The sequence below is a fragment of the Coregonus lavaretus genome, assembly GCF_964263955.1.
Source record: "Coregonus lavaretus genome assembly, chromosome: 5".
Classification (NCBI taxonomy): Eukaryota; Metazoa; Chordata; class Actinopteri; order Salmoniformes; family Salmonidae; genus Coregonus; species Coregonus lavaretus.
In genome coordinates, this window is record NC_139992.1 from 1,609,268 (window position 1) to 1,681,356 (window position 72,089).

Here is a 72,089-nt window from a genome sequence, read left to right on the forward strand (position 1 = left end):
TGAGACAAAGGAATGTGTAGCATTGGGGAAAGTAGTGGTATGTGTTAATTGTAGGGGTGCCCATGGGGCTGGGGATCAGAAATGTCCGGTGTGAAAGAGGCAGTTTCCAGGGTTAGAGTAGTGCAGAAGTTGTCATATGCTGAGGCAGTGAAGAAAGTAGAGGAAGATGGGTTAAGGGGGAGAGATCCTGAGAGGAATAGTGTGAGTAGTAGAGATGTACAGAGGGACGAACCAACAAGTGATATATGTTTCAGTAAGATTGGATTTTTGGCATTTATAGCAATCGTTATCAACTGTACTGCAGGGATGGAACGTAAGTCGCAGAAAATTGATGTTGTGGTGGCAGCTGCAGAGAGGTATTTGGGTGTGCGAGACTTGACAGCAGTAGAGTTACAGGGTGTGTTGAGTGGTGGTGTCCCATCCTTTCAGGCTGTTGGCCTGAAGTAGGAATAAATAGATTGAAATAGTGGAGTATGGTAGTTATTATTATCATAATGGTTGATTTTTTTTTTTTTTTTTGTGACTGTAGTATTAGATGGTAGGGTATTTGTTTAATTTTGTACTTTTTTTAAGCAAAGTAGAAGGGAGTTATACTCCAGTTTAGTAGGTGGCGGTAATGAAACATTTATTGGCTGCCAACCGCCGTTAAACCTCATCAAAGAAGAAGAAGAAGTACCCGGAACTTTAACCACCAAACCAGCGGCCATGTCGGATGCGTTTGATGAAACACAGGAAAGACGAAAGGAAGAACATCTTTGTTTACATTTGTCCGAAGAAGCAGGAAAAGTTTAAATTGTATTAGTTTCACCGGCTCATTTTGGTTTCGAAATGAGCTAGACACTTTTTCTTGTTGAATTACTTTGCAAACAATGACAAACGATCCAATTGTCCTGTTTAGTTAGCTCTCTGGAGCATGATGATGTCTGCTTGCTACGTGGGTAGCTAGCTAGCTATCGATGTTAGCAACAATCAGTCGCTAACTAAACAGTTCACGGAGGACGACTGACTATGATATTTGACCTCCGATGTTATTAAGAAATTAAAAGATTGTTATCAAAGTTTTTAAAAATGGATATCAGTCTATCAGTTTCCCTTATGCAGGGCCAGATGGGTACCGTGATAGAGAGAGCCGTGAGTGCCGCTGTTGAGACGGTGTTGGGGGAGATGCTGAAGGTGGTCGGTATTAAATTCGACGAGCTGAAGAGGGAGGTCGCAGCAAAAGAAAAAGAGACCGAGCGCTTCAGACAGATGCTGGAGATTTCCCGATGTCAGATAAAGACAATGCGGAAGTACATGAACGCTCTGGGTGCCAGGCAGCAGACCAACCAGAGGACAGCATTCGGCCATTCGGATCCGCACAGAGCTCACGGTTCCTCAGCGGCTGCATCCGAGGCAGCACAGTCCTCGGGTTTACCACAACCACAGAGAAGGACAGTTACGAACAACACCCAAATGTCCATTACAAATGGAAACGTACTGCCAAGGAATGAAATCACTGTCACCCTACCCTCTGATAACTTGGCCAGATCCTCCCAACCTTCTGAGAATATGATCAGGGCCACATCGTCGTTTGACAGCCATGATGACCTGACTGCCATGGTCTCACAAGTTCTGGAGGACCCATCATTGATCACCACTGTCTCTGCAATGAATAGTTCATCAGAGCACCTGGAACCTTTGAAAGGTAAAATAACATATGCCTTGTTTGAGAATGCATGGGTATTGTTTTGTGTTTGCTTGAGTGTGTGTAAATTGATGGCCTGACTAAAACCTAGTCCAGCCCTATTGACTGACACCTAGTCCAGCCCTATTGACTGACACCTAGTCCAGCCCTATTGACTGACACCTAGTCCAGCCCTATTTACTGACACCTAGTCCAGCGCTATTGACTGACACCTAGTCCAGCCCTATTGACTGACACCTAGTACAGCCCTATTGACTGACACCTAGTCCAGCCCTATTGACTGAAACCTAGTCCAGCCCTATTGACTGACACCAGAACTTGTGAGACTGAAACCTAGTCCAGCCCTATTGACTGACACCTAGTACAGCCCTATTGACTGACACCTAGTACAGCCCTATTGACTGACACCTAGTATAGCCCTATTGACTGACACCTAGTACAGCCCTATTGACTGACACCTAGTACAGCCCTATTGACTGACACCTAGTACAGCCCTATTGACTGACACCTAGTACAGCCCTATTGACTGACACCTAGTACAGCCCTCTATATTCCCCCTGTGTTGGTTGACATACATGTTACCTCTCTAGAACCAGAGGTGTCTGATGAGAGCCAGAGGAGGGAGGAGGAAGAAGAGTGTGAGGCTGAGTGGACCATCAGTACACAGCCACCAGAGACCAGCACAGACTCTGGGGACCAGCTGGTCCTCTCCCCGCTCAGGACTGACGGAGCAGATTGCTTTGCCACCACGGCTGCCGGGAGTTCCCAGTCACCCTCCCAGTTCCTGTCCCAGCCTCAGCTCCAGGTGAAAGAGGAGGAGGCGGAGGTGGAGATCATCTGTATCAAGCAGGAACCTGAGGAGGTTGAGAGTCTGCTGTTCAACCTGGCTTCTGAGGTCCTCAACTCCCAGGGCAACCTTTTAGACAGGCACACTCAGGGGAACCTCCTGGACTGTCACAGGACAGTACCCTCACAGGGCCAGAGAGACAGGACAGTACCCTCACAGGGCCAGAGAGACAGGACAGCTTCCCGTCCCTCACAGAGCCAGATGACCTTAGCAGAGCACACAGCGTTCACCTCAGCCAGCCCTTGTACATGTGAGTAGAGTACAGAGCTGCTGTGTTGTTGTTACTGTGTGTCAGTTCAATAGGTTGTTACATAGCTTGGTCCCTGATCTGTTTGTGCTGTATAGCCAAGTCCTATGATCGTTCTACCAGAGGACTTGGCCAGACAGCACAAACAGATCTGGAACCAGGCTACATATTACACACCTGACCCAATGACTTGTTGTTCTGTCCTCTTCATTCTCAGATGGGCTGTCCCAGCCAGTGAAGTCCATGTCAGGAGGAGTTGCTCCCAGGCCGATGGTGCGTCCGTGGCCCAAGGACCTGAGTCTGTACGAGGAGTTTAAAATGAGACGAACTGAGCAGAGGCGGAGGAGCCAGAACCGTCGGAGGGAGATGGAGAAGAATCTTCCCCAGCCTCTATTAGCTGACCTGGTGAAGGAGAGACGGGAGAAGACCCGGCTCAGAGTGGCCCGCTGGAGAGCCAAGAGGAAGCTGCAGGCCTGCCTACTGACCCAGATGACCCAGACACAACACCGTCAGGCTAGCCAGGGTCTGGGCCAGGGGAACAGTGGGCTGGGGAATCATAGCCAGATTAGCCACCACACACAGCACCAAACCACAGGCCTCACTCAGACTCAGCAGAGGAACAGTGCTGCCGTCTCTCAATCTCAGTACGATAACAGTTTTCTGTACAACCGAACTCACTGTGAGACTGGGGCTGGTAACATTGACTGCACTCCATTCCAGTTCAACTCCTCCTCTCTGATGCTGGGTCAACATGGAGGACACAGTATGGTGGAGCATGTCATGCAGCCTGCGACGACGTCATCCTCACAGCAGGGCCTCTCCCTGACTGACTCAGAGCTCTACCAGTAACAGGAGAGGAACAGTACCAGTTCTACTCTACCAGTAACAGGAGAGGAACAGTACCAGTTCTACTCTACCAGTAACAGGAGAGGAACAGTACCAGTTCTACTCTACCAGTAACAGGAGAGGAACAGTACCAGTTCTACTCTACCAGTAACAGGAGAGGAACAGTACCAGTTCTACTCTACCAGTAACAGGAGAGGAACAGTACCAGTTCTACTCTACCAGTAACAGGAGAGGAACAGTACCAGTTCTACTCTACCAGTAACAGGAGAGGAACAGTACCAGTTCTACTCTACCAGTAACAGGAGAGGAACAGTACCAGTTCTACTCTACCAGTAACAGGAGAGGAACAGTACCAGTTCTACTCTACCAGTAACAGGAGAGGAACAGTACCAGTTCTACTCTACCAGTAACAGGAGAGGAACAGTACCAGTTCTACTCTACCAGTAACAGGAAATCCAATCAGAGAACATTTGTTTTGTAGTGTATTGTATGGCGTCCTATTCCCTATGTAGTGCGCCACTTTTGACAAGGGCCTATATGGCCCTAACCCTATATGGCTTTCTAGAGAACACGTTGCCTCGTGGGACACACCAATTCCTTCTGGCTGAGGTTTAATAACATTAGATATTTCTCGTGGAATTGTGTGAATGCAAGATGCAAGTCAAATGCATTGAAATGTGCTTTTATTTTAGGATAACAGCCTAATAATTATTTAATTGCTCAACAAAAAAAATTACCCCAAAAATGTTTTGTTGTACAACAATTCTTTATTATAATACATTATTTATGTTAAAATGGAGACAGTGACCTTCCCTACATGTCTACAGATATGGAGGATCCCCCTCTGTACTAGAATCACTTCTAGGATAATGATATGTAGTGGTCCTGGCACACATGTCAAGAAAACATTTTTCTTGGCCAAACTTTGTCAATATTGTTGAATCTAAAATGTTATTTATACTCATTCTGCAACTGGATTTAAATAAATGTTAATATACTACATGTATTAATGCTATTCTGATATTGATACATTAGGAAACATTATTATAAGTGACTGAGTTAGTCATCAGACTTTTTCTCTTGCTTCAGTCCCGACCCTGCTTGATAGTTAGATTTACCTAATTGACTGTAGACTGAGGTAGACTTCTGAGCGCCAGTCAGTCAGCTGTGGCAGTGGGGTGTGTTAACCATTGACTTTCTTCTGTGAGATGGCTGCTGGCAGGGTTAAGGTAGTGTGTTACTGTTAGCTAGTTAACCATTGACTTTCTTCTGTGAGATGGCTGCTGGCAGGGTTAAGGTAGTGTGTTACTGTTAGCTAGTTAACCATTGACTTTCTTCTGTGAGATGGCTGCTGGCAGGGTTAAGGTAGTGTGTTACTGTTAGCTAGTTAACCATTGACTATCTTCTGTGAGATGGCTGCTGGCAGGGTTAAGGTAGTGTGTTACTGTTAGCTAGTTAACCATTGACTATCTTCTGTGAGATGGCTGCTGGCAGGGTTAAGGTAGTGTGTTACTGTTAGCTAGTTAACCATTGACTATATTCTGTGAGATGGCTTCTGGCAGGGTTAAGGTAGTGTGTTACTGTTAGCTAGTTAACCATTGACTATATTCTGTGAGATGGCTGCTGGCAGGGTTAAGGTAGTGTGTTACTGTTAGCTAGTTAACCATTGACTATCTTCTGTGAGATGGCTGCTGGCAGGGTTAAGGTAGTGTGTTACTGTTAGCTAGTTAACCATTGACTATATTCTGTGAGATGGCTTCTGGCAGGGTTAAGGTAGTGTGTTACTGTTAGCTAGTTAACCATTGACTATCTTCTGTGAGATGGCTGCTGGCAGGGTTAAGGTAGTGTGTTACTGTTAGCTAGTTAACCATTGACTATCTTCTGTGAGATGGCTGCTGGCAAGGTGTAGAGCAGCAGGGCGATGAACAGAGCCGTGATGAGAAGGACCACAGCGATGATGATGTACTTCTTATAGTTCCTCCAGATCAGGTGGAAGAAACACTTAAAAGGGTTCACAAACCACGAGAATGATGTGTCTGGCCGGCTAGAGGGGGGGAGAGAGAGAGAGAGGGGGGGGAGAGGGGAGAGGGGAGAGAGGGAGGGGAGAGGGGAGAGAGGGAGGGGGGAGGGGAGAGAGGGAGGGGAGAGAGAGAGAGGGAGAGGGGGAGAGAGAGAGAGGGGGAGGGAGATGGGGAGAGAGAGGGGGAGAGAGAGCGAGAGGGGAGAGAGAGAGAGGGGGGGAGATAGAGATGGGGGAGAGAGAGAGGGGGGGGAGAGAGGGGGGGAGATAGAGATGGGGGAGAGAGAGAGGGGGGGGAGAGAGGGGGAGAGAGAGAGAGAGAGAGGGGGGAGAGAGAGAGAGCGCGAGAGAGAGAGGGGGGGAGATAGGGAGAGAGAGAGGGGGGGAGAGAGAGAGGGGGAGAGAGAGGGAGAGAGAGGGGGGGAGAGAGAGAGAGAGGGGGGGAGAGAGAGGAGAGAGAGGGAGAGAGAGAGAGAGAGAAACACTTGAACCAGGGCTCATATTCACCAAGTGTCTCAGAGTAGGGCTGCTGATCTAGGATCAGGTCTCCCTCTGTCCATGTCATCCTATTTATTATGAGCTAAATGACAAAACTGATCCTATATCAGCAGTTAAACATGTTGATGAAGCAGGAGGAGGACTTGTCTGGACGGCTAGAGAGATGAATATAATAGTTTTCTAATTGGTCAATATAAAATGCAGATCATACTTGGGTTTTTCCAGGGGTTCTGGCTCCTTGCGGGCTCGACCAACCGGATTCTTCTCTGCCTCCTCTGATGTCACCAGGTGGAACTCCGCCTCTACTTTCCCCTGGAGACAACAACATGTTAATGCCCCTGAATCTCAAATCAACCCCTACCCCCTAGGAAGTAGGCACAACCCCTACCCCCTACCCCCTATGCAGTAACGACAACCCCTAGACCCTACCCCTAAGCCATTGGTCACCAGCCGGTCAATCGCAATCGACTGGTCGATCTTCAATCTTGGACCAAACGTTTCTGTAGAAAAGCCAATGATAAAGGCTTGCGCTCCTTTTTTTTTTTGTGTTGCGCTGTTGGTGGTAGGTGCACTTGATTCAGAAGCCCTGTTGGTGGTAGGTGCACTTGATTCAGAAGCCCTGTTGGCGGTAGGTGCACTTGATTCAGAAGCCCTGCACACCGGGTAAGCAAAGAGTTCCCATTTTGAACCATTTAATTTCTCTGAAAAGACAAACTCCGCCTACCTGGTGGACCGGGAGATCTGTGGCTAAATGGAGAGCTTCACCGGCCCCTGCAAAGTTTGATTCTAGCCTACGTAAGATTTAATAACTTTTAAAACCATGTCCACAGAGAGACTGTCAAAGAATACAGCAAATAGCTTCTGTTTTTATGAATGAGTTCATGTTTAACTTTTTATCCAGCACTGTTTTTATTCAACACAATTACAAAACAAAACGCACTTCCCCGTACTTCCACTCGCTTCCATTCGCGCTGCAGCTGCAATGAATGAGTAGCCAAGTGTATCGACAGCCCTGCGTCTGTATTGTTATTAGCAGCTCGTCGTGTCTATTTTAATATCGAGGAATATTTCACTTTCTCTGGTCATAGGAACAACATTAATTTGTGCATGAGGCAGATATGGTGCGACTCGAATTTCGCCATCAGGTGGAAGATGGTAGATCTCGACTGCGAAAGTGATCTTGACTCAGAAAAGGTTGGTGACCACTGTCCTAGGCAGTAGACACAACCCCTAACCCCTACCTCCTAGGCAGTAGACACAACCCCTAACCCCTACCTCCTAGGCAGTAGACACAACCCCTAACCCCTACCTCCTAGGCAGTAGACACAACCCCTAACTTTACCTCCTAGGCAGTAGGCACAACCCCTAACCCCTACCTCCTAGGCAGTAGACACAACCCCTAACCCCTACCTCCTAGGCAGTAGGCACAACCCCTAACCCCTAACCCCTACCTCCTAGGCAGTAGACACAACCCCTAACCCCTACCTCCTAGGCAGTAGACACAACCCCTAACCCCTACCTCCTAGACAGTAGGCACAACCCCTAACCCCTACCTCCTAGGCAGTAGACACAACCCCTAACCCCTACCTCCTAGGCAGTAGACACAACCCCTAACCCCTACCTCCTAGGCAGTAGACACAACCCCTAACCCCTACCTCCTAGGCAGTAGACACAACCCCTAACCCCTACCTCCTAGGCAGTAGACACAACCCCTAACCCCTACCTCCTAGGCAGTAGGCACAACCCCTAACCCCTACCTCCTAGGCAGTAGACACAACCCCTAACCCCTACCTCCTAGGCAGTAGACACAACCCCTAACCCCTACCTCCTAGGCAGTAGACACAACCCCTACCTCCTAGGCAGTAGGCACAACCCCTAACCCCTACCTCCTAGGCAGTAGACACAACCCCTAACCCCTACCTCCTAGGCAGTAGGCACAACCCCTAACCCCTACCTCCTAGGCAGTAGACACAACCCCTAACCCCTACCTCCTAGGCAGTAGACACAACCCCTAACCCCTACCTCCTAGGCAGTAGGCACAACCCCTAACCCCTACCTCCTAGGCAGTAGGCACAACCCCTAACCCCTACCTCCTAGGCAGTAGACACAACCCCTAACCCCTACCTCCTAGGCAGTAGACACAACCCCTACCTCCTAGGCAGTAGGCACAACCCCTAACCCCTACCTCCTAGGCAGTAGACACAACCCCTAACCCCTAACCCCTACCTCCTAGGCAGTAGACACAACCCCTAACCCCTAACCCCTACCTCCTAGGCAGTAGACACAACCCCTAACCCCTACCTCCTAGGCAGTAGACACAACCCCTAACCCCTAACCCCTACCTCCTAGGCAGTAGGCACAACCCCTAACCCCTACCTCCTAGGCAGTAGACACAACCCCTAACCCCTACCTCCTAGGCAGTAGACACAACCCCTAACCCCTACCTCCTAGGCAGTAGACACAACCCCTAACCCCTAACCCCTACCTCCTAGGCAGTAGACACAACCCCTAACCCCTAACCCCTAACCCCTACCTCCTAGGCAGTAGACACAACCCCTACCTCCTAGGCAGTAGGCACAACCCCTAACCCCTACCTCCTAGGCAGTAGACACAACCCCTAACCCCTACCTCCTAGGCAGTAGACACAACCCCTAACCCCTAACCCCTACCTCCTAGGCAGTAGACACAACCCCTAACCCCTACCTCCTAGGCAGTAGACACAACCCCTAACCCCTAACCCCTACCTCCTAGGCAGTAGACACAACCCCTAACCCCTACCTCCTAGGCAGTAGACACAACCCCTAACCCCTACCTCCTAGGCAGTAGACACAACCCCTAACCCCTACCTCCTAGGCAGTAGACACAACCCCTAACCCCTACCTCCTAGGCAGTAGACACAACCCCTAACCCCTACCTCCTAGGCAGTAGGCACAACCCCTAACCCCTACCTCCTAGGCAGTAGACACAACCCCTAACCCCTACCTCCTAGGCAGTAGACACAACCCCTAACCCCTACCTCCTAGGCAGTAGGCACAACCCCTAACCCCTACCTCCTAGGCAGTAGACACAACCCCTAACCCCTACCTCCTAGGCAGTAGACACAACCCCTAACCCCTACCTCCTAGGCAGTAGGCACAACCCCTAACCCCTACCTCCTAGGCAGTAGACACAACCCCTAACCCCTACCTCCTAGGCAGTAGACACAACCCCTAACCCCTACCTCCTAGGCAGTAGACACAACCCCTAACCCCTACCTCCTAGGCAGTAGACACAACCCCTAACCCCTACCTCCTAGGCAGTAGACACAACCCCTAACCCCTACCTCCTAGGCAGTAGGCACAACCCCTAACCCCTACCTCCTAGGCAGTAGACACAACCCCTAACCCCTACCTCCTGGGCAGTAGACACAACCCCTAACCCCTACCTCCTGGGCAGTAGGCACAACCCCTAACCCCTACCTCCTGGGCAGTAGACACAACCCCTAACCCCTACCTCCTGGGCAGTAGACACAACCCCTAACCCCTACCTCCTGGGCAGTAGACACAACCCCTAACCCCTACCTCCTGGGCAGTAGACACAACCCCTAACCCCTACCTCCTGGGCAGTAGACACAACCCCTAACCCCTACCTCCTGGGCAGTAGACACAACCCCTAACCCCTACCTCCTGGGCAGTAGACACAACCCCTAACCCCTACCTCCTGGGCAGTAGGCACAACCCCTAACCCCTACCTCCTAGGCAGTAGACACAACCCCTAACCCCTACCTCCTGGGCAGTAGACACAACCCCTAACCCCTACCTCCTGGGCAGTAGACACAACCCCTAACCCCTACCTCCTGGGCAGTAGACACAACCCCTAACCCCTACCTCCTGGGCAGTAGACACAACCCCTAACCCCTACCTCCTAGGCAGTAGGTTGCATCCGAAATGGCACCCACCAGGCCCAATTTGGTTTTGGTCAAAAGTAGTGCACTATATAGGGAATAGGGTGCCATTCTCTGGTCTAAAGTAGTGCACTATATAGGGAATAGGGTGCCATTCTCTGGTCTAAAGTAGTGCACTATATAGGGAATAGGGTGCCATTCTCTGGTCTAAAGTAGAGCACTATATAGGGACTAGGGTGCCATTCTCTGGTCTAAAGTAGTGCACTATATAGTGAATAGGGTGCCATTCTCTGGTCTAAAGTAGTGCACTATATAGGGAATATAGTGCCATTAGGGAAGCAGCCTAATTGTCGTCTTAGTAAGGTGTTGAATGGTATTGGTACCGTGAGCTCCTCAGCCTTGACAAAGGGCCACCAGCCTCTGGACCTCTTCTGTTGGAAGATGGAGATCTTCTCTACACTGTCCTTCAGCATGTCCATCTTACAGGCCTTGGCTGACTTGGCCCCGCGGGGAAACCCATGTAAGTCCAGCTCCACGCTACCTGAGAACAGAGAAACATCTATCTTAACTCTTGTTTCACACATACAGAAAGTGTGTTAATGGGAAAAATAGAGGCTCTGGGTTGGGATGTGATTTCCCTGATTGATACTGATCATTGAGATGAACGTGTCCCCCTTCCTCCCATTGCCTACTGTCTGACAGCCCAGGGAAAGGAGCCAAACCAGTGTCTCTTTCTCTCTCTTACCCAAGAAGTCATCAGATGACAGCCTCTCAAAGTCCCAGACCTGCATCACCAACATGGCCGGTAGCTTCTGCTCTGTCTTGTCCAGGGAGAAGATGCTCCCCCTCTTACTGACCACCACCACCTTCTCGGCAGGCAGGTAGTTAAAGGGGAACACCAGGCGCCAGTTGAAGTTACCCTCCCCAGTCAGAGAGTTGTAGTGAACATCAGTCTCCTGGCGATCGTCCTCAATGCCCTTAAGCCACCTGAAAAAAATTATACAATTATAAAAATATATTTTCAGACTATTGAGTGAGAGAGGATGACAGTAGAGAAAGATAGAGGGGATGAGCGTAGAGAAAGATAGAGGATGACAGTAGAGAAAGATAGAGAGGAGGACAGTAGAGAAAGATAGAGAGGATGACAGTAGAGAAAGATATAGAGGATGACAGTAGAGAAAGATAGAGAGGAGGACAGTAGAGAAAGATAGAGAAGATGACAGTAGAGAGAGAGAGAGGAGGACAGTAGAGAAAGATAGAGGATGACAGTAGAGAACGATAGAGAATGACAGTAGAGAAATAGAGAGAGGAGGACAGTAGAGAAAGATAGAGGATGACAGTAGAGAAAGATAGAGGATGACAGTAGAGAAAGATAGAGGCTGACAGTAGAGAAAGAGAGGATGATAGTAGAGAAAGAGAGGATGACAGTAGAGAAAGTTAGAGAGGATGACAGAGAAAGATAGAGAGAATGACAGTAGAGAAAGATTGAGAGGATTACAGTAGAGAAAGATAGAGGATGACAGTAGAGAAAGATAGAGAGGAGGACAGTTGAGAAAGATTGAGAGGAGGACAGTAGAGAAAGATAGAGAGGAGCACAGTAGAGAAAGATAGAGAGGATGACAGTGGAGAAAGATAGAGGATGACAGTAGAGAAAGATAGAGGCTGACAGTAGAGAAAGAGAGGATGATAGTAGAGAAAGAGAGGATGACAGTAGAGAAAGTTAGAGAGGATGACAGAGAAAGATAGAGAGAATGACAGTAGAGAAAGATTGAGAGGATTACAGTAGAGAAAGATAGAGGGTGACAGTAGAGAAAGATAGAGAGGAGGACAGTTGAGAAAGATTGAGAGGAGGACAGTAGAGAAAGATAGAGAGGAGCACAGTAGAGAAAGATAGAGAGGATGACAGTGGAGAAAGATAGAGGATGACAGTAGAGAAAGATAGAGGCTGACAGTAGAGAAAGAGAGGATGATAGTAGAGAAAGAGAGGATGACAGTAGAGAAAGTTAGAGAGGATGACAGAGAAAGACAGAGAGAATGACAGTAGAGAAAGATTGAGAGGATTACAGTAGAGAAAGATAGAGAGGAGGACAGTGGAGAAAGATTGAGAGGAGGACAGTAGAGAAAGATAGAGAGGAGCACAGTAGAGAAAGATAGAGAGGATGACAGTGGAGAAAGATAGATGATGACAGTAGAGACATATAGAGGATGACAGTAGAGAAAGATAGAGAGGAGGACAGTGGAGAAAGATTGAGAGGAGGACAGTAGAGAAAGAGTGAGAGGAGGACAGTAGAGAAAGATAGAGTGGAGGACAGTAAAGAGAAAGATAGAGAGGAGCACAGTGGAGAAAGAGTGAGAATGACAGTAAATAAAGATAGAGGACAGTAGAGAAAGATAGAGAATGACAGTAAAGAAAGAGAGAATGAATTTAGAGAAAGAGAGGATGACAGTAGAGAAAGATATAGAGGATGACAATAGAGAAAGGAAGAGAGGAGGACAGTAGAGAAATATAGAGAGGTTGACAGTAGATAAAGATAGAGAGGATGACAGTAGAGAAAGATTACTAAATTACTGTTAATGCAAGGTCGAGTCAGGAAAAAATAGATCTTTAAGACGGGTATTCAAAACCGAACCGACAAGGTCAATCAAGGTCAGTTTCAGAAGCTTGATCTTCAGGGATGAGCTGAATGTAATCTAATCATCAATGTCTGTTTTATATTGGATAAGTTTGAAAAAAATTGTCGTTCCACTCACCCTTTGACGTAGATGTCACTAGACTGTGTTCCTGTGAGGAAGTTAGTGTCCTCCAGAATCACATCTTCAGTGTTCCAGATGATGATTCTCAACTCATATCTTCACAAGACCAACAATCAATCAATCAACTCATGCCTTCACAGGATCAACAATCAATCAACTCGTACTTTCACAGGACCAACAATCAATCAATCAACTCATACTTTCATTGAATCATCAATCAATCAACTCATACTTTCAAATGATCAACAATCAATCAATCAACTCATATCTACACAGGACCAACAATCAATCAATCAACTCATACCTTCACAGGACCAACAATCATTCAATCAACTCATACTGTCACAGGATCAACAATCAATCTATCAACTCATACCTTCACAGGACCAACAATCAATCAATCAACTCATACCTTCACAGGATCAACAATCAATCAACTCATACCTTCACAGGACCAACAATCAATCCACTCATACCTTCATAGGATCAACAATCAATCAATCAACTCATACCTTCACAGGATCAACAATCAATCAATCAACTCATGTCATATACAATCACATCATAACAGCTGGTTGTTTTATTCAACTAGCCTGGTTTGAGGTATATTGGTCTTGTATTGGGACTTATCTGGGGTATACCTGCCCTAGTGCTACGGAGGTACGAAGCCTTACCCTTTAGGTTTACGAGGGGCGATGTCCACAGAGGGTCCTGGGTGGGGCATATCCATGGGGAACATGTCCACCCACATCTGGAGCTGGCCCTGAACCACACACAAACACACACACACACAGACACTTGTGAAGTTGAACAAATTGCATAATATCTTTTTTTTTTTAAGTAATGTGATTATTTTTGATAGAAGGTATGTATTACCTGGTCCATCCCTGGTCTGGCCTTGTTGTACAGAGTCCGTGTCTCGATGTGCTCTGGGACAAGTCTACACCCCACCCCTGGAATCTCAGTCCATCTGTGAAGGATCTTCAGAGCCAGATGTTCATAGGACTCCACTGTCTGCTCTGTATACAGCAGCACATATTAATCAGTACCATACTGGATGGAAATAGAACACAGTCTTGGCAGGTTTCCCAGACAAGGCCTAGTCTTGGACTAAAAAGTATTCTCAATAGAGATAATATATTGAAAGTGCTTTTTTTTTCATTCAGGACTAGGCCTAAACCATGTCTGGGAAACCAGCCCTATATTACAGTGGTATCTGGGAAACCAGCCCTATATATTTACAGTGGTGTCTGGGAAACCAGCCCTATATATTTACAGTGGTATCTGGGAAACCAGCCCTATACAGTGGGGGAAAAAAAGTATTTAGTCAGCCACCAATTGTGCAAGTTCTCCCACTTAAAAAGATGAGAGAGGCCTGTAATTTTCATCATAGGTACACGTCAACTATGACAGACAAAATGAGAAAAGAAAATCCAGAAAATCACATTGTAGGATTTTTAATGAATTTATTTGCAAATTATGGTGGAAAATAAGTATTTGGTCAATAACAAAAGTTTCTCAATACTTTGTTATATACCCTTTGTTGGCAATGACACAGGTCAAACATTTTCTGTAAGTCTTCACAAGGTTTTCACACACTGTTGCTGGTATTTTGGCACATTCCTCCATGCAGATCTCCTCTAGAGCAGTGATGTTTTGGGGCTGTCGCTGGGCAACACGGACTTTCAACTCCCTCCAAAGATTTTCTATGGGGTTGAGATCTGGAGACTGGCTAGGCCACTCCAGGACCTTGAAATGCTTCTTACAAAGCCACTCCTTCGTTGCCCGGGCAGTGTGTTTGGGATCATTGTCATGCTAAAAGACCCAGCCACGTTTCATCTTCAATGCCTTTGCTAATGGAAGGAGGTTTTCACTCAAAATCTCACGATACATGGCCCCATTCATTCTTTCCTTTACACGGATCAGTCGTCCTGGTCCCTTTGCAGAAAAACAGCCCCAAAGCATGATGTTTCCACCCCCATGCTTCACAGTAGGTATGGTGTTCTTTGGATGCAACTCAGCATTCTTTGTCCTCCAAACACGACGAGTTGAGTTTTTACCAAAAAGTTATATTTTGGTTTTATCTGACCATATGACATTCTCCCAATCCTCTTCTGGATCATCCAAATGCACTCTAGCAAACTTCAGACAGGCCTGGACATGTACTGGCTTAAGCAGGGGGACACGTCTTGCACTGCAGGATTTGAGTCCCTGGCGGCGTAGTGTGTAACTGATGGTAGGCTTTGTTACTTTGGTCCCAGCTTTCTGCAGGTCATTCACTAGGTCCCCCCGTGTGGTTCTGGTATTTTTGCTCACCGTTCTTCAGATCATTTTGACCCCACGGGGTGAGATCTTGCGTGGAGCCCCAGATCGAGGGAGATTATCAGTGGTCTTGTATGTCTTCCATTTCCTAATAATTGCTCCCACAGTTGATTTCTTCAAACCAAGCTGCTTACCTATTGCAGATTCAGTCTTCCCAGCCTGGTGCAGGTCTACAATTTTGTTTCTGGTGTCCTTTGACAGCTCTTTGGTCTTGGCCATAGTGGAGTTTGGAGTGTGACTGTTTGAGGTTGTGGACAGGTGTCTTTTATACTGATAACAAGTTCAAACAGGTGCCATTAATACAGGTAACGAGTGGAGGACAGAGGAGCCTCTTAAAGAAGAAGTTACAGGTCTGTGAGAGCCAGAAATCTTGCTTGTTTGTAGGTGACCAAATACTTATTTTCCACCATAATTTGCAAATAAATTCATTAAAAATCCTACAATGTGATTTTCTGGATTTTTTATTCTTAATTTGTCTGTCATAGTTGACATGTACCTATGATGAAAATTATAGGCCTCTCTCATCTTTTTAAGTGGGAGAACTTGCACAATTGGTGGCTGACTAAATACTTTTTTTCCCCACTGTATATTTACAGTGGTGTCTGGGAAACCAGCCCTATATATTTGCAGTGGTATCTGGGAAACCAGCCCTATATATTTACAGTGGTATCTGGGAAACCAGCCCTATATATTTACAGTGGTATCTGGGAAACCAGCCCTATATATTTACAGCGGTATCTGGGAAACCAGCCCTATATATTTACAGCGGTATCTGGGAAACCAGCCCTATATATTTACAGTGGTGTCTGGGAAATCAGCCCTATATATTTACAGTGGTGTCTGGGAAACCAGCCCTATATATTTACAGTGGTGTCTGGGAAATCAGCCCTATATATTTACAGTGGTATCTGGGAAACCAGCCCTATATATTTACAGTGGTATCTGGGAAACCAGCCCTATATATTTACAGTGGTGTCTGGGAAACCAGCCCTATATATTTACAGTGGTATCTGGGAAACCAGCCCTATATATTTACAGTGGTATCTGGAAAACCAGCCCTATATATTTACAGTGGTGTCTGGGGAACCAGCCCTATATATTTACAGTGGTATCTGGGAAACCAGCCCTATATATTTACGATGGTGTCTTGGAAACCAGCCCTATATATTTACAGTGTTGTCTGGGAAACCAGCCCTATATATTTACAGTGGTGTCTGGGAAATCAGCCCTATATATTTACAAGTGGTGTCTGGGAAACCAGCCCTATATATTTACAGTGGTATCTGGGAAACCAGCCCTATATATTTACGATGGTGTCTTGGAAACCAGCCCTATATATTTACAGTGGTATCTGGGAAACCAGCCCTATATATTTACAGTAGTATCTGGGAAACCAGCCCTATATATTTACAGTGGTGTCTGGGAAACCAGCCCTATATATTTACAGTGGTGTCTGGGTAACCAGCCCTATATATTTACAGTAGTATCTGGGAAACCAGCCCTATATATTTACAGTGGTGTCTGGGAAACCAGCCCTATATATTTACAGTGGTGTCTGGGAAACCAGCCCTATATATTTACAGTGGTATCTGGGAAACCAGCCCTATATATTTACAGTGGTGTCGTTGCCTGTCACTGTGACTTGATGCATTTTCAGGTCGTTATTTAATTATTCACCAATTAACTTACCTGGTTGAGCAAAGGCGATAAACAAATCCATTTTCAGTTCAGTAAAGTCAGTTAAATACCTTCATCCATGAACAGTGTTTTCCCAGTGAAGACTTTGTCCCCGATGGTGATTCTTCCGGGTCTCAAGTAGGGTCCATCTAGCCTGTTCTCCTTACAGAGCTTAGTCAGCAGCTCAGTTGGCTTGGTGGAGTCCCTCCAGGCGTTATAACCATCACTAAAATACATGGATAACATGTTATAACAGCATCATGACATGGTTATAAACATGACATACTGAACTTCTTAGTCAGCAACTCTGCCAGCTTGGTGAAATCTCTCCAGTCGTGATAACTATCACTAAGATACCTGGGTGGAACACAACATGATATCCAATGAGGAGATAAAAGTAAAGGCAAAAAGAAGAGACCCAAACCAAGGGTAAAGAGAAGAAGAAGAAGAAGACGAAGAAGAAGAAGAAGAAGAAGAGGAAGAAGAAGAAGAAGAAGAAGAGGAAGAAGAAGAAGAAGAAGAAGAATAAAATGTGTTTCCTCACATGCTGTACTCAGTGGGCAGTCCGCAGGTGGCCTGGTGTCGGCTGTAGAAGCGGTTCTCCAGATCTATCCATGTCTCCCCGATCAGATCGTCAGTCCCGATGGTGTCATGGTCATAGATCAGAACAGTCAGCAGGGAATCTTTAGGAAACGTAGCCTGGAGCTCAAAGGACCTGGTGGGAAAAGGACAAAGGATATGAAGTTTTGTATTAATCTCTGCCAACATACAGTACATTATGCTTGCTCAGCTGACTAAACTACAAACCACTGGTTAAAAATAGTATAAAATCCTTCCTGGGTGGGAATAAAGTCAAATGGATATGATGTTAAACAATTGATCCTTTCTGCACTGACATCCACCAACATACTGTATTTTGTAAATGTATGCTTCCTCATTTGACTAAAATATAACCAGGGAAACAGCTTCTGTTAAAGGATGGTGTAAATGCTTGCTCATTTGACTAAAATATAACCAGGGAAACAGCTTCTGTTAAAGGATGGTGTCACGTCTACTCGTGCTCCTCCCCTCCGGCGTGCGAAGTCGCCGGAATACTGACCACCAGTCCTGGCATCCATCATTACGCACACCTGGCATCCATCATTACGCACACCTGGCATCCATCATTACGCGCACCTGCAGATCATTATAATTCACACCTGGACTCCATTACCTCCCCTTTATATGTCCCTCCTTTACGTTTAGTCCTCAGTCGGTAATGTTCCTGTGTTTACACTACATCCCACTGTTACGCTGTCTCATTTCAAGTTTTGTTGTTTTATTGAACGTTTCACCTGCTTCTCAACTCACAGCGTCATTGTTACAGATGGTATAAAATGTATTCTCCCACCTGCCAAAGACTGGGTTGAGTTGCTTGGGGATGTAGTTGTCTCTGTCTTTTATCTCAGTTTTCCCCATCCTCAGAACAATGTAGGGATCAGACTTCCCATCGGCATCGGCTGGGTGGAGGTTAGATGCCTGAGGGACGGACAGATACAGCCAAGGGTTGTGTTCACTTGCCACCAAATGGAAGAAAAGAACACAGATTTTTTTGTTTTTCCATTGCAAAAAAAAAGTTTTTTGCTATAGTGTGCCCTAGTGAACGTGATGACACGTGACACGAGACACATCTCTTTTATGGTCTACTCATACTCACAGATACGATGTAAACCCTGACGAGAACCTTGACGGAGGTGTTGGGTGGGATCCCACGGGTGATCTTAAACTGGCCTGAGTGTGATGGACTCTCCTCCCACTCACAGTCCTCCTCAGTTAGCTTGTACAAGCAGAACCGACCCTAGATGTACACGGTAGTTTGGATCGTCGTTACTGACCCTGACCAAAATGAATCCATCCTTTTATGGTGGTTACATAATGGTTATTTTATAGCATAATATCGAATCACTCTAGCCTGGTCCCAGATCCGTTTGTGCTGTCTTGCCGAAGTCCTAGCAATTGAACAGATCTGGGACCAGGCTATAATCGCAGTTGGATGTTTATTGTCATGAGTCTTCTCCTAGAGGCAGAACTGAGTGAAGTGATAATTGTCTATATTGTAAAAATTCATGAAAACAAAAATTTGCTTTTTAGTCTTAATTTAAGGTTAGGATTAGGCATTAAGGTTAGCAGTGTGGTTAGGTTTAAAATCTGATTTTATGACTTTGTGGCTGTGCCAGCTAGTGACCGTTCTGCAGCGCTGCCTCCAGAACAACATTCATGAAGAAAAAGCACAGAACCACTCACCTTGAACTTCCCAACAAACCTCTCCTCATTAGAACGGCCCCCCTCGTCATTGGCTTTCCCTCTGAACAGCTCGAAGGTGTTGACCCAGTCATCAAACGGACCGAACTCTGACTCCAGCTCCTTGTCATACAGCTACAGGGGAATTTACATATTGTTCATACTCAGCAATGTGGTAAAGAACAAATACACACTGATATACAGTTAGAGGGTTTACATATCAATGTGATCTCATTAGAATATGGCAATATTAAACTTAACAACCTTGCAATACACAGAAACATAATAAAAGCCCTGTACATGTTCATACACAACACACTTCAAATAACTAATGCACACTTACACTGATATGATTGGTTGAAAAAGGGTAATCTAATGACACCTCCGTCTTTCACGGGGACTAGAGACCGAAAGCAACGCAGCAGCTTTTACCTGCAGTGTTGCCAGTTTGTCACAGGGGACTAGAGACCGAAAGCAACGCAGCAGCTTTTACCTGCAGTGTTGCCAGTTTGTCACAGGGGACTAGAGACCGAAAGCAACGCAGCAGCTTTTACCTGTAGTGTTGCCAGTTTGTCACAGGGGACTAGAGACCGAAAGCAACGCAGCAGCTTTTACCTGCAGTGTTGCCAGTTTGTCACAGGGGACTAGAGACCGAAAGCAACGCAGCAGCTTTTACCTGCAGTGTTGCCAGTTTGTCACAGGGGACTAGAGACCGAAAGCAACGCAGCAGCTTTTACCTGTAGTGTTGCCAGTTTGTCACAGGGGACTAGAGACCGAAAGCAACGCAGCAGCTTTTACCTGCAGTGTTGCCAGTTTGTCACAGGGGACTAGAGACCGAAAGCAACGCAGCAGCTTTTACCTGCAGTGTTGCCAGTTTGTCACAGGGGACTAGAGACCGAAAGCAACGCAGCAGCTTTTACCTGCAGTGTTGCCAGTCTGTCACAGGGGACTAGAGACCGAAAGCAACGCAGCAGCTTTTACCTGCAGAGTTGCCAGTTTGGACACGCCTTCCTGAGAGTCTTTGACTTTCGACTGTGGCTTCTTCTTCTTGTCGTCTCCGTCCTGCTGTCCACTGACTGGGACAAGAAAACAAATGACTGACACTCACAGAAAAATAACATATTCACACCACAGTAAACCTATAGATGTCCAATAAAGATGTAGGATAAGAACTTGAATCATTAAGCACAAAGCAACCAAGGTGCAACTCCGGTGCAAACAACTACAGTTTGCTATGGTTGCTAAATAGGTAGCTATGTGTAACACCATCTATGGATCCCCAACCTTATGACACCCATAGGCCTTCTCCCCCACAACCATTGTATTTCACAGCTTTCCCCCCAAACACTATTCTATTGATGTGCAGTGGACTATACTTGCCACCAAAAAGGATTGATAGAGGGAGGGAAGAAACCATGCGATGAATTACTACTGTCTTGCTATTCATGTCCTTACCCAAGGAGTCTACTCCATCGGAGAGCAAGGTTTGGAATGGAAATACTGCAATACACAACAATGAGAGCAAGGTTTGGAATGGAAATACTGCAATACACAACAATGAGAGCAAGGTTTGGAATGGAAATACTGCAATACACAACAATGTGTGTGTAGTGAGGCGCTGTCCAAAATTACTGTAGACTCCAAAAACCTCAACAAAAACAACTAAAAAAGTTTTAAAAAACTCCAGCCACTCAAGTCGTAGACTGTTCTCTCTGCTACCGCACGGCAAGCGGTACCGGAGAGCCAAGTCTGGAACCAACAGGACCCTGAACAGCTTCTACTCCCTAAGACTGCTAAATAGTTAGTCTGGGTAGCTATTGGTGAACTATTTAACTATCTGCATTGATCCTTTTTGCACTAACTCTTTTGACTCATCACATACGCTGCTGTTACTGTTTATTATCTATCCTGTTGTCTAGTCACTTTGTCCCTACCTATATGTACATATCTACCTCAATTACCTCGTACCCCAGCACATCGACTCGGTACTGGTACCCCGGGTATATAGTCAAGTTATTACCTCGTACCCCAGCACATCGACTCGGTACTGGTACCCCGGGTATATAGTCAAGTTATTACCTCGTACCCCAGCACATCGACTCGGTACTGGTACCCCGGGTATATAGTCAAGTTATTACCTGGTACCCCAGCACATCGACTCGGTACTGGTACCCCGGGTATATAGTCAAGTTATTACCTCGTACCCCAGCACATCGACTCGGTACTGGTACCCCGGGTATATAGTCAAGTTATTACCTCGTACCCCAGCACATCGACTCGGTACTGGTACCCCGGGTATATAGTCAAGTTATTACCTCGTACCCCAGCACATCGACTCGGTACTGGTACCCCGGGTATATAGTCAAGTTATTACCTCGTACCCCAGCACATCGACTCGGTACTGGTACCCCGGGTATATAGTCAAGTTATTACCTCGTACCCCAGCACATCGACTCGGTACTGGTACCCCGGGTATATAGTCAAGTTATTACCTGGTACCCCAGCACATCGACTCGGTACTGGTACCCCGGGTATATAGTCAAGTTATTACCTCGTACCCCTAACATCGACTCGGTACTGGTATCCCGGGTATATAGCTAAGTTATCATTACTCATTGTATATTTATTCCTCCTGTTGTTATTTTTTTATATTTTTTCAAATAAATGTCTCTCTGCGTTGTTGTTAGTCTACACCTGTTGTTTACGAAGCATGTGACAAATAACATTTGATTTCATTTTGAACAGTCAGTCAGTTGTTTGAAAGGTTTGTTAAAGCTCCTACTCACCATGATCATGATCATAGATGTCCGGAAAGGGATGCACCTCCTTCTGCTTGGCCTGGAGAGGTAACAAAGAGGTCCTGATTAGTTTCCATAGAGGGTGCTCACACAAGCCGTTATGACAAAGATAGGGAGTGTGCTCTCTTGTCCATCTCTATGGACCAACGACAGTCCAACATGTGGACAATATCTAGATGTTTAGATGTCCTCGCCTGCTGGATCTTGTCCACTGAAGCATAGTACTTGGACCACCAGTCGAGGACGTTGTCCCCAGACTCATCCGCTACGGTACGCTTCCTTCTCTTAGTAGACCTGCGAGAGCTCTTCTTCCACTCCTGTTGTATACGGAGAATGCTTGTTAATGTGTGTGTGTGTGTGTGTGTGTGTGTGTGTGTGTGTGTTTGTCTGTCTCCTTCCTCTCACCTTTTCCCTCTTGTTGTCTGGTTCGGGTGGGGGTGGCGGTGGGCTTGTGGGTCTTCGGTAGATCTCCTGGTCGATGTTGATTGAGACATCCTCAGATGACAAAGTGATTAAACTGTCTTCAGTAGACTGGGGCATCATGCCTAAAACTGAAAACACACAGCACACCAAGGGTGGTAAAACAGCACCACCTGAAAGTCCTGTTCAACAGTCGGTAAAACAGCACCACCTGAAAGTCCTGTTCAACAGTCGGTAAAACAGCACCACCTGAAAGTCCTGTTCAACAGTCGGTAAAACAGCACTACCTGAAAGTCCTGTTCAACAGTCAGTAAAACAGCACTACCTGAAAGTCCTGTTCAACAGTCGGTAAAACAGCACCACCTGAAAGTCCTGTTCAACAGTTGGTAAAACAGCACCACCTGAAAGTCCTGTTCAACAGTCGGTAAAACAGCACCACCTGAAAGTCCTGTTCAACAGTCGGTAAAACAGCACCACCTGAAAGTCCTGTTCAACAGTCGGTAAAACAGCACCACCTGAAAGTCCTGTTCAACAGTCGGTAAAACAGCACCACCTGAAAGTCCTGTTCAACAGTCGGTAAAACAGCACCACCTGAAAGTCCTGTTCAACAGTCGGTAAAACAGCACCACCTGAAAGTCCTGTTCAACAGTCGGTAAAACAGCACCTCCTGAAAGTGTCACGGTTCAGACAGACGACCAGAGGACCACAATTGCGTCACACCAGAAAGTTTATTAAAACTTAAGGGAAAAGGGAAGTAGGGAGTGAATGAAGGCTCCAGGGGTAACAGGGATCCCGTCCAATGTGCTGGGTCTGTGCCCCCCCCAGTGGCAGCGATGCGTCCTATGAAGCCGGTGGTGGGTGGTCCAGAAGTCCTGGGGGGGGGAGACACAGACACAACAGGGCGGAATGAAACAAGGCAGCAGTACAGTTCAAGGGAAATCCAAAATACGTAGTAGCAAGGCAGAAGGCTGGTCAGAGTTACCGGGATTGCAGAGTAGTCAGGAGTCGTTATGGCAGAAGCAGGTCTGGATCTCCTGGGGCAGAAGAGTATCCAAAAATCAGGCAGGTCCGGGGTCACAAAACCAGGGTGAGCCAGAAGCGCGAGCAAACAGGTTCCGGGTGTGAGCTTTGCAGACGATCTGACACCGGAGAGCTGAAAGACAGGGCCTTAAATACTGGGAGAGGTAGTGGGTAATGCAGCGCAGCTGGCAGAGTAATTAGAGCAGAGCAGAGCAGGGACAGGTGGAGCTAGTTAGGCTGAGTAGAGAGAGTGGTGAGCAGAGTGGAAGAAAATTAAGGTGGTAACCCGGTGGAGTGAGAGGCTCATGACAGAACCCCCCCCCCAAGGGACGGCCCCAGAAGTCCCAAGAGCAACACCACGCCGGGCGGGAGGAGGGGAGCCGGAGGAGGGCTAGAACTCCTCCGAACGGTCCGAGTGAACGTCCTCATCCTCGGAGGAAGCCGGAGGGCCGTGGTCGGGAGATGGGACAGGTCCCGAGACAGGATCAGGCACAGGACAGGAAGCCGAGCGGGCAGGACGGTTAGGGACCCCTCTGGGGCGGCCCCTACGGATTGCAGGTTGATCAGGATGCCGTTGGTGGAAAGCGGTGATGAGAGTCCTATCCACAATCCGACTAGCTGGCACCCAGGTCCTTTCCTCAGGTCCATAGCCCTCCCAGTCAATGAGGTACTGGAGACCCCTACCCCTCCGTCTGGACCGAAGCAGGCGGCGGACGGTGTAAACCAGACCACCATCGACGAGCCGTGGAGGAGGAGGACAAGGCGCAGCAGGGACCAGCGGACTCTCATGGATGGGCTTAATCTTAGACACATGGAAAGTGGGGTGCACCCTCAGGGAATTAGGCAGTTGGAGCCGGACAGCAGTTGGGCTAATCACTCTTATGATAGGGAATGGGCCAATGAACCGAGGTGCCAGATTCTGCGACTCCACCCTGAGTGGCAGGTTCCTCGATGACAACCACACCCTTTGACCAACATGGTAGGTGGGAGCAGGAATTCTCCGACGGTTGGCCCCGGTAGTGTAGCTGGCAACGGATCTGAGGAGTGTGGCTCGGGCTTGTGACCAGGTGCGGCGACATCGACGGGCAAAAGCAAGTGCAGATGGGCAAGTAACCTCCTCTTCCTGGCTGGCAAATAGAGGAGGCTGGTATCCATAAACACATTGGAAAGGGGACATACCGATGGCAGAGCAGGTCAGAGAATTGTGTGCGTACTCCACCCATGTCAATTGCTGCGACCAGGAGTGGGGGTTGCGTGAAGTCATGCATCGCAGTGCCTTCTCGAGCTCCTGATTAGCCCGTTCTGACTGCCCATTGGATTGGGGATGGAATCCGGAAGTCAGACTGACTGTGGCTCCCAGCAGGTGACAGAACTCCTTCCAAAAAGCGGAGGAGAATTGTGGACCACGGTCAGAAACTACATCCTTTGGCAGTCCGTGGATCCGGAAGACGTGTTCCAGGACCACCTGGGCGGTCTCCTTGGCGGTTGGGAGCTTGGGGAGGGGAATGAAGTGTGCCATCTTGCTGAAACGGTCAACTATGGTGAGAATGACGGTCATGCCACTTGAAGGGGGCAGCCCCGTGACAAAGTCAAGGGCGATGTGAGACCAGGGACGTCTGGGCACAGGCAGGGGCTGCAGCAATCCGGCTGGGGGCTGGCAGGACGACTTGTGTTGGTTGCAGATGGGGCAGGCTTGGACGAATTCCCGTACATCCTTTCTCAGAGAGGGCCACCAGAACCTCTGGGCGAGCAGGTTGTAAGTGCGGGTGGAGCCAGGGTGACAAGCTAGGCGGGAGTCATGTCCCCACTGAACGACCTGGGACCTCAGGTCTTCGGGGACAAAAAGGCGGTCAGCTGGGCAAGTGCTGGGACCTGGCTGGTTACGGAGAGCCTCCAGCACCTGTTCCTCAACAGCCCAGGTCAGAGCTGCAACGATGCAGGGACTTGGCAGAATCGACACAGGGTCCTTGGAGGGGGTGTCATCCTTCTGGAATTGACGGGAGAGGGCGTCTGGCTTGGTGTTGCGTGATCCAGGCCGGTATGACAGAGTGAAATTAAACCTGGTGAAGAACAGGGCCCAGCGGGACTGCCTGGAGTTCAACCGTTTGGCCGTGCGGATGTACTCCAAGTTCTTATGATCGGTCCAAACGAGAAATGGAATGGTGGACCCCTCCAGCCAGTGACGCCACTCCTCAAAGGCAAGCTTCACAGCCAGCAGCTCACGGTTCCCTATGTCGTAATTGCACTCAGAGGGGGACAACCGACGTGAGAAAAAGGCACAGGGATGGAGCTTCCTATCCTCCGCAGCCCACTGAGAAATCACAGCACCAACTCCCACATCCGAGGCGTCCACCTCCACAATGAATTGCCGGTCCACATCAGGCATCTGGAGGATGGGAGCGGAGGTGAACCTCACCTTGAGGGTACTGAAGGCTTTGTCGGCTGCTGGGGTCCAGGTGAAGGGTTGCTTGGTGCTGGTTAGAGCAGTGAGAGGGGCAGCAACGGTACTGTAGTTCCGGATAAACTTTCTATAGAAGTTAGCAAACCCCAGAAACTGTTGCAGCTTCTTTCTGTTCTCCGGAACTGGCCATGAAGTGACTGCTGATACTTTGGCAGGATCCATTTGGATACTTCCCTCTGCCACTATGTACCCCAGGAAGGCCACTGTCTTGACGTGAAACTCACATTTCTCTGCCTTGGCGTAGAGGGAATTCTCCAGAAGACGATGAAGGACTTGCTGGACATGGCGGGTGTGTTCAGACAGGTTTCTGGAGTAGATTAAGATGTCATCCAGGTAAACGAAGACAAACTTGTTTAACATGTCCCGCAGTACATCATTCACTAGAGCCTGGAACACAGCAGGAGCATTGGTGAGGCCAAAAGGCATAACCAGATACTCGTAGTGGCCTGTTGGTGTATTGAATGCGGTTTTCCATTCATCTCCCTCCCGGATCCGCACTAGGTGGTAAGCGTTTCTGAGATCCAACTTGGTAAAAACAGTGGCTCCCTGGAGCAACTCAAAAGCAGAGGTGAGCAGAGGCAGAGGGTAACGGTTTTTCACTGTGATGTCGTTGAGTCCCCTGTAGTCGATGCAGGGGCGAAGGGATCCGTCCTTCTTCCCCACAAAGAAGAAGCCAGCACCAGCAGGAGATGAAGATGAACGGATTAATCCTGCGGACAGAGAGCCATTGATGTAGTCCTCCATGGACTTTCTTTCAGGAGCAGACAACGAATAAAGACGACCCTTTGGAGGGGCTGTTCCAGGGAGGAGGTCGATGGCACAGTCGTACGGTCGGTGAGGGGGCAGAGATGTGGCTCTTGCTTTGTTAAACACCTCTCTGAGACCATGGTAGCATTCTGGGACATTGGAGAGGTCAGGAGCGGAGTTAGTAGGTACTGGCCGAGGGGGTAGTGCGGCAGCAAGCAGGCAGGTTCGGTGGCAGTCCTCTCCCCACTCCCTGATCACCCCGGTCACCCAGTCGAGCTGAGGGTTGTGCCGGCGGAGCCATGGGTAACCCAGGATGAGGGGTTGGCCTGGAGAGGGGAGCAGGTGAAACTGGATAGTTTCTTGATGGTTTCCGGACAGACCCATCGAGACCGGGGCCGTGACATGAGTGACCGATCCGAGTAAGTGTCCGTCCAGTGCCCGGGCAGGAATAGGAGGTGTCAAACGGAGGTTCTCCAGTCCCAGTTGGCGTGCCAGCTTGATGTCCATTATGTTGGCCTCGGCGCCAGAATCCACCAGAGCAGCCAGGGTGTGAGTTGAGTCAGAGAGGCGGAGGTGAACTTGCAGCAGGGGTTTGCGGTCGGAGGACTGGATGGTCATTGAACTCAACCGGACTCCCTCTATGCCCGGTGAGCTCCGGCCCTTTAAAGGGCAGGTTACCACACGATGTCCATCACCTCCACAATAGAGGCAGAGGTTTGAGGTGAAGCGGCGCTGGCGCTCTGCAGGAGTGAGAGAGGCTCGCCCAATCTCCATAGGCTCAGACTGATCAAGCTGACCTGGGTGAGTGGCAGTAGATGACAGGAGCCCAGTCGGATCTCTCCGAATGCCGGTAGTAGGTGGACCTTGGCGCCCCCTCTCGCGACGACGGGTCTGTATCCTTCTGTCGATCCTGACAGTCAGTGCGATGGCTTCATCAAGAGTGGAAGGCAGTTCATGGGAGACCAACTCGTCCTTGATATAGTCAGCCAAACTATGGAAGAACGCGTCCACCAACGATGGTGTGTTCCAAGAACTTCGTCTAGCCAGGGTTCGGAAGTCGATGGAATGGTCTGCGACTGTACGTCTGCCTTGTCGAATACTGAACAGTTCACGAGACGCCTCTGCGGTTGGTGAATCCAGGTCAAACACCTTCAGCATCTCCTCAGCAAACAGGTCGAAGGTTGCACATGCGGGGGTTTGACGTTCGAACTCTGCTGTTCCCCAGAGTCGAGCTCGGCCCGTCAGGTGAGTGATGGCATACCCAACTTTAGCCCCCTCCGTGGCGAAGGTCCTTGGCTGCAAGGAGAACTGAAGTCGGCAGCTAGTCAGGAATGAACCGCTCGGGGTTTCCAATCTTGGGTTCCGGAGCAGCGGCTGCAATGACCGGGGCAGGTAACTCGGGGGCAGGGCTGGTGGGCAGACTGGCTGGGGTAAGGTTGGTGAGGAGTTGAATGATCATGGCGAGTTGTTGTTGCTGCTGCTGGAACTGCTGCTCATGCTCATCGGTTTCCATGTCGGGGAAAGTGTGCGCTGAGTCCATAATGGTCAGATCGTACTGTCACGGTTCAGACAGACGACCAGAGGACCACAATTGCGTCACACCAGAAAGTTTATTAAAACTTAAGGGAAAAGGGAAGTAGGGAGTGAATGAAGGCTCCAGGGGTAACAGGGATCCCGTCCAATGTGCTGGGTCTGTGCCCCCCCCAGTGGCAGCGATGCGTCCTATGAAGCCGGTGGTGGGTGGTCCAGAAGTCCTGGGGGGGGGAGACACAGACACAACAGGGCGGAATGAAACAAGGCAGCAGTACAGTTCAAGGGAAATCCAAAATACGTAGTAGCAAGGCAGAAGGCTGGTCAGAGTTACCGGGATTGCAGAGTAGTCAGGAGTCGTTATGGCAGAAGCAGGTCTGGATCTCCTGGGGCAGAAGAGTATCCAAAAATCAGGCAGGTCCGGGGTCACAAAACCAGGGTGAGCCAGAAGCGCGAGCAAACAGGTTCCGGGTGTGAGCTTTGCAGACGATCTGACACCGGAGAGCTGAAAGACAGGGCCTTAAATACTGGGAGAGGTAGTGGGTAATGCAGCGCAGCTGGCAGAGTAATTAGAGCAGAGCAGAGCAGGGACAGGTGGAGCTAGTTAGGCTGAGTAGAGAGAGTGGTGAGCAGAGTGGAAGAAAATTAAGGTGGTAACCCGGTGGAGTGAGAGGCTCATGACAGAAAGTCCTGTTCAACAGTCGGTAAAACAGCACCACCTGAAAGTCCTGTTCAACAGTCGGTAAAACAGCACCACCTGAAAGTCCTGTTCAACAGTCGGTAAAACAGCACCACCTGAAAGTCCTGTTCAACAGTCGGTAAAACAGCACCACCTGAAAGTCCTGTTCAACAGTCGGTAAAACAGCACCACCTGAATGTCCTGTTCAACAGTCGGTAAAACAGCACCACCTGAAAGTCCTGTTCAACAGTCGCTATCCCAGCGGATAAAACTGGTTGAAAGGACGTTGTTACAACAAGAAACTGTTTGTCATTATGACATCTTTTCAATCACTTTTTCGCAGTTTTGCTTTTGGGTTGATAGTGTTTTCTCTCCAGACACATTGTGGTGGTAGGATAGGATTTGACTTTTACCCTCTCTGCTGTGAGGTCCCCGTGGTGAGGTTGGCGTGGACAGCGCGGGAGGAGGGGTGTATTTGAAGGGCTTCAGGTTGTTGATGACGTAGTTTCCCACGAGGGTAGAGCGTCCGAAGGCTCGCCAGTCCACCACACTGATGTTCAGGGGAGGATGAAGGTTCTCATTCTCAGGCAGCTCCTGTGGGAAGGAACAGACAGGGAGGAGATAAAGGTTGAAGGTCAACTCTGCATGTGTCTCTGTCTGTTTCCCAAATGGCACCCGATTCCCTATATAGTGCACTTCTTTTAACCAGAGCCCTATGGGACATAGGGAATAAGGTGTAATTTGGGACGCAGCTAACACCTGTCCACTATTCTACCTAGTTAACAGAGGACAGACTTAGGCAAGTCAAATCAAATCAAATCAAATTTTATTGGCTACATGCGCCGAATACAACAGGTGCAGACATTACAGTGAAATGCTTACTTACAGCCCTTAACCAACAGTGCATTTATTTTTAATAAAAAAGTAAAATAAAACAACAACAAAAAAGTGTTGAGAAAAAAAGAGCAGAAGTAAAATAAAATAACAGTAGGGAGGCTATATATACAGGGGGGTACCGGTGCAGAGTCAATGTGCGGGTGCACCGGCTAGTTGAGGTAGTTGAAGTAATATGTACATGTGGGTAGAGTTAAAGTGACTATGCCAAAATAATTAACAGAGTAGCAGCAGCGTAAAAAGATGGGGTGGGGGGGCAGTGCAAATAGTCCGGGTAGCCATGATTAGCTGTTCAGGAGTCTTACGGCTTGGGGGTAGAAGCTGTTGAGAAGTCTTTTGGACCTAGACTTGGCACTCCGGTACCGCTTGCCGTGCGGTAGCAGAGAGAACAGTCTATGACTAGGGTGGCTGGAGTCTTTGACAATTTTGAGGGCCTTCCTCTGACACCGCCTGGTATAGAGGTCCTGGATGGAAGGAAGCTTGGCCCCAGTGATGTACTGGGCCGTACGCACTACCCTCTGTAGTGCCTTGCGGTCGGAGGCCAAGCAGTTGCCATACCAGGCGGTGATGCAACCAGACAGGATACTCTCGATGGTGCAGCTGTTGAATTTTTTGAGGATCTGAGGACCCATGCCAAATCTTTTCAGTCTCCTGAGGGGGAATAGGCTTTGTCGTGCCCTCTTCATGACTGTCTTGGTGTGTTTGGACCATGATAGTTCGTTGGTGATGTGGACACCAAGGAACTTGAAGCTCTCAACCTGTTCCACTACAGCCCCGTCGATGAGAATGGGGGCGTGCTCAGTCCTCTTTTTTTTCCTGTAGTCCACAATCATCTCCTTTGTCTTGGTCACGTTGAGGGAGAGATTGTTATCCTGGCACCACACGGCCAGCTCTCTGACCTCCTCCCTATAGGCTGTCTCATCGTTGTCGGTGATCAGGTCTACCACTGTTGTGTCGTCTGCAAACTTAATGATGGTGTTGGAGTCGTGCCTGGCCATGCAGTCATGGGTGAACAGGGAGTACAGGAGGGGACTGAGCACGCACCCCTGAGGGGCCCCCGTGTTGAGGATCAGTGTGGCAGTTGTGTTGTTACCTACCCTTACCACCTGGGGGCGGCCCGTTAGGAAGTCCAGGATCCAGTTGCAGAGGGAGGTGTTTAGTCCCAGGATCCTTAGCTTAGTGATGAGCTTTGAGGGCACTATGGTGTTGAATGCTGAGCTGTAGTCAATTAATAGCATTCTCACGTAGGTGTTCCTCTTGTCCAGGTGGGAAAGGGCAGTGTGGAGTGCAATAGAGATTGCATCATCTGTGGATCTGTTGGGGCGGTATGCAAATTGGAGTGGGTCTAGGGTTTCTGGGATAATGGTGTTGATGTGAGCCATGACTAGCCTTTCAAAGCACTTCATGGCTACAGACGTCTGTGCTACGGGTCGGTAGTCATTTAGGCAGGTTATCTTAGTGTCCTTGGGCACGGGGACTATGGTGGTCTGCTTGAAACATGTTGGCATTACAGACTCAGTCAGGGACATGTTGAAAATGTCAGTGAAGACACTTGCCAGTTGGTCAGCACATGCTCGGAGTACACGTCCTGGTAATCCGTCTGGCCCTGCGGCCTTGTGAATGTTGACCTGCTTTAAAGTCTTACTCACATCGGCTACGGAGAGTGTGATCACATAGCCATCCGGAACAGCTGGTGCTCTCATGCATGCTTCAGTGTTGCTTGCCTCGAAGCGAGCATAGAAGTGGTTTAGCTCGTCTGGAAGTCTTGTGTCACTGGGAAGCTCACGGCTGTGCTTCCCTTTGTAGTCTGTAATAGTTTTCAAGCCCTGCCACATCCGACGAGCGTCAGAGCCGGTGTAGTACGGTTCAATCTTAGTCCTGTATTGACTCTTTGCCTGTTTGATGGTTCGTTGGAGGGCATAGCGGGATTTCTTATAAGCGTCCGGGTTAGAGTCCCGCTCCTTGAAAGCAGCAGCTCTACCCTTTAGCTCAGTGCGGATGTTTCCTGTAATCCATGGCTTCTGGTTGGGGTATGTACGTACGGTCACTGTGGGGACGACATCATCGATGCACTTATTGATGAAGCCAGTGACTGATGTGGTGTACTCCTCAATGCTATCTGAAGAATCCCGGAACATGTTCCAGTCTGTGCTAGCAAAACAGTCCTGTAGCTTAGCATCTGCGTCATCTGACCACTTTTTTATTAACCGAGTCACTGGTGCAGGTCTGAAGTCTTTGAGGATGAGTCAGAGCAGATTGAGATGTCCTTGAGGGTGACTGACCAACAGCAGAAGTGGACATTGGATAATATTAAAAGGAGAAGGATATGTTAGTTACCAGGTCAAAGGCGTCCACCAGTGTGGTGAAGTTAGGGTTGGTCATGTTAGTTACCAGGTCAAAGGCGTCCACCAGTGTGGTGAAGTTAGGGTTGTTCTTGTAGCTCTGGATGACAGAGGAGCGCAGGCTTTTCCCAGCACACTCTATAAACACCTGGGGGCGGTCCACAGAAAGGAGCTGCACCTTCTTCAGCTCCCTCAGGCCCCAGAACAACACCTGGATTACATAGAGATCACCATTACAACACCCACAACAACACCTGGATTACATAGAGAACACCATTACAACACCCACAACAACACCTGGATTACATAGATAACACCATTACAACACCCACAACAACACCTGGATTACATAGAGAACACCATTACAACACCCACAACAACACCTGGATTACATAGAGATCACCATTACAACACCCACAACAACACCTGGATTACATAGAGATCACCATTACAACACCCACAACAACACCTGGATTACATAGAGATCACCATTACAACACCCACAACAACACCTGGATTACATAGAGATCACCATTACAACACCCACAACAACACCTGGATTACATAGAGATCACCATTACAACACCCACAACAACACCTGGATTACATAGAGAACACCATTACAACACCCACAACAACACCTGGATTACATAGAGAACACCATTACAACACCCACAACAACACCTGGATGACATAGAGATCACCATTACAACACCCACAACAACACCTGGATTACATAGAGAACACCATTACAACACCCACAACAACACCTGGATTACATAGAGATCACCATTACAACACCCACAACAACACCTGGATTACATAGAGAACACCATTACAACACCCACAACAACACCTGGATTACATAGAGAACACCATTACAACACCCACAACAACACCTGGATTACATAGAGATCACCATTACAACACCCACAACAACACCTGGATTACATAGAGATCACCATTACAACACCCACAACAACACCTGGATTACATAGAGAACACCATTACAACACCCACAACAACACCTGGATTACATAGAGAACACCATTACAACACCCACAACAACACCTGGATTACATAGAGAACACCATTACAACACCCATAATAGAATCCTTTAATATCCCATAGGGACAACCAAACAAAGTACATACACAACACATATCATACTCCAGACCATTCCAACTAATACACAGTTGAACAATGCCCCTGCCACCTGTTCTAGAGATACGGCGCTCTAGTTGGTTGGTTGATCTTCCTCTCACCTCTAATCGATACCTGCTCAGTACAGGTCTGATGTTGGCAGGTACAGGGTAGATATGGCCATCTGGTTCGTCCAGCGGAGGCAGATGCTCTTCTCCTGACTCTGGGATCTATGAGATGAATAACAATGAAACAGCCAAAGGGTGGGAGAAAAATCATGGAGCGAGAGGAAAATCACAGAGAATGAATTCCCCTCGACTCAGATATACTGCACTATGAATTCCCCTCGACTCAGATATACTGCACTATGAATTCCCCTCGACTCAGATATACTGGACTATGAATTCCCCTCGACTCAGATATACTGCACTATGAATTCCCCTCGACTCAGATATACTGCACTATGAATTCCCCTCGACTCAGATATACTGCATTATGAATTCCCCTCGACTCAGCTTGACAGAATACAAACAAACATATCAATTGCACTATACAGGGAATAGGGTTTCATTTGTGCCTCAGTCTCCAGTAGTGTATTTGTTTTTTATTATTATTATTATATATATTTTTAGTCATTTAGCAGACACTCTTATCCAGAGCGACTTACAGGAGCAATTAGGGTTAAGTGCCTTGCTCAAGGGCACATCGACAGATTTTTCACCTAGTCGGCTCGGGGATTAGAACCAGCGACCTTTCGGTTACTGGCACAACGCTCTAACCCACTGAGCCACCCTGCCGCCCAAGGTAGTGTTCTACCTGTATGAGCTCAAAGGCCCCCAGCAGGTCTCCTCCAGACTGGGACCCACAAAACAGAGGACTGTAGTGAAGCTGGGGAGTGGAGTAGGGCTTCCCTGACACCCTCACCACGGGCACTGCCACCGTGCTGCCCAGGTACTCTGCCTTGCCCTGGGGAGGAAAGAAGCAGAAGATACGGTGATGGTGAATAAATAGCCTGTCCCAACATAAGATTATATATCAATCCCGTGAAGGTCACTGTCCTCAAGGGATTCACTTTAAACCAACATATATTGTCACCTTTGATTTGTTTCACCTTTAAACGTTACATTTCTAGCGATTGAACGATATCCCGGATGCCTGCCTGTTTCTGATCTCTTGCCAGCTTGAGCAACAACAAGAGATCAGAAACAGGACTGGCACTGAGGCTAATGAAACGAAGGCATGTCGTAACGTCAGAGGGGTAATTAGCTCACCAGAGCATCGTCGTCATACACCTCGATGACGATGCACGGTGGCTCCTGCTCCAGGTGTGTCAGGTCTCCGTGCAGTGTGACCCGCGTCATCAATAACATCTGGTTCCAGGTCGGGGTTAACGTCTGGTTGATGATCTAAGAGGTCACAGGGAGAACTTACAGCTACGGCCAGGGGTCAGAGACAGAACTTAAGTACCACAGATTGGGTCATAGTTAGTACCTAGAAACATGGCTGGGGTTTAGTAAGTCAGGAAATGAATCGAATGTCCAATTCAGGAATAGAAAAATTCTCAAAGTAAATAGCGCTTGGAAACTTAGCTCATCTACTGAATTGAATGAAATCAGATGGAATTGACCCCAATCCTGGTTAGAACTACACCCATCAAAAGCCCTCTTCTTCTAGGGACTTTCTCTGTAGCTAGATCCCATCCTATGAGAGTTGTGTGGACCTTACGGCGGTGGTGTGACTGTGTGTCAGGAAGGTGACCCTGGCGAAGGGGTCTGAGAGTCCTGTGGAGTCTGCTGCTATCAGCCCTCTAGCCTGGTACATGTGGGCTCGCATCTGGAACTGGTGCTGTTCTGGAGGGAGGAGAATCAGGGTATTATTCCCCAATCTCTCTCTCTCTCTCGCTCTCTCTCTCTCTCTCTCTTTCTCTCTCTCTCTCTCTCTCTCTCTCTCTCTCTCTCTCTGTCTCTCTCGCGCTCTCTGTCTCTCTCTCTCGCTCTCTCTCTCTCTCTCTCTCTCTCTCCCCACCCACCCACCCACCCACCCACCCATCTATCTATCTATCTATCTATCTATCTATCTATCTATCTATCTATCTATCTATCTATCTATCTATCTATCTATCTATCTATCTATCTATCTATCTATCTATCTATCTATCTATCTATCTATCTATCTATCTATCTATCTATCTATCTATCTATCTATCTATCTATCTATCTATCTATCTATCTATCTATCTATCTATCTATCTATCTATCTATCTATCTATCTATCTATCTATCTATCTAATCAATCTATCTATCGTACCTCTATATACCAGATGTACAGGTAGGTTTCCGGGTAGAAACTGCTCCTTAGTGGCGCCCCCTGTGGGTTCAAACCCTCCAGGCAGGTCATCCAGCATATGAGAGGACTCTCTGCAGCTGCCCAGCCACAGGTAAATGTCCAGTTTGGCCTGAACTGACCAGCCTGCTACACGCTTCCCTGGGGGCTGGGAAAGAAAAAGGAGGGGACATGATCAGACTGTGTGTTTGAAATGGTGCCGTAACCACAATATAGAACATTACTCTGACCAGGGTCCTCATAGTGCAAATCACTTCTCTTATAACTGGTATATAAAACCCATGAATTCAAATGTAAATGAGCTAAATTATATGGAAAAATACAGTATGCTTTCTACCCTGCCTGTTTGTAAAAAATGATGAGATGAAGCACATCCAAAATAATTGGAGAGGTGCTGGAAAACAGAACAGCCACGACCGCTGTGACCGCTGCGTGTCTCTTTATTTCTGGTGCCATACCTTCAGGAATAAAGTCTGGATCTTGCCACAGTCTCTGCCTCTCTCCTCAGGGCTGGCAGAGTAGAGCAGGTCACGGGCAGCGATGCGGGCATACGCCACACGCTTGTTGTTACTCAGCATCCACACAAACACATCTGGGATGGTATGCTGTGGCTAGTAGAGAGAGAGAGGAGAGAAACCAGCTCAGTGTCATCTCAGGGATACACACTGTCAATATGCTGCTCTTACATAAACAAACACACACACACACAGACAACATACAAGAACAGACGTGCATACCTCTTCCACTAGGAATCTCAGTTTCCGTGTGAGTTTTAGAGCCTCCTGCAACGTCTCCTTCATACTGCGAGCCTTCCTCTTCCCCTCGGAGATGGTTTCTGCCTCTCTGACCATACTCTCCTGTAGAATGAACATCATCATCATCATCATCATCATCATCATCATCATCATCATAATTTAACAATTCTGTCTCTCAGAAGAGTGGACTACAGGTAGGGTCTAGAGGCCAGGGCACCAACCAGCTCCTCTTTACACATGGTCAGGCGTTTCTTATCCAACATGGTCAGATTATTCCGCCTCACTTCCCCTTCTGCAAAGGCTATGAAGCTCCTGCAAGCAGAAGAGATAGCAATCACACACACACACACACACACACACACACACACACACACACACACACACACACACACACACACACACACACACACACACACACACACACACACACACACACACACACACACACACACACACACACACACACACACGCAAACATACACACACACTGTTTGAGTTACTATAAGAACCAGTACATTTGCACCATATAGTCAACAGTGTTGTCAGTATGCACCAGATAGTCAACAGTGTTGTCAGTATGCACCATATAGTCAACAGTGTTGTCAGTATGCACCAGATAGTCAACAGTGTTGTCAGTATGCACCATATAGTCAACAGTGTTGTCAGTATGCACCATATAGTCAACAGTGTTGTCAGTATGTACCATATAGTCAACAGTGTTGTCAGTATGCACCATATAGTCAACAGTGTTGTCAGTATACACCATATAGTCAACAGTGTTGTCAGTATGCACCATATAGTCAACAGTGTTGTCAGTATGCACCATATAGTCAACAGTGTTGTCAGTATGCACCATATAGTCAACAGTGTTGTCAGTATGCACCATATAGTCAACAGTGTTGTCAGTATGCACCATATAGTCAACAGTGTTGTCAGTATGCACCATATAGTCAACAGTGTTGTCAGTATGCACCATATAGTCAACAGTGTTGTCAGTATGCACCATATAGTCAACAGTGTTGTCAGTATGCACCATATAGTCAACAGTGTTGTCAGTATGCACCATATAGTCAACAGTGTTGTCAGTATGCACCATATAGTCAACAGTGTTGTCAGTATGCACCATATAGTCAACAGTGTTGTCAGTATGCACCATATAGTCAACAGTGTTGTCAGTATGCACCATATAGTCAACAGTGTTGTCAGTATGCACCATATAGTCAACAGTGTTGTCAGTATGCACCAGATAGTCAACAGTGTTGTCAGTATGCACCATATAGTCAACAGAGTTGTCAGTTTGCACCAGATAGTCAACAGTGTTGTCAGTATGCACCATATAGTCAACAGTGTTGTCAGTATGCACCATATAGTCAACAGTGTTGTCAGTATGCACCAGATAGTCAACAGTGTTGTCAGTACCATCAGTTTAATGGTCTTGTTTGCGTTACATACCTGGCGTCCGTGATAAACTCCTGAAAGACTCGGCGCATGAGAGCTTCTGTTCCTGGATCTGACAGCTTGTTCAGTTCACCTGTCTTGGCCACACCTTCTTCCTGTGTGGAATATGATGACATCTCTTCAATGACATCACCACAATGACATCATCACTCAAACAGGGTGCAAACACGTGATGGTACCATGACATGGTATTACTATAATATAATAATAATATGCCATTTAGCAGACGCTTTTATCCAAAGCGACTTACAGTCATGCGTGCATACATTTTTTGTGTATGGGTGGTCCCGGGGATCGAACCCACTACCTTGGCGTTACAAGCGCCGTGCTCTACCAGCTGAGCTACAGAGGACCGTGATTGTACACTGTCTAAACCATTTAATGTTAAGTGGAAAAAAGTTACGCACAAACATGACAGCGATGTTCTCCAGCAAGTTAGAGCTGTGCAGGCGGTAGGTGCGATCCTCCCAGCAGCTCATTATGTGGACACACGGCTTCCGCTGCTCAATGGGCAGGTACATGTAATACCTGGAGACGCACACAGAGTTTTCTACATATGCGACCGTTTTGATGTTGATGCTTTAGACTCCATGGGCTTGGTTTATCAGACACAGATTAAGTCAAATTCTGGACATTGAGGGACAGTTTTCTGGATACATACCTGGACTAAGAGGCATGATCAATGGAGGATTTCTATTGGAAAAAGCTTTCTAGTCCAGGACTTAAAATCTGTGTCTGGGAAACTGACCCTATGTGTACATCAGGATCAATTCCAAAAAGTAAAACCTGTTTCCATCAATTATGAGGGGTTTCTCTGGGGGTGTGGTGGACTGGCATGGATACTGCCAGGGGCCAGGTTTGGGGTCCTGGCGGTCCATCAGGGGGGTGCTGTCAAGATCCTGACCCTCCAAAACCCTCTCTGCTACTGGCTTCTCCTCCTTCCTCTTACTGCTGACCGGAGGGGAGACCTCCAGGACGTTCCCAAAGTTACCTACACACACACACACACACCCGCACACACACACACACACACACATATATATACATACAGACAGACAAGGATAGAATAGAGTAGAAAATAATATGATAAGATAGAAAATAATGGAATATAAAAGAATCGAATAGAGTAGAGTAGAGAAGAGAAGAGAGGAAAGGAGAAAAGAAAAGAAGAGAGGAGAGGAGAGGAGAGGAGAGGAGAGGAGAGGAGAGAAGAGAAGAGAAGAGAAGAGAAGAGAAGAGAAGAGAAGAGAAGAGAAGAGAAGAGAAGAGAAGAGAAGAGAAGAGAAGAGAAGAGAAGAGAAGAGAAGAGAAGAGAAGAGAAGAGAAGAGAAGAGAAGAGAAGAGAAGAGAAGAGAAGAGAAGAGAAGAGAAGAGAAGAGAAGAGAAGAGAAGAGAAGAGTAGAGCAGAGTAGAGTATAATTGAAAAGAGTAGAGTAGAGTAGAGAAGAGAAGAGAAGAGAAGAGAAGAGAAGAGAAGAGAAGAGAAGAGAAGAGAAGAGAAGAGAAGAGAAGAGAAGAGAAGAGCAGAAAAGAGTAGAGTATAATTGAAAAGAGTAGAGTAGAGTAGAGTAGAGTAGAGTAGAGTAGAGTAGAGTAGAGTAGAGGAGAGGAGAGGAGAGGAGAGTAGAGGAGAGGAGAGGAGAGGAGACGAGAGGAGAGAAGGAGGAGAGGAGAGGAGAGGAGAGGAGAGGAGAGGAGAGGAGAGAAGAGAAGAGAAGAGAAGAGAAGAGAAGAGAAGAGAAGAGAAGAGAAGAGAAGAGAAGAGAAGAGCAGAAAAGAGTAGAGTATAATTGAAAAGAGTAGAGTAGAGTAGAGTAGAGTAGAGTAGAGTAGAGTAGAGTAGAGGAGAGGAGAGGAGAGGAGAGTAGAGTAGAGGAGAGGAGACGAGACGAGACGAGAGAAGGAGGAGAGGAGAGGAGAGGAGAGGAGAGGAGAGGAGAGGAGAGGAGAGGAGAGGAGAGGAGAGGAGAGGAGAGGAGAGGAGAGGAGAGGAGAGGAGAGTAGATGATGTTATGTAATTGATTTATCAATGGATGGATGCATAACTTACCAACAGACAACTCAAAGCTGATGGGTTTGTCTCCTATCTTTCTGTCGATCATCGTGGCCTCGAATACCGTTCCAAACAGCAAAAAGCTGTCCTTGTCATCATCATTGAGCTGAGGGGGGACAGGACAATATAGGTTCAACATTGAAATGAATAGGACTAGAGTGTTCTGTCTATAATGTATTTTTGTATGTGTGTATATACCACAAGTAGATTAGCTGTAGTCATGGCGTGAGCTAGTGGGGATCCTAATCAATAATAATGAACCGTTTTTATAGGATCATTACAAAAACAATCTTCCATCATTACCCTCTCTTTATATCTCTCCTCACCTGAGGTGGAGACTCCACTGGCATCACCTCCGCCCCGAGGGCCTTGGCTTTCTCCTCCTCCCCCGCTCCTCCTCCTCCTCCTCCTCCTCCTCCTCCTCCAGCCCCTTTAGGGTCCTTCCCTGCTGCTTTACCTGCCTTGGCGTCCTTCAGAGGTTTGACTAACCGGGACAGCTTAGACTCCCCCCCTCCCCCTCCCCCACCCGACAGGATCTCTACAGCCAGCTCCAGATACACCCTGCCTCTCCAGGACACCCCCTCCCCCACCCCCTCGTTCAGTTCGGGGTTGTCATCCACTAGAGAGAAGTTACGGGCTGAACCGTAGATGTTGACCCAGGCCGGACCGAAGGTAGGGAGGAAGCCTGGAGACAGAGGAAGAGATTAGAACACATGACATACTGATATGATAATAACATGCTGTGACTCTAGTGTTTGGTTGCATCCCCCCCCAAAAAAATGTCACCTTGTGCTCCACTTTTGGCCAGAGTACTATTGGCACCACCTCATAGGGCTCTGGCCAGAAATAGTGCACTATATAGGGAATAGGGTGCCATTCTCTGGTCTAAAGTAGTGCACTATATAGGGAATAGGGTGCCATTCTCTGGTCTAAAGTAGTGCACTATATAGGGAATAGGGTGCCATTCTCTGGTCTACAGTAGTGCACTATATAGGGAATAGGGTGCCATTATCTGGTCTAAAGTAGTGCACTATATAGGGAATAGGGTGCCATTCTCTGGTCTACAGTAGTGCACTATATAGGGAATAGGGTGCCATTCTCTGGTCTAAAGTAATGCACTATATAGGGAATAGGGTGCCATTCTCTGGTCTACAGTAGTGCACTATATAGGGAATAGGGTGCCATTCTCTGGTCTAAAGTAGTGCACTATATAGGGAATAGGGTGCCATTCTCTGGTCTACAGTAGTGCACTATATAGGGAATAGGGTGCCATTCTCTGGTCTAAAGTAATGCACTATATAGGGAATAGGATGCCATTCTCTGGTCTAATGTAGTGCACTACATAAGGAATAGGGTGCCATTCTCTGGTCTAAAGTAGTGCACTATATAGGGAATAGGGTGCCATTTTGAAAACATCCTATAATTCATCCTATAACATTATGATATCAATCAGTCAACCAATCAATCAGTCAACCAATCAATCAGTCATGACTCCTGACCTTTGTCCCCGTCCTGTTCATTGGAGATCCTCCTCAGGTCTATGTAGTGTGTTCCTATGGCCACGTCGTTCATACTGCCCTCGTCCCAGACCTGGATCTTAAGCCGCTGACACAGAGGAGGGAACATCTCCGTAAACACTATCTGCTCGTTCCACACAGGGTCTGCTGTACTCTTCTGGGTGGACGTCCTGCCCTGTAACAGCAAAACATAGAGAGAGGCATGAAGTAGCTAGGGCCAAGTGTTTTTCACACTTCTGTCCGTGGCCTGTTTTTGTAGCCTGGTCCCAGATCTGTTGGTGCTGTCTTGCCAACTCCTATGGTCATAGTCACGTGTGACAATACAGCACAAATAGATCTGGAACCAGGCTAAGAATTGTGAAAACTGATGTATTTCAGTAAGGTCCTGCTGTCTGAACACCTCATGCACAAGTGTCTGTCTCTCGCCTTACCAATAACATTTACATTTACATTTACATATACGTGGTCTGTCTCCTTATCAATAACATTACTGTAGCATCATGTACTAGAGTGTCTGTCTCCTTATCAAAACGTTACCATCTGTTTGAAGAAGGACACCACCACGTATGGGTCTATGAGGGCTGTGTTTTCCCCTATGAAGGCCTTGGTGACGTTAGCCATGATGGAGGAGTTGTTACGAGGCAGACCCTCCGCTCTATACACCTTCACATAGAACCTGGCCCAGGGACGCTCTGAGGGGAACCCCTCGGGAACCAACAAGTTCCTGGGTAAAAGGTCAGAGAGTGAAAAAAATTAGAGAGAGAATGGCATCTAATAATAATAATAATATGCCATTTAGCAGACGCTTTTGTCCAAAGCGACTTACAGTCATGCGTGCATACATTTTTGTGTATGGGTGGTCCCGGGGATCGAACCCACTACCTTGGCGTTACAAGCGCCGTGCTCTACCAGCTGAGCTACAGAGGACCACGAGGGACTGCATCTGAAATGACCAGCTTCCTGGACTAGCCTTCTGGACTAACCTCATGGACCAGCCTCCTGGTCTAGCCTCCTGGACCAGCCTCCTGGACTAGCCTCCTGGACTAGCATCCTGGACTAACCTCCTGGACCAGCCTCCTGGACCAGCCTCCTGGACTAGCCTCCTGGACTAGCCTCCTGGACTAGACTCCTTGACCAGCCTCCTGGACTAGGCTCCTGGACTAGCCTCCTGGACTAACCTCCTGAACTAGCCTCCTGGACTATCCTCCTGGACTATCCTCCTGGACTAACCTCCTGGACTAGCCCCCTGGACTAGCCTCCTGGACTAGCCTCCTGGACTAACCTCCTGGACTAGCCTCCTGGACTATCCTCCTGAACTAACATCCTGGACTAGCCTCCTGGACTAGCCTCCTGGACTAGCCTCCTGGACCAGCCTCCTGGACTAGCTTCCTGGACTTTCCTCCTGGACTAGCCTCCTGGACTAGCCTCCTGGACTAACATCCTGGACTAATATCCTGGACAAGCCTCCTGGACTAGCCTCCTGGACTAGCCTCCTGGACTAGCCTCCTGGAATAACCGATTGGACAAGCCTCCTGGACTAACCTCCTGGACTAGCCTCCTTGACTAGCCTCCTGGACTAACCTCCTGAACTAGCCTCCTGGACTAACCTCCTGAACTATCCTCCTGGACTAATCTCCTGAAAAAGCCTCCTGGAATAACCTCCTGGACTAACCTCCAGGACTAGCCTCCTGGACTAACCTCCTGGAATAATATCCTGGACAAGCCTCCTGGACTAGCCTCCTGGACTAGCCTCTTGATCTAGCCTCCCGGACTAGTCTCATGGAATAACCTACTGGTCTAGCCTCCTGGACTAACCTCCTGGACTAACCTCCTGAACTAGCCTCCTGGACTAACCTCCTGAACTAGCCTCCTGGACTAACCTCCTGAACTAGCCTCCTGGACTAACCTCCTGAACTAGCCTCCTGAACTAGCCTCCTGGACTAACCTCCTGAACTAGCCTCCTGGACTAGCCTCCTGGACTAACCTCCTGGACTAACCTCCTGGACTAACCTCCTGAACTAGCCTCCTGGACTAGCCTCCTGGACTAACCTCCTGAACTAGCCTCCTGGACTAGCCTCCTGGACTAGCCTCTTGATCTAACCTCCTGAACTAGCCTCCTGGACTAACCTCCTGAACTAGCCTCCTGGACTAACCTCCTGAACTAGCCTCCTGGACTAACCTCCTGAACTAGCCTCCTGGACTAGCCTCCTGGACTAACCTCCTGAACTAGCCTCCTGGACTAACCTCCTGAACTAGCCTCCTGGACTAACCTCCTGAACTAGCCTCCTGGACTAACCTCCTGAACTAGCCTCCTGGACTAACCTCCTGAACTAGCCTCCTGGACTAACCTCCTGGACTAACCTCCAGATCTGTTTGTGCTGTCTTTTTAACTTCATTGCTGTACTTGAATTTAATTGAATTTATTTGGGTAAAGACATATACAGCAAGATAACCATTGTATTCCCAGAGGATAGCAGAGTGTAATGAAAACCATATACAGTACCAGTCAAAAGTTTGGACACACGTACTCATTCAAATAAAATAAAATAAAATGGTATTTGTCACATGCGCCGAATACAACAGGTGTAGACCTTACAGTGAAATGCTTACTTACAAGCCCTTAACCAACAATGCAGTTTTAAGAAAGAATACCCCCCCCAAAAAAATAAAAAAATAATAATTGTAAAAAGATAGAAAAAAAAAAAATACTATATAAAATTATACTAAATAAAAGTAACAAATAATTAAAGAGCAGCAGTAAAAATAACAATAGCGAGGCTATATACAGGGGGTACCGGTACCGAGTCAAAGTGCCGGGGCACCAGTTAGTCGAGGTAATTGAGGTAATATGTACATGTGGGTAGAGTTAAAGTGACTATGCATAGATAATAAACAGAGAGTAGCAGCGCAAAAGAGGGGGATGGGGTGGGGGGGCAGTGCAAATAGTCCAGGTAGCCATGATTAGCTGTTCAGGAGTCTTATGGCTTGGGGGTAGAAGCTGTTTAGAAGCCTCTTGGACCTAGACTTGGCGCTCCGGTACCGCTTGCCGTGCAGTAGCAGAGAGAACAGTCTATGACTAGAGTGGCTGGAGTCTTTGACAATTTTTAGGGCCTTCCTGAATAGAGGTCCTGGATGGCAGGAAGCTTGGCTCCAGTGATGTACTGGGCCGTACGCACTACCCTCTGTAGTGCCTTGCGGTCGGAGGCCGAGCAGTTGCCATACCAGGCAGTTATGCAACCAGTCAGGATGCTCTCGATGGTGCAGCTGTAGAACCTTTTGTGGATCTGAGGACCCATGTCAAATCTTTTCAGTCTCCTGAGGGGGAATAGGTTTTGTCGTGCCCTCTTCACGACTGTCTTGGTGTGCTTGGACCATGTTAGTTTGTTGGTGATGTGGACACCACACGGCCAGGTCTCTGACCTCCTCCCTATAGGCTGTCTCGTCGTTGTCGGTGATCAGCCCTACCACTGTTGTGTCATCGGCAAACTTAATGATGGTGTTGGAGTCGTGCCTGGCCATGCAGTCATGAGTGAACAGGGAGTACCCCTGAGGGGCCCACGTGTTGAGGATCAGCGTGGCAGATGTGTTGTTACCTACCCTTACCACCTGGGGGCGGCCCGTCAGGAAGTCCAGGATCCAGTTGCAGAGGGAGGTGTTTAGTCCCAAGGTCCTTATCTTAGTGATGAGCTTTGAGGGCACTATGGTGTTGAAAGCTGAGCTGTAGTCAATGAATAGCATTCTCACATAGGTGTTCCTTTTGTCCAGGTGTGAAAGGGCAGTGTGGAGCGCAATAGAGATTGCATCATCTGTGGATCTGTTGGGGCAATATGCAAATTGGAGTGGGTCTAGGTTTTCTCAGATAATGGTGTTGATGTGATTCATGACCAGCCTTTCAAAGCACTTCATGGCTACAGACGTGAGTGCTACAGGTCGGTAGTCATTTAGGCAGGTTACCTTAGTGTTCTTGGGCACAGGGTGGTCTGCTTGAAACATGTAGGTATTACAGACTCAGTCAGGGACATGTTGAAAATGTCAGTGAAGACACTTGCCAGTTGGTGAGCACATGCTCGGAGTACACGTGCTGGTAATCCGTCTGGCCCAGTGGCCTTGTGAATGTTGACCTGCTTAACAGTCTTACTCACATCGGCTACGGAGAGCGTGATCAAACAGTCATCCGGAACAGCTGATGCTCTCATGCATGTTTCAGTGTTACTTGCCTTGAAGCGAGCATAGAAGTAATTTAGCTTGTCTGGTAGGCTCGTGTCACTGGGCAGCTTGCAGCTGTGCTTCCCTTTGTAGTCTGTAATAGTTTGCAAGCCCTGCCACATCCGACGAGCGTCGGAGCCGGTGTAGTACAATTCGATCTTAGTCCTGGATCTTAGTCAACTTTTTGGACGAGATGGGTCCCATTATGCCTGGCGAAAACCAAACACTGCATTCCATGAATTCTGCTCTGTATCAGAGAATTCTACAGGAGAATGTCAGACCATCCGTCTGTGAGCTGAACCTGAAGCACAGCTGGGTCATGCAGCAAGACAATGATCCAAAACACACAATCAAGTCTACATGAAAATTTATAAAAAGCAACAAATTGGAAGTTTTGGAATGGCCTAGTCAAAGTCCAGACCCTAATCACAATTGAGATGTTGTGGTAGGACTTGAAAAGAGCAGTTCATGCTTGAAAACCCACACATCACTGAGTTAAAGCAGTTCTGCATGGAAGAGTGGGCCAAAATTCCTCCAAAGCGACGTGAGAGACAACTACAGGAAGCATTTGGTTGCAGTCATTGCAGCTAAAGGTGGCACAACCAGTTATTGAGTGTAAGGGGGCAATAACTTTTTCACACAGGGGAATTGGGTGTTACATAACTTTGTTTATGAAATAAATGAAATAAATATGTAATTGTTGTGTTATTTGTTCACTTATGTTCCCTTTATCTAATATTAGGTTTTGGTTGAAGATCTGATAACATTCAGTATCACAAATTTGCAAAAGTAGAGAAAATTAGAAAGGGGGCAAATACTTTTTCATAGCACTGTACATGTGGGTAGAGTTTATTTTTATATTTTTTTACACTGTAGAATAATAGTGAAGACATCAAAACTATGAAATAACACATATGGAATCATGTAGTAAGACAAAAAGTGTTAAACAAATCAAAATATATTTTATATTTGAGATTCTTCAAATAGCCACCCTTTGCCTTGATGACAGCTTTGCACACTCTTGGCATTCTCTCAACCAGCTTCATGAGGTAGTCACCTGGAATGCATTTCAATTAACAGGTGTGCCTTAAAAGTTAATTTGTGGAATTTCAACAGGACAATGACCAAACACACCTCCAGGCTGTGTAAGGGCTATTTTACCAAGAAGGAGAGTGATGGAGTGCTGCATCAGATGACCTGGCCTCCACAATCCCCCGACCTCAACCCAATTGAGATAGTTTGAGATGAGTCGGATGGCAGAGTGAAGGAAATGCAGCCAACAAGTGCTCAGCATATGTGGGAAGTCCTTCAAGACTGTTGGAAAAGCATTCCAGGTGACGCTGGTTGAGAGAATGCCAAGAGTGTGCAAAGCTGTCATCAAGGGTGGCTTTTTATAGAATCTCAAATATAAAATATATTTTGATTTGTTTAACACTTTTTTGGGTTACTACATGATTCCATATGTGTTATTTCATAGTTTTGATGTCTTCACTATTATTCTACAATGTAAAAAATAGTACAAATAAAGAAAAACCATTGAATGAGTAGGTGTGTCCAAACTATTGACTGGTACTGTATATACAGTAATACATCAACAAAGGGCTTTGTTATATACCAGAGGAACCTCCTTCCTGCATGATAACAGGCTTTGTTTTGTTTATTTTACCCTATTACTTTGTATTTGGTGATGATAAGTAGGATTACTCATACTTTAATCTCACAAAGCCAGACGAGTGTCTCTGAATAATTCTATAATGCCATGTTGCTACATACTCATAGGCCTGCTACTTAAAGTCACCTGTCTCCATGCTGCTACTTAAAGACACCTGTCTCCATGCAGGTCAAACAAGAGTGTGTCTTACTTGTCTGTTGTGTTTCTCAGCATCGCTGGTCTTCTGGGAGAGCTGTGTGTGTTTGTGTGTGTGTGTGTTTGTGTGTGTGTGTGTTTGTGTGTGTTTGTGTGTGCGTGTGTTTGTGTGTGTGTTTGTGTGTGTGTTTGTGTGTGTTTGTGTGTTTGTTTGTGTGTGTGTGTGTGTTTGTGTGTGTGTGTGTGTGTGTGTGTTTGTGTGTGTGTGTGTTTGTGTGTGTGTGTGTGTGTGTGTGTTTGTGTGTGTGTGTTTGTTTGTGTGTGTGTGTGTGTTTGTGTGTGTGTGTGTGTGTGTGTGTGTGTGTGTGTGTGTGTGTGTGTGTGTGTGTTTGTGTGTGTGTGTGTTTGTGTGTTTGTGTGTGTGTGTGTGTGTGTGTGTGTTTGTGTGTGTGTGTGTGTTTGTTTGTGTGTGTGTGTGTGTGTGTGTGTGTTTGTGTGTGTGTGTGTGTGTGTGTGTGTGTGTGTTTGTGTGTGTGTGTGTGTGTGTGTGTGTGTGTTTGTGTGTGTGTGTGTGTTTGTTTGTGTGTGTGTGTGTGTGTGTGTGTGTGTGTGTGTGTGTGTGTGTGTGTGTGTGTTTGTGTGTGTGTGTGTGTGTGTGTGTGTTTGTGTGTGTGTGTGTGTGTGTGTGTGTGTGTGTGTGTGTGTGTGTGTGTGTGTTTGTGTGTGTGTGTGTGTGTGTGTTTGTGTGTTTGTGTGTGTGTGTGTGTGTTTGTGTGTCTCACTTTTCTATCTGCTCCTCAGCATCGCTGGTCTTCTGGGAGGGTTGTGTGGCGTCTCCCTTCCCCGTCACGCTGATGTCGCACTTCAGGTAACCTTTGACCCCGGTCCTGATGTCTGCCGGGTCCGTCAGCACCGCCCACTTATTGGTGAACTGGTGACCTAAGACAGGACACATATCATGTTCAAGTTTATTTGCTGTAACAAATCAATTGGTCATCTTACTCACCAGAGCTCACATTGAAAACAGCAACAACAAAAAAAGTAACATTAGCATACAGTCAGCTTCTAAGCAATACAGTCAGTTATTAAAAAGCACTGGGCTGAGGCATGGGGGAGCATGTCATGTGATCATGTCGCTCTCTTACCAGGTTGTCTATAGACGGTTCCCACATCCAGCTTGAACGAGCCCACACAGAAGCCTTTCATGATCTTGGTGTGCATCACCTGGAGAAGACACAAACAAACTCAATATTGTAGAGTTGTTCTTTTGCTTTTTATATGAATCTTGAAAATATGGTCAAATATCTTTATGGATGAGCAATGTATTTACTCACTGATAGTTTGATGACTTTGTCAAAAAATCTCTCTTGATGGCCATAATAATCAAATACGAAGTACTGTTTCAAAACAGAAAGAGAAGATGGATTGTTACAGATCCAGTCTTTGAGTTGTACAACAAGGAAAGACAATGATTATTATTATTATTATTATTATTATTATTATTATTATTATTATTATTATTATTATTATTATTATTATTATTATTCCAATACCAACATTTGGTAACACTTAATTTTAAGGGTCCTTGTTACAGTGTAATTACAGTGTAACAGGTATTTTAATTAATCGTAATCATTCATAGTAACACTGTAATAACTACATGTAACTGGTGGTAATTATGGTCTGTAATTACAGGGGTGTACCAATGAATGCTTGTTACCATGCTTGTTACAAATGTTAAAGTTTCCGATAGCATCAAATTTTTTCTAACCTTGACTAGCTAGCTAGCTAGCTAAAGCTGGCAAATATGCTATGGTCGCTCCTCGCTAGCAAACAAGCTAGCTAACGTTAGCTGGACTCGATTGACTCGAACCTTGTTCTCACGGTGTGCGTTACCCAAGGGTATTACATGAGACACACCCAGCATGTTAACGTTACTTGTGTCAACACGCTATGAGTAGCGTTAGTTCCTTTTCAATGTAGCTAAACACAGCTAACTTATTAGTGTTAGCAAGCACTATTATTGCTAACTGGATAACGCAACAACTAGCTAGGTAGCTAGCTGGGCCTAGCTAGCTAGTTGCCTTAACTAGAAATGACGATGACGATCGCTAGGGGTAATATAGAGTGTCAATGCTAACTTGTCATACATTCTTCTTCTCTACCACAGATTCTCACAAGGTCTCAGACTCCAGGAAAGAAACGGATGAAGACAGAGTCGAAGTTCTATTCTTACTTGTAATGTTAAAAAGGGGGAAAAAAATGACAATCACATTTTTCTAATTGAGCTATTTAGGCTACTCCTACTAGAAAAAAGAAGAAAAAAAAAGGAAAAAGAATGCCATTTAGCAGACGCTTTTATCCAAAGCGACTTACAGTCATGTGTGCGTACATTCTTTGTGTATGGGTGGTCCCGGGGATCGAACCCACTACCCTGGCGTTACAAGCGCCGTGCTCTACCAGCTGAGCTACAGAGGACCATAGGCTACAGATATGAGTCACCACTAGAATAGATATTTTAAAGTTATTGAGTAGGCCTATATCTTTGTTTAAATAATGAATCTAATAATACAAATCCTTATTATTTTGTAATAAACTGTCTTTTTACATATTGCAATAAAGTTGACTAAAGTAGAAGCTCGTGTTTTGTTTGTATGTGTCTTCACTTGCTAATGAGTAGTAAGTAATTATATAGAAATTGCTCATAGGTAACAATAAAGTTACACTTCACTTTAAATAGCTAAATCATGTGTAACAACTAGCGACAACCTTGTAATCATACAGATGTTCCAGATATGTACTCTGTGTTGTATTAGTGTGTTTATTTTCTCACTTGGATGGTGTTTTCAGAGTCTGAAGATTAGATCGTCAGAATGTACTTTTTTAGGTACACAATAATAACAGGTAAGTACCCCTCAAGATACACTTCCTGTTAAAGATACACTTCCTGTTAAAGATACATTTCCTGTTAAAGATACACTTCCTGTTAAAGATACACTTCCTGTTAAAGATACACTTCCTGTTAACTAGCTAAATCCTGTGTAACACCTAGTAATTACATTGAACTTCTGCAGATATTGCATGTACTCAGTGGTGTACTAGTGTGTACTCTGTATAAACATGTACTCTGTGGTGTACTAGTGTGTACTCTGTATGAACATGTACTCTGTGGTGTACTAGTGTGTACTCTGTATGAACATGTACTCTGTGTTGAGTTTGTTGGTTTATCCTCTCTCTTGGATGGCAAGGAGGTTCAGGTTGTCATAATGGGTAACGTGCACATTTCATTTAATAAAGTTCATAATTTCATAAATTCATAAAGTATTTTTTTTTTTAATAATCTGGCATGACACCAGTATGGTAGACTATATCTGAACTGTTTTTTTTTGTAAACTCAACCAATTTATACCCTTTTTAGTAAAAAGTTTTAGGTGCAAGTGCTAGCAAGAACATTGAGTGCAGATTTTGAAGAGTGTTCATTAGCCTCTATTGATCCTCCAACCTGTAACCTCTGGCACCCAGCGCATCTGTCCACAAGAGATTACAACCTCGTGACGGTCATTACCTAATCGGATACAGCTGACAAGAAACCAAACGCTCAATTTAGTGGAAACTTGTCCATTTTGTAACAAGCATGGTAGCATGGTAACAACTACAATACTTGTCACAGTGAAACGCTTTACAGATACCCATCGTACAAACAGCAGGCAATGCAGAAGCAGTGGCACAACTCCCTAGAAGGCAGGAACCTAGGAAGAAACCTAGAGAGGAACCAGGCTCTGAGGGGAAAAACTCCCTAGAAGGCAGGAACCTAGGAAGAAACCTAGAGAGGAACCAGGCTCTGAGGAGAAGGTTCACCTCATTGAAGAAGGGGGCGTTGGTGCCCTCCTTGACGGTGGTCTGTTTCTTTTCGTCTCCTATCTCCATGGTTACGCTAGGGTCAATGTTCTCCCCCACCAGCTGTTTGGCCTCTGTGATGTTGATGGCAATCTGGAGGGAACATAATCAGAATCACCTTTATTCGCCAAGTGAAACGGTGCTGCCAGCAACGGACAGACAGAACATAGACAGAGGAATGTCCACATAATACACATGCAGGATTTACAATATGGATACAGTAAACAGAAAAAAAGTACACTTGATAGGAGAGGACATTTACAGTTAAGAATTTACAGATTTCGTCGTACGAGGACAGAACTTAGATGGCAATGTGTCCCAAATAGCTCACAGATGGAGAAGAAGCATCCAGGGGCTATTCCCTCAACACAGAAGTAACAGATACAATATGAATCAATCAGGGCTATTCCCTCAACACGGAAGAAACAGATACAATATGAATCAGTTAATCTACCTGGAAGGTCTGTGGCTTGCTCTCACTGTCCAGAATCTTTGGTCTTAGTTTAGACCTGTGTGGAGTTATTAAAGTTACATTATTACCATGAGTTATACAGTATGAGTTATATGAAGGAGAGAGGAGAGCTAGTTTGAGTCCCAAATGCCACCCACATGCCACCCATAGGGTGCCATTTGGAACAAATACTCTGGGCTCCATTTGAACAAACCAATGGTAAATTTTAGCGCTTGTTGTAATGCTATAGGTTTGAGGGTGTGTCAGAAATATGTTTTAATATTTTTGCTATATTTTCACAACCGGAATTATGGATGCAGTAGCTGGCAGTGGCGTGAAAGGGCTGGGTTTTTGATGAATAAACAAGGTATAGGTATGTCGAGGCTTGACCCCTCACTGGCCAATCAGAACGTGCTCCATGGCTAAGTATGCTGGGTATTTACGGCCTTATATGTTGTCATTAACTACAACTCGAACGGTAGTCTGTTATTGCCTAGTTTATTAAATAGCCTACAGAAACCAAATATGTTTGCTAAATATGTTGAACATGTTTGCAGTCCACACTGTAAGAAGCCTAATCGCATGGCTTCAATATGGAACAGTATTGACATAGCATTCACACTGATACAGGGGCTAGGCCTACTGTACATTAGCATTATGTCTGCCGTGTCTGAGCCGTGGACATGCCAAACGTTGTCAATAAGCAAGATTAAATTCACTATTGATAAGGCTTAAAAAGAGAGTGAATAATTCGAATCAAATTCGAATCAAAACGAAACAACTTGTTTTAAATAGGCTATGTCTAAATACTGTTACCGTCACCATAATTGCTCCCTGTTGGCATATTAATACAACATAGACTATGGAGGGGTTTTCTGAGCGCCCAACATTTTTTAATATAAATACAGTTTTTTACATAAAAGACTGTAAAAACACCAGCAAATCAGCTCCAAGTGATTTTAATTTTGCAAATCTGTTCCAAAGTATTCCCACGCATAATAGAGAGATATATGTGATTGTATACAAATGTAAGCAAGGTTTTGAAATTATTATGTTTTAGTCAAATAATCTATCTGTTTGGGGCTTCTTGCGGCAAATTTGTAATTACGGTCAGGCCCCTTGACCATCCACTCGAGAAATACTTGGCCCGCGGCTGAATCCAGATGATGATCCCTGCTATAGTCATTGCATTCACATTTCGAGAACCACTGCCGTTGATATGGTGACTTTGCCAGGTGAAAAGGTAAACAAACACTCCGGCTAATAGCTAAGCGGATTCAGCACCACGGACAACGAAAAACAATAAGCAGTCTTTTTTTTTTTTTTTTTAATAACTTGATGTTCCTAAACGGGTTTCCTACAGTCACTAACACCTTTCATGCAACGGGCATCGCCCATAATGAGTCCAAACGTTTCACAGACGCTGGACAGAAATGATGTCCAATAGAAATAAAAAAAGGGGCTGTTGTGCTGCTCATGATATTGTAATAAAACATGGTGACGTACTCAATAAGGCTACTGTGTTTGCTCCTCCTCCGCTAGCTAAATCAATGCCATAACCAATTGCGTTACCGCTAAAGATCAGATTTTGGTCGGTCTTGAATATCCCTAGTTGCCTGACTGAAATGGGCATATTGGCGCACGTTTTTAAGGACACACCTAAAATATTTCCACCCCTCTCACCTCAGCGCGAGCGAGCTAATGTTAGACAGGTAAATTACCAACGCTGGCATACGGGGTGGACACTTGCGCCTCCTTAGCACCTAAAATACAGCCGGTAATGTTTTTTTTAAAATGTATTTATTCAACATTTATTTAACCAGGAAAATACTCTTGAGGTTAGAAACCTCTTTTTCAAGGGGGACCTGACAAGAGGAAGGAAGTAGGAAGTACTCAGTGTGTACACACAACACACAAAACAATACAACACAATACAATACAATACAACACAATACAATACATTAAACACGTATGTTGTGATGTACCTCTTGGTCTGGGGTAGCTGTCGGACAGGTAGCTGTCGGACAGGTAGGGATCCTGGGGAACCAGGCTCACCATCGTCGGGGCGCTGTACTGACGGACCAGGGACCTCAGCATTACCCTCTGGCTCTGTAAGGGCATGACAGAAATCAATCAATCATGTTGATCAACAGTGAAAATACATTGGCAAGGAAACACTCCCTATTATGAAGAAACCTAGAGAGGAACCAGAATCAGAGGGGAGGTCCATCATCCTCTGGTTCAGCTATGGAAGTCAACATGTCATGATGTTCTGAATCTAATGTAACTAGACTGGGCTCCATCTGTATCCGGGGGGAAAATGGCTCTCCATGTTTAAAAGTAGCAGTGACCCATGATGGGTAAATATCGTCTCATGTGTATCCATAATCCGAGAGTACATAATGCAATACTCCACAAAATACAGAAGCACATGACTGTTTGATCAGGGTTAACTGACTGTATGGATATGGCTTATGGGGCGGGTCCCAAATGGGACCCTATGGGACCCAAATAGGCCCTGGTTGAAGTTAGTGCACTACGTAGGGAATAGGGTGCCATTTGGGATGCACACATGTCCAATCACAATCTGCTCTTAATGTTCACAGCAGCGTGTTTGTTTTCAAGGACGTACCTAGAGCTCCTTTATTGGCCAAGACAAGACCGGTCGTGGTGACTCTCTTCTTCTTCTTCCCTTTCAGCCCGAAAATCCCCTTCCCCTTCCTGTATAAACATTAGACATGAGACCCCTCCCCTTCCTGTATAAACATTAGACATGAGACCCCTTCCCCTCCCTGTATAAACATTAGACATTAGACGTGAGACCCCTCCCCTTCCTGTATAAACATTAGACATGAGAACCCTCCCCCTCCTTGTATAAACATTAGACATTAGACGTGAGACTGAGACCCCTTCCTGTTTAAACATTAGACATCTCCCCTGTATAAACATTAGACATGAGACCCCTCCCCTTCCTGTATAAACATTAGACATGAGACCCCTCCCCTTCCTGTATAAACATTAGACATGAGACCCCTCCCCTTCCTGTATAAACATTAGACATGAGACCCCTCCCCCTTCCTGTATAAACATTAGACATGAGACCCCTCCCCTTCCTGTATAAACATTAGACATAAGACCCCTTCCCCTTCCTGTATAAACATTAGACATGAGACCCCTCCCCCTTCCTGTATAAACATTAGACATGAGACCCCTCCCCTTCCTTGTATAAACATTAGACATGAGACCCCTCCCACTTCCTGTATAAACATTAGACATGAGACCCCTCCCCTTCCTGTATAAACATTAGACATGAGACCCCTCCCCTTCCTGTATAAACATTAGACATGAGACCCCTTCCCCTTCCTGTATAAACATTAGACATGAGACCCCTCCCCTTCCTGTATAAACATTAGACATGAGACCCCTCCCCCTTCCTGTATAAACATTAGATGTTAGACCCCTCCCCTTCCTGTATAAACATTAGACATGAGACCCCTCTCCCTTCCTGTATAAACATTAGACATGAGACCCCTCCCCTTCCTGTATAAACATTAGACATGAGACCCCTCCCCCTCCCTGTATAAACATTAGATATGAGACCCCTCCCCCTTCCTGTATAAACATTAGACATGAGACCCCTCCCCCTCCCTGTAAACATTAGACATTAGACGTGAGACCCCTCCCCTTCCTGTATAAACATAAGACATGAGACCCCTCCCCCTCCCTGTATAAACATTAGACATGAGACCCCTTCCCCTTCCTGTATAAACATTAGACATGAGACCCCTCCCCTTCCTGTATAAACATTAGACATGAGACCCCTCCCCTTCCTTGTATAAACATTAGACATGAGACCCCTCCCACTTCCTGTATAAACATTAGACATGAGACCCCTCCCCTTCCTGTATAAACATTAGACCTGAGACCCCTTCCCCTTCCTGTATAAACATTAGACATGAGACCCCTCCCCTTCCTGTATAAACATTAGACATGAGACCCCTCCCTTTCCTTGTATAAACATTAGACATGAGACCCCTCCCACTTCCTGTATAAACATTAGACATGAGACCCCTCCCCCTTCCTGTATAAACATTAGACATGAGACCCCTCCCCTTCCTGTATAAACATTAGACATTAGACGTGAGACCCCTCCCCTTCCTGTATAAACATTAGACATGAGACCCCTCCCCTTCCTGTATAAACATTAGACATGAGACCCCTTCCCCTTCCTGTATAAACATTAGACATGAGACCCCTCCCCTTCCTGTATAAACATTAGACATGAGACCCCTCCCTTTCCTTGTATAAACATTAGACATGAGACCCCTCCCCTTCCTGTATAAACATTAGACATGAGACCCCTTCCCCTTCCTGTATAAACATTAGACATGAGAACCCTCCCCTTCCTGTATAAACATTAGACATGAGACCCCTTCCCCTTCCTGTATAAACATTAGACATGAGACCCCTCCCCTTCCTGTATAAACATTAGACATGAGACCCCTCCCCTTCCTGTATAAACATTAGACATGAGACCCCTCCCCTTCCTGTATAAACATTAGACATGAGACCCCTCCCCTTCCTGTATAAACATTAGACATGAGACCCCTCCCCCTTCCTGTATAAACATTAGACATGAGACCCCTCCCCCTTCCTGTATAAACATTAGACATGAGAACCCTCCCCTTCCTGTATAAACATTAGACATGAGACCCCTCCCCTTCCTGTATAAACATTAGACATGAGACCCCTCCCCTTCCTGTATAAACATTAGACATGAGACCCCTTCCCCTTCCTGTATAAACATTAGACATGAGACCCCTCCCCCTTCCTGTATAAACATTAGACATGAGACCCCTCCCCTTCCTGTATAAACATTAGACATGAGACCCCTCCCCTTCCTGTATAAACATTAGACATGAGACCCCTTCCCCTTCCTGTATAAACATTAGACATGAGACCCCTCCCCTTCCTGTATAAACATTAGACATGAGACCCCTCCCCTTCCTGTATAAACATTAGACATGAGACCCCTTCACCTTCCTGTATAAACATTAGACATGAGACCCCTCCCCTTCCTGTATAAACATTAGACATGAGACCCCTCCCCCTTTATGTATAAACATTAGACATGAGACCCCTCCCCCTTCCTGTATAAACATTTGACGTGAGACCCCTCCCCTTCTTGTATAAACATTAGACATGAGACCCCTCCACTTCCTGTATAAACATTAGACATGAGACCCCTCCCCTTCCTGTATAAACATTAGACATGAGACCCCTCCCCTTCCTGTATAAACATTAGACATGAGACCCCTCCCCTTCCTGTATAAACATTAGACATGAGACCCCTCCCCTTCCTGTATAAACATTAGACATGAGACCCCTCCCCTTCCTGTATAAACATTAGACATGAGAGCCCTCCCTGTATAAACATTAGACATTGACGTGAGACCCCTCCCCTTGCTGTATAAACATTAGACATGAGACCCCTCCTCCTCCCTGTATAAACATTAGACATGAGACCCCTCCCCCTCCCTGTATAAACATTAGACATGAGACCCCTCCTCCTCCCTGTATAAACATTAGACATGAGACCCCTCCCCCTTCCTGTATAAACATTAGACATGAGACCCCTCCCCCTCCCTGTATAAACATTAGACATTAGACGTGAGACCCCTCCCCTTCCTGTATAAACATAAGACATGAGACCCCTCCCCCTCCCTGTATAAACATTAGACATTAGACGCGAGACTGAGACCCCTTCCTGTTTAAACATTAGACATCTCCCCTGTATAAACATTAGACATGAGACCCCTCCCCTTCCTGTATAAACATTAGACATGAGACCCCTCCCCTTCCTGTATAAACATTAGACATGAGACCCCTCCCCTTCCTGTATAAACATTAGACATGAGACCCCTCCCCCTTCCTGTATAAACATTAGACATGAGACCCCTCCCCTTCCTGTATAAACATTAGACATGAGACCCCTTCCCCTTCCTGTATAAACATTAGACATGAGACCCCTCCCCTTCCTGTATAAACATTAGACATGAGACCCCTCCCCTTCCTGTATAAACATTAGACATGAGACCCCTCCCACTTCCTGTATAAACATTAGACATGAGACCCTTCCCCTTCCTGTATAAACATTAGACATGAGACCCCTTCCCCTTCCTGTATAAACATTAGACATGAGACCCCTTCCCCTTCCTGTATAAACATTAGACATGAGACCCCTCCCCTTCCTGTATAAACATTAGACATGAGACCCCTTCCCCTTCCTGTATAAACATTAGATGTTAGACCCCTCCCCTTCCTGTATAAACATTAGACATGAGACCCCTCTCCCTTCCTGTATAAACATTAGACATGAGACCCCTCCCCTTCCTGTATAAACATTAGACATGAGACCCCTCTCCCTTCCTGTATAAACATTAGACATGAGACCCCTCCCCTTCCTGTATAAACATTAGACATGAGAACCCTCCCCTTCCTGTATAAACATTAGACATGAGAACCCTCCCCTTCCTGTATAAACATTAGACATGAGACCCCTTCCCCTTCCTGTATAAACATTAGATGTTAGACCCCTCCCCTTCCTGTATAAACATTAGACATGAGACCCCTCCCCTTCCTGTATAAACATTAGACATGAGACCCCTCTCCCTTCCTGTATAAACATTAGACATGAGACCCCTCCCCTTCCTGGATAAACATTAGACATGAGACCCCTCCCCTTCCTGTATAAACATTAGACATGAGACCCCTCCCCTTCCTGTATAAACATTAGACATGAGACCCCTCCCCTTCCTGTATAAACATTAGACATGAGACCCTTCCCCTTCCTGTATAAACATTAGACATGAGAACCCTCCCCCTCCTTGTATAAACATTAGACATTAGACGTGAGACTGAGACCCCTTCCTGTATAAACATTAGACATCTCCCCTGTATAAACATTAGACATGAGACCCCTCCCCTTCCTGTATAAACATTAGACGTGAGACTGAGACCCCTTCCTGTATAAACATTAGACATTAGACGTGAGACTGAGACCCCTTCCTGTATAAACATTAGACATCTCCCCTGTATAAACATTAGACATGAGAACCCTCTCCCTCCTTGTATAAACATTAGACGTGAGACTGAGACCCCTTCCTGTATAAACATTAGACGTGAGACTGAGACCCCTTCCTGTATAAACATTAGACGTGAGACTGAGACCCCTTCCTGTATAAACATTAGACATCTCCCCTGTATAAACATTAGACGTGAGACTGAGACCCCTTCCTGTATAAACATCAGACATCTCCCCCTCCCTGTATACATTTACGTCATTTAGCAGACGCTCGTATCCAGAGCGACTTACAGGAGCAATTAGGGTTAAGTACCTCGCTCAAGGGCACATCGACAGATTTTTCACCTAGTCGGCTCGGGGATTAGAACCAGCGACCTTTCGGTTACTGGCACAACGCTCTTAACCACTAAGCTACCCGCCACCCTACAACATTAGACATGAGACCCCTCTCACTCATGAACAGCAATACACCTTAATCACACATAATACATAGGCTACATACCAACGTACATACTGGCCCAGGTTTTCTTTTACTCAGGTAAATAATGCACCCGGTTCAACTAATCAAGGGCTTTGATGACGAGTTGAGTGGTTTAATCAAAAGTGCTAGTGCTGGGCTGGAATAAACACGCGCATCCCTGCGGGGGGTTGAGAAACACTGTTCCAACTGACATTAGCAATTTGCAGAATTGAAAGTTGTTTTAAGATCATCTCACCTGCCACTGTGACCTGATGGATCCTTATCCATTTCGACAGGAAAATATACCCAGGGGTCACTGGGCACGCTCCCTCCACACCAAGATGTTAACACACTGTCCCGATTCCTGTCCCGATGCTACCAATAACACTTAAAAGCTGCGTAGGATGATCTCCTCTGACACGCGCTCTCTGGTGTCATTTGGCGTGACCAGATGTGTCTGACTGCTCTCTGTCTCACGATACACCTTCCACTTCGCTGGGCTTCTCTGGTACCCGCCCTTGTTTGACTTTCAGTGGTTTGAATTTTATTTCCTGCATATCGATATTAACCTGCTTGTACTCCTTTTCCTCCCCAGTTCACATGTAGTAAATGACTGAACCAATGGGACAATGTTGAATCCTGTAGCTTTCTCTATTGAGTCTCTCTATTGAGTCTCTCTATTGAGTTTCTCTAATGAGTCTCTCTATTCAGTTTCTCTATTCAGTTTCTCTATTGCAAAGTAGAACAATGATCTTGACATGTAGACTAAATTATCAGATTCAGTTAATCTTTTCAGAATGTAGATAGGACTGGGCTATAGCGGGCCGTTTTCCCGGATCCAGATTAAGCCAGCGCTAAAAATGCATTTTAAATAGGTCAAGCCTAAGTACAATCTGTGTCCGGGAAACCGCTCCATAAACACCTATACAACTGTGCACTGCCACATACAGCCACATACTGCCACATACTGCCACATACTGCCACATACAGCCACATACTGCCACATACTGCCACATACAGCCACATACTGCCACATACAGCCACATACTGCCACATACTGCCACATACTGCCACATACTGCCACATACAGCCACATACAGCCACATACTGCCACATACTGCCACATACAGCCACATACTGCCACATACAGCCACATACTGCCACATACTGCCACATACTGCCACATACTGCCACATACTGCCACATACTGCCACGTGTACTGTGTGTTGTAAGTGGGGAAGAAGGTGAAACAAACAACTTACTTGGGTTTGGAATCCATTTGATTATTTCAGGAATGTTGCAGTTTCTCTCGCAGTCTGAAATTGGACAGTTCAAGCACACGGACAGAACATCCTTGTTGGACCGAGGTGATATGAGCTAGGAGAACAGCATCTAGACAGACTTGTGGCTGAGTGGTATTGGCTGGTGACATGCTCTTTACTGAGAACAGAAAACAGCCAGACTGTAGCATATGGTGACCCAGACTTTATGATTATGTTATTTGCTCAGGAATCAATCCATGTTCTGATCTGGTTTTATAACTGGGAACAGCTTTACTTTCAAACTCCATTGTTTAAAACAATTCCCCAGTGTAATTTGCATCTAAAAATAAATGCATTGTGAAACTATCACCAGCCCTATACTACTGGTCAAAAGTTTTAGAACACCTACTCATTCCAGGGTTTTTCTTTATTTTTACTATTTTATACATTGTAGAATAATAGTGAAGACATCAAAACTATGAAATAACACATATGGAATCATGTAGTAACCAAAAAAGTGTTAAACAAATCAAAATATATTTAATATTTGAGATTCTTCAAATAGCCACCCTTTGCCTTGATGACAGCTTTGTACACTCTTGGCATTCTCTCAACCAGCTTCATGAGGTAGTCACCTGGGATGCATTTCAATGAACAGGTGTGCCTTCTTAAAAGTTAATTTGTGGAATTTATTTCCTTCTTAATGCGTTTGAGCCAATCAGTTGTGTTGTGACAAGGTAGGGGTGGTATACAGAAGATAGCCCTATTTGGTAAAAGACCAAGTCCATATTATGGCAAGAACAGATCAAATAAGAGAATTGACAGTCCATCATTAATTTAAGTCATGAAGGTCAGTCAATGCGGAACATTTCAAGAACTTTGAACGTTTCTTCAAGTGCAGTCGCAAAAACCATCAAGCACTGTGATGAAACTGGCTCTCATGAGGACCGCCACTGGAATGGAATACCCAGAGTTACCTCTGCTGCAGAGGATAAGTTCATTAGAGTTAACTGCACCTCAGATTGCAGCCCAAATAAATGCTTCACAGAGTTCAAGTAACAGACACATCTCAACATCAACTGTTCAGAGGAGACTGTCTGAATCAGGCCTTCATGGTCGAATTGCTGCAAAGAAACCACTACTAAAGGACACCAATAATAAGAAGAGACATGCTTGGGCCAAGAAACATGAGCAATGGACATTAGACTGGTCGAAATTTGTCCTTTGGTCTGATGAGTCCAAATTGGAGATTTTTGGTTCCAACCGCTGTGTCTTTGTGAGACGCGGTGTGGGTGAACGGATGATCTCTGCATGTGTATTTCCCACCATAAAGCATGGAGGAGGAGGTGTTATGGTGTGGGGGTGCTTTGCTGGTGACACTGTCTGTGATATATTTAGAATTCAAGGCACACTTAACCAGCATGGATACCACAGCATTCTGCAGCGATACGCCATCCCATCTGGTTTGGGCTTAGTGGGACTATCATTAGTTTTTCAACAGGACAATGACCCTGCACACCTCCAGGCTGTGTAAGGGCTATTTTACCAAGAAGGAGAGTCATGGAGTGCTGCATCAGATGACCTGGCCTCCACAATCCCCCGACCTCAACCCAATTGAGATGGTTTGGGATGAGTTGGACCGCAGAGTGAAGGAAAAGCAGCCAACAAGTACTCAGCATATGTGTGAACTCCTTCAAGACTGTTGGAAAAGCATTCCAGGTGAAGCTGGTTGAGAGAATGCCAAGAGTGTGCAAAGCTGTCATCAAGGCAACGGATGGCTATTTGAAGAATCTGAAATATGAAATATATTTTGATTTGTTTAACAGTTTATTGGTTACTACATGATTCCATATGTGTTATTTCATAGTTTTGATGTCTTCACTGTTATTCTACAATGTAGAAAATAGTAAAAATATAGAAAAACCCTTGAATGAGTAGGTGTTGTAAAACTTTTGACCGGTAGTGTATGTATTCTATAAGTCAACAGAAGATAAATTGGCAGCAGGCCACCTGAAGTTGTTTACACATTATGGTGAACAGGATCCAGAAACTGGCAGTGAACACACCCCTGGTAAACACGGCTCAACTCACAAACATGACACACCAAGGGGACAATAAATGAATCTGACATCTCAACATGAGGGACAGAGAGGTTGTTTTGGGAACTTGATCACATGTAGCTCATTGGCTGTAGTATTGAATAAATATTACTGAACACAAATATAAAAGGCAACGTGCAACAATTTCTAAGATTTTACTCAATTACAGTACAGGCAATCCGTCAATTGAAATACATTCATTAGGCGCAGCCATGGGTGGGCCTGGGAGGGCATAGGCCCACTCGCCTGGCAGCCAGGCCCACCCACTGGGGAGCCAGACCCAGCCAATCAGAATGATTCTTTCCCCACAAAAGTGGTTTATTGCAGAGCCTAACCCCCCCCCCTTCCCGTGTAATGATCATGCTGTTTAATCAGCTTCTTGATTTGCCACACCTGTCAGGTGGATGGATTATCTTGGCAAAGGAGAAATGCTCACTAACAGGGTTGCAAACAAATTTCTTCACAAAATGTGCGTATGGAAAACGTCTGGGATTTTTTATTTCAGCTCATGAAACATGGGACCAACACTTTACATGTTGCGTTTATATATTTGTTCAGTGTAGTTAGGTAATACTTTACATTACAGTGGCGGAGGGTTAGGGTTAGGCTGTACACTGAAGCCTAATCAGCACTGCATACCAATCCAGCATCCTGGCATCGACTAGGCGGTCGCCTAATGCACTGCATGCCAATCCAGCATCGACTAGGCGGTCGCCTAATGCACTGCATGCCAATCCAGCATCCTGGCATCGACTAGGCGGTCGCCTAATGCACTGCATGCCAATCCAGCATCCTGGCATCGACTAGGCGGTCGCCTAATGCACTGCATGCCAATCCAGCATCCTGGCATCGACTAGGCGGTCGCCTAATGCACTGCATGCCAATCCAGCATCCTGGCATCGACTAGGCGGTCGCCTAATGCACTGCATGCCAATCCAGCATCCTGGCATCGACTAGGCGGTCGCCTAATGCACTGCATACCAATCCAGCATCCTGGCATCGACTAGGCGGTCGCCTATTGCACTGCATGCCAATCCAGCATCCTGGCATCGACTAGGCGGTCGCCTAATGCACTGCATGCCAATCCAGCATCCTGGCATCGACTAGGCGGTCGCCTAATGCACTGCATGCCAATCCAGCATCCTGGCATCGACTAGGCGGTCGCCTAATGCACTGCATGCCAATCCAGCATCCTGGCATCGACTAGGCGGTCGCCTAATGCACTGCATGCCAATCCAGCATCCTGGCATCGACTAGGCGGTCACCTAATGCACTGCATACCAATCCAGCATCCTGGCATCGACTAGGCGGTCGCCTATTGCACTGCATACCAATCCAGCATCCTGGCATCGACTAGGCGGTCGCCTAATGCACTGCATGCCAATCCAGCATCCTGGCATCAACTAGGCGGTCGCCTAATGCACTGCATGCCAATCCAGCATCCTGGCATCGACTAGGCGGTCATCTAATGCACTGCATACCAATCCAGCATCCTGGCATTGACTAGGCGGTCGCCTAATATACTGCATAACAATCCAGCATCCTGACATCAACTTTTGCAGAGGGGCTCACTTTTCCACCATAATTTGCAAATAAATTCATTAAAAATCCTACAATGTGATTTTCAGGATTTTCTTTTCTCATTTTGTCTGTCATAGTTGACGTGTACCTATGATGAAAATTACAGGCCTCTCTCATCTTTTTAAGTGGGAGGACTTGCACCAATTGTGCAAGCAGGATATACTGGACCTTGGAGGCGTACTGGAGGTCTGGAGTGTACAGCTGGCACAACCCGTCCTGGCTGGATGCCCACTTTCGCACGGCACGTGCGGGGCGCTGACACAGGACGCACTGGGCTGGCGACACAGTGCGTAGGACTGGCGCAGGATATACTGGACCGTGGAGGCGCACTGGAGACCAGGAGCGTTGAGCCGGCACAACCCGTCCTGGCTGGATGCCCACTGTGAACGCGCACTGGCGATACAGTGTGTAGCTCCGCATAACACGGAGCGTGCACGGTCACACGCTTCCTAGCGTGAGTACGGGGAGTTGGCTCTGCTCTGAACCCAGGCTCCGCCAACCACTCCGTGTGCCCCCCCAAAATGTTTTCTTGGGGCTGCTTCTCTGGCTTTCTTCCTGACCGAGTCCTTTTGTGTTTCCGTTGCTCCTCCCTAGCCAGGGCCTCCACAGTCGCCTCCCAAGGACGGCGATCCATCCCAGCCTGAATTTCCTCCCATGTCCAAGATCCCTTTCCGTCCAGGATCTCCTCCCATGTCCAGGAGGTCAGCTCCTGGGCACGCTGCTTGGTCCATTTTTGGTGGGATCTTCTGTCACGTTCGTTGAAGGACGGGTCAGACCAAGGCGCAGCGTGAAATGCATACATGTTTATTATAAAGATAAACACACGAACAAAAACAACAAAACAACGTAACGTGAAGTCCTCAGGCTAAACACAATACAAGCCTCTACATGGAACAAGATCCCACAACTAATGATGCAAACAGGCTACTTAAGTATGATCCCCAATCAGAGACAACGAGCGACAGCTGCCTCTGATTGGGGATCACACCCGGCCAAACATAGAAACACAAACCTAGAACGTAATCATAGAAATGCTAACATAGATCTCCACACCCTGACTCAACATACAAGAGTTCCATAAGTCAGGGCGTGACTAGGGTACAGGTGGGTAGGAATCTACAGCGATCAGGCCTAGCAGATCAGATTTTTGGGGTTGGCAGGTTAAGCATTCTATTATTTTGAAAGGGCTGGAGGACATGGGTTATTCTCATGAGAGAAGAACTCATCCAGGTTTCCATCTCAGAACATGCTCGCAATGCAAAGTCGGCTGAAAAGCGTGCAATCCCTTTTTAATGCTGATAATTGCTTTTTCTCTTGTGTGACTGGCTTTGATTTAGCATTTTAAGCAGTGGTACATTACTCCTCTTAATGCTCTGATGGATGGATGTGTTCCTGTCCACAATGACTTCCTGGAGATCTTTTTGATATTGAGAAGTGCCTTGTTTCTAAATTGTGCAGACAGTGGTGATGCCATCTTTGCTTGCACAATTGTGTGTATCGAAAAAACCAGAAGCTCTGGACATTTATCTAGGAATGGACTCCCAATGCTTGACATTGTTGTTGCAGCTGGCCACTTGGGCTTTTTGAATGGTTGCTGGTGTGATGAACTTTGCTCATGATAAAGATTTTGTGATGAAGAGTACTCCACATTCACAAGCTGGGATTCAAAATCAACCAGTAGTCTGGCCTGCTTTGGTCCTGCTACCTTTCATCTCTGGAAGGTAGTGGGGTTCTCAGCTAGATCAATGGCTCACCCTGTACCTTTCATCTCTGGAAGGCAGTGGGGTTCTCAGTTAGACCAATGGCTTCCCCTGTACCTTTCATCTCTGGAAGGCAGTGGGATTCTCAGTTAGACCAATGGTTCCCCCTGTACCTTTCATCTCTGGAAGGCAGTGTGGTTCTCAGTTAGACCAATGGCTCCCCCTGTACCTTTTACCAGCTCATTGTTTTGCTCATGGGCTTGGTCAAGTGGCATGAGAACTTGTTGTGTTTTTGGCAGGACCCAGAAGTCTGAGAATTCTTCTCTGATGTTAGCCGGTAGAGCTTTCATGTCTCGGATGTGGATAGGAATCTACCTTGCGTAGTTTGTTCTGTCCAGCGCAAAGAACCAGGGAGCCAAAGCCTCTAATGTTTCAACATCAAGACCAAAATCTCTAGTTTTGTGTGCACAAACAAAAATCATCACAAGTTTCTCAATTTCATAAACAATGTTCCAGAACTGGAAAGTTGTATACCTCTGAATCATTTCTGCTTTCCATGTGTCAAAAGTGTATGTGGATACCAACAGCCAAGCATCTTTCAGGAGTTTTGAAAATGAATGTAAAGTTAAATGATTGTGCCTGGTTTTAGTCAAGTTTGCTGCCTTCAAGAATGAGTCTGCTGTCCCTGAAGGTGCCACCCCAGCATCACGCAAGGCAGCTTTTAAACCTAAGCCATTCAAAATCTCTCTTATTGTGTGCCATAGGGCCATCTCTATGTGCAGTCCACCAAACATAACCACAAGCATTTGCTCTCCATAAGCCTTAGGAAAGCTCCGCTGCAAGAGCAAACAGTAGTTGGTCAAAGCCATCACAGGTCTTTGGATTGAGATGTTCTGTGATCTGACTATGGTGATACTGGCTGGAGTGAAGCATGGTATGCTGGGTCAGTGGGATCTGGCTGGAGTGAAGCATGGTATGCTGGGTCAGTGGGATCTGGCTGGAGTGAAGCATGGTATGCTGGGTCAGTGGGATCTGGCTGGAGTGAAGCATGGTATGCTGGGTCAGTGGGATCTGGCTGGAGTGAAGCATGGTATGCTGGGTCAGTGGGATCTGGCTGGAATGAAGCATGGTATGCTGGGTCAGTGGGATCTGGCTGGAGTGAAGCATGGTATGCTGGGTCAGTGGGATCTGGCTGGAGTGAAGCATGGTATGCTGGGTCAGTGGGATCTGGCTGGAGTGAAGCATGGTATGCTGGGTCAGTGGGATCTGGCTGGAGTGAAGCATGGTATGCTGGGTCAGTGGGATCTGGCTGGAGTGAAGCATGGTATGCTGGGTCAGTGGGATCTGGCTGGAGTGAAGCATGGTATGCTGGGTCAGTGGGATCTGGCTGGAGTGAAGCATGGTATGCTGGGTCAGTGGGATCTGGCTGGAGTGAAGCATGGTATGCTGGGTCAGTGGGATCTGGCTGGAATGAAGCATGGTATGCTGGGTCAGTGGGATCTGGCTGGAGTGAAGCATGGTATGCTGGGTCAGTGGGATCTGGCTGGAGTGAAGCATGGTATGCTGGGTCAGTGGGACTCAATATCTCTAAAACTAAGAGCATTGTATATACAAATCATTCCCTAAGCTCTAGACCTCAGCTGAATCTAGTAATGAATGGTGTGGCTGTTGAACAAGTCGAGGAGACTGAATTACTTGGTATTACCTTAGATTGTAAATTGTCATGGTCAAAACATATAAACTCAGCAAAAAAAGAAATGACCCTTTTTCAGGACCCATTGTAAAGGGTTTAAACACTGTTTTCCATGCTTGTTCAGGGCTTGTAGGCCTGTTGTAAGGCATGTCCTCACCAGACATCACCGGCAACAACGTTGCCTATGGGCACAAACCCACCGTCGCTGGGCCAGACAGAACTGGCCAAAAGTTGCCTTCACTGACGAGTCGCGGTTTTGTCTCACCAGGGGTGATGGTCAGATTTGCATTTATCGTCGAAGGAATGAGCGTTACACCGATGCCTGTACTCTGGAGCGGGGTCGATTTGGAGGTGGAGGGTCCGTCATGGTCTGGGGTGGTGTGTCACAGCATCATCGGACTGAGCTTGTTGTCATTGCAGACAATCTCAACGCTGTGCGTTACAGGGAAGACATCCTCCTCCCTGATGTGGTACCCTTCCTGCAGGCTCATCCTAACATGACCCTACAGCATGACAATGCCACCAACCATACTGCTCGTTCCGTGCGTGATTTCCTGCAAGACAGGAATGTCAGTGCTCTGCCATGGCCAGCGAAGAGACCGGATCTCAATCCCATTGAGCATGTCTGGGACCTGTTGGATCGGAGGATGAGGGCTAGGGCCATTCCCCCCAGAAATGTCAGTGAACTTGCAGGTGCCTTGGTGGAAGAGTAGGGTAACATCTCACAGCAATAACTGGCAAATCTGGTGCATTTCATGAGGAGGAGATGCACTGCAGTACTTAATGCAGCTGGTGGCCACACCAGATACTGACTGTTACTTTTGATTTTGACCCCCCCTCTTTGTTCAGGAACACATTATTCCATTTCTGTTAGTCACATGTCTGTGGAACTTGTTCAGTTTATGTCTCAGTTGTTGAATTTTGTCATGTTCATACAAATATTTACACATGTTAAGTTTGCTGAAAATAAACGGGGTTGACAGTGAGAGGACGTTTCTTTTTTTGCTGAGTTTAGATTCAATGGTTGTAAAGATGGGGAGAGGTCTGTCTGTAATAAAGAGATTTTTTGACACCCCACTCCAAAAAGCAAGTCCTGCAGGCTCTAGTTTTGTCTTATATTGATTATTGTCCAGTCGTGTGGTCGAGTGCTGCAAGGAAAGACCTAGTTAAGCTGCAGCTGGCCCAGAATAGAGCGACAAATCTTGCTCTTCATGGTAATCAGAGGGCTGATATAAATACTATTCCTGCCAGTCTCTCTTGGCTAAGAGTTGAGGAGAGACTGACTGCATCACTTCTTCTTTTTATAAGAAACATTAATGTGTTGAAAATACCAAATTGTTTGCATAGTCAACTTACACACAGCTCTGACACACACACTTACCCCACCAGACATGCCACCAGGGGTCTTTTCACAGTCCCCAAATCCAGTACAAATTCAAGAAAGCATACAGTATTATACAGTATAGCGCCATGGTGCTCAAATGAACAGCAAACCTGGTTTAAAAAAACACATAAAGCAACACCTCACGGCACAACACCTCTCCCCTAATTGACCTAGATAGTTTGTGTGTATGTATTGATATAAAGGCTATGTTTGCCGTTTTTAAATGTATGTAGTTCTGTCCTTGAGCTGTTCATGTCTATTAATGTTCTGAATTGTGTCATGTTTCATGTTCTCTGTGGACCCCAGGCTTTCGCAACAGCTAATGGGGATCCTAATAAAATACAAAAAAATACAACAAATGCCTTCTACGCTTGCTTTGAGGCACGCAACACTGAACCATGCATGAGAGCACCAGCTGTTATGGACGACTGTGCGATCATGTCCTGTGAGTAAGACCTTTGAACAGGTTAACTGTAGCTCAGTTGGTAGAGCATAGCGCTTGCAACGCCAGGGTTGTGGGTTCGTTTCCCACGGGTGGCCAGTATGAAAATGTTTGCACTCACTAACTGTAAGTCGCTCTGGATAAGAGCGTCTGCTAAATGACTAAAATGTTAAATGTTACAGTTTTTTCCAACTGCTTACACACGTTTTCAAAACGATGTCTCCTTTTTTCAAAACTCTACACACAATTCCCAAAACTGCACACACAAAATGCAAAATGCCTCACATCTCCTTCAAAATGTAACACTGCATTCAAAATGCCATAAACACATGTCAGAATGAAGCATTTGCATCAAATGGCAAACACTTCTTTCATAATAGTAAATTTTTGGATATACCATGTAAACACTGTTGTTCTAAATCTAAAGCTCTTTGGTCTTTCATAGGCTTATATCTACATTTCAATACAATGTTCTACAGTGAAAGTAATCTGCTGAGAGGGGTAACAAGTACACTGTAAACACCAATGCAATGTAGAAACAGAAAATATTTATTAGGCCAAACATTACTGTTGTATACAGTAGCACACAACAAAACCATAAACATATGTAAACCAAAAGTATATTCTTTAGAATACAGTAAAGAACACAATTGTGTGTGTGGGGTCCCGGGGGGCAGTCCAGGAATTGGTAGGGGGGTGGGCAGTCACCAGTGCTAAGCTACGCTTCATCTCTTCTCCGGGCTGGGTCTGGCCACAATACTTTGTCCACATCACAAGATACCTTTTCTCTTGCCAAACATCGAGGGAAGTATCTCCTAGCATGGTGTATCCAACCTTGGACAGAGGCAACCTCTATGTCCCCACATGCGTCCTCCATTGCCTGGAGAAGCGGCATGCGGGCATAGGGTTGGCAATCATACACTTTCCAGCGCCAGGCTGAGAAGAATTCCTCTATGGGATTTAGAAAAGGTGAATATGAGGGTAGGTACAAAACTACAAATTGTGGATGGGTGGCAAACCAGTTTTGGACCAAAACAGCCCGGTGAAAACTAACATTGTCCCATATAACCACACATCTAGCAGGCTCCTGATCTGGATCAGGGACAAGCATTGTGTAAATTGCATCCAGAAAAGTGAGCCTATGGCCGGTCTTGTACGGACCCAGTGTGGCATTGTGATGGAGGACCCCGTTTTGAGTGATGGCAGCACACATAGTTATATTACCCCCACGCTGTCCAGGGACATTGGTAATTGCCCTCTGTCCTTTTACATTTCTTCCGCGGCGCCTGGTTTTGGTGAGGTTGAAGCCAACCTCATCCACATAAATAAATCTCCTTCCTTCTCTTCTTTGCCCTCGTCCTCTTCTTCCTCTTCCTCTTCCTCTTCATTTTCCTCTTCCTCCTTCTCCTCCTCTTCCAACACTTCGTCTTTGAATTTGTCCTCGTTGTTGTCCCCTGCCTCTCCCTCCTACTCCTCTTGCTCTCTGTCCATTGTTGGCATCCATTGTTCAAAACAGGTAATCTGACCTTTGACCTATTTATAGGCCTATACTACAGTAAAGCAGTGATTGGTTAGTGATCAGTTAAGCAATTAGTGTTTGCACATGTGAAGAGTGTGTGTGTGACCTGGTGAATAAGTGTAGCATTTTGAATGGTTGTGTTTGGAAAAGGAAAGCAAGTCACTTCCTGTTCGATTTTTGTGTTTTAGGTAGAGAATTGTGTGTAGTGTTTTGAAAAAAGTGTTTTATGCAATTGACAACTGAATCAAAGGCTGAGAAATAGCTTATGGTTTTGGAGATTTGGTGTGTAGTTTTGCACTTTGAGTGAGAGGTTTCAAAAATCGTGTGACATGAAAAGATTTTGTGTGTAAGCAGTCGGAAAAAACTGTAAGCAATTAGTGTTTGCAGATGTGAAGAGTGTGTGTGTGACCTGGTGAATAAGTGTAGCATTTTGAATGGTTGTGTTTGGAAAAGGAAAGCAAGTCACTTCCTGTTAGATTTTTGTGTTTTAGGTAGAGAATTGTGTGTAGTGTTTTGAAAAAAGTGTTTTATGCAATTGACAACTGAGTCAAAGGCTGAGAAATAGCTTATGGTTTTGGAGATTTGGTGTGTAGTTTTGCACTTTGAGTGAGAGGTTTTAAAAATCGTGTGACATGAAAAGATTTTGTGTGTAAGCAGTCGGAAAAAACTGTAACATTCACAAGGCCTCAGGGCCAGATGGATTACCAGGATACATACTCAGAGCATGCTGACCAGCTGGCATGTTCAACATATCCATGACCCAGTCTGTAATACCAACTTGTTTCAAGCAGACCACCATACATTACACCCCTGATATCCTCTCTGACTTTACATTACACCCCTGATATCCTCTCTGACTTTACATTGCACCCCTGATATCCTCCCTGACTTTACATTGCACCCCTGATATCCTCTCTGACTACATTGCACCCCTGATATCCTCTCTGACTTTACATTACACCCCTGATATCCTCTCTGACTTTACATTACACCCTTGATATCCTCTCTGACTTTACACTTGCCATTACACCCCTGATATCTTCTCAGACTTTACACTTTTAATTACACCCCTGATATCCTCTCTGACTTTAGACTTCGCCACTGTGTCATTCATCGTGCTATAGTTCCCTAGGTGCCCTAGGATTAAGAGGCCTATCTTGTTGGTTTATAGAACTCAGCTGCAGTAGCACACTTAGAACAGCAGGTGGCAGTGTCATAAAACATATTGTAGCTTCTGTGGATTAAACATGGACCTTTTTTAATAGGTGACCACATCAGTTCGATTA

At 46.3% G+C, this 72,089-nt stretch overlaps 2 protein-coding genes across 2 annotated transcripts; one reads left to right on the forward strand and one right to left on the reverse strand.

Moving 5' to 3' along the window:
• Nucleotides 1-723: 723 nt before the first annotated feature.
• Nucleotides 724-4,629, forward strand: LOC311129484 (uncharacterized protein). The gene is made up of 3 exons (XM_084161774.1): nucleotides 724-1,684; nucleotides 2,275-2,781; nucleotides 2,996-4,629. Exons 1-3 carry the CDS (start codon nucleotides 1,069-1,071, stop codon nucleotides 3,625-3,627), a joined length of 1,755 nt encoding a protein of 584 aa, XP_084017900.1. The 5' UTR covers nucleotides 724-1,068; the 3' UTR covers nucleotides 3,628-4,629.
• An 858-nt stretch (nucleotides 4,630-5,487) lies between these two features.
• Nucleotides 5,488-59,411, reverse strand: fer1l6 (fer-1 like family member 6; the record flags this gene model as incomplete). The annotated part of the gene is made up of 42 exons (XM_084162506.1): nucleotides 5,488-5,668; nucleotides 6,354-6,454; nucleotides 10,409-10,566; nucleotides 10,771-11,012; nucleotides 12,777-12,875; nucleotides 13,454-13,542; nucleotides 13,656-13,798; nucleotides 16,850-17,004; nucleotides 17,323-17,493; nucleotides 18,169-18,296; nucleotides 18,475-18,615; nucleotides 19,062-19,193; nucleotides 20,040-20,134; nucleotides 20,514-20,558; nucleotides 21,845-21,896; nucleotides 22,051-22,173; nucleotides 22,262-22,407; nucleotides 29,127-29,307; nucleotides 31,999-32,160; nucleotides 33,215-33,322; nucleotides 33,909-34,058; nucleotides 34,364-34,498; nucleotides 34,818-34,942; nucleotides 35,400-35,583; nucleotides 35,894-36,046; nucleotides 36,173-36,292; nucleotides 36,412-36,502; nucleotides 37,643-37,743; nucleotides 38,056-38,176; nucleotides 38,435-38,639; nucleotides 39,699-39,807; nucleotides 40,028-40,386; nucleotides 41,201-41,393; nucleotides 41,756-41,942; nucleotides 48,014-48,170; nucleotides 48,377-48,455; nucleotides 48,566-48,628; nucleotides 51,090-51,221; nucleotides 51,583-51,637; nucleotides 53,565-53,688; nucleotides 54,212-54,300; nucleotides 59,380-59,411. 42 exons carry the CDS (start codon nucleotides 59,409-59,411, stop codon nucleotides 5,488-5,490), a joined length of 5,616 nt encoding a protein of 1,871 aa, XP_084018632.1.
• Between the last annotated feature and the right edge of the window lie 12,678 nt (nucleotides 59,412-72,089).

Excerpts from the sequence above, each read along its gene's own strand:
- LOC311129484 (XM_084161774.1), top strand. The coding sequence starts at position 1,069 with ATGGATATCAGTCTATCAGTTTCCCTTATGCAGGGCCAGATGGGTACC. Across the intron at positions 1,685-2,274 it reads GCACCTGGAACCTTTGAAAG|AACCAGAGGTGTCTGATGAG; the intron begins GTAAAATAACAT and ends TTACCTCTCTAG. Across the intron at positions 2,782-2,995 it reads CTCAGCCAGCCCTTGTACAT|ATGGGCTGTCCCAGCCAGTG; the intron begins GTGAGTAGAGTA and ends CTTCATTCTCAG.